Here is a 60948-nt window from a genome sequence, read left to right as displayed (position 1 = left end):
GCAGCGCGATATTGAAAAAATATAATAGGTATGCTCGTACCATCCCTGAGATGTAACAAAGGCCGAACCTCGACTGAACTCAATTTTTATACAATAATAATAATAACAACAATAAAAACAATAATAATGATAATGATAGTAAAACGAACGATGTTATTTTCAATGCCTCCAAGGAACGTATCACTTAATTTTAGGTGTACGCAAATCTTCGGGTATAAAGGTGATAAGGATAATGAGAGAAGAATCGAAAGTAAAATAAAATTATTCATTCGAGACCCTCCTTGCGGTATTATTTATTATAGAGTAAATTCAAAATTTATCATCAGGTACTGAAACGCGGTGCAGGTTATGTGTACACAGAGATTATTTATTGCGTAATTTCTTGTTTTTGCTATAAAACAGCTCTTACGGCATAAATTGATATAATAATTATGACAATAACCAACGCAAATTGCAATCAAGTATTCACATTTGCATTCAACATCTCTTTCATTTCTGTAAGTACGGCTCTCAGGTTGTGATCACCCTGATGAATTCAGCAAGATGTGCAATATATAATTGATTATTGTTTATATAATGCGCTCTCTGATCGTGTGTACACATAATTATGGGGCATTCCATGTCAAATCGGCCTGGGTCTTACCCTTGACCTCTCCGATCTGGCTCCCGATTTTTCGATATGATTGTTTTGACTCTTCAAGGCACTCGTCTTTTTCAAAACTTTCGGTATCGATTTGAATTAGCTACGACTTTTGAAAACGACCGTATTGATCAGAACAATTTAACAATCTGAATGAATTCTGAAAAATCATGTGTCAGGTATAAAAATATTTGGGCCACCGCCAATAGTAGATTCACTATTCCTTCTAATTTTTTAAAATGCTTTCTTTCGAAAAAAGCTCGAAAAAGTATCAAGGGAACGCCGGCCCTATACGGCTCAGCGTTCAAAGAATTCGTTATCGTACAAAAAATCGCCAACCCAATCGGAGAGGTCAGGACCAAGTCGATTTGACGTGGAATGCCATCTATATAAATGAACTGATAGCAACGCGGTAGACGCAGGAACAGCGGCAAAGAAAGCTCATTCATATTCAGTTGTATTTAACCTTATAACCTCGCCCAACACGTGACGCGATAAAATTTATTCAAAACTTAGCGACAGTGTTACTGAAAGATGCGTGTACGAGTATTGATAGGCGAAAAGAGTACTTTCAGACACATTTTGCCGATTGTGAATATGTGTGACGATTCGTTCAATCAATCAAATTGTTTTTTTTTCACGGTTCATTATCTTGTGCGCGTCGTTCCGTCTTGGTGCGAATATCGCTCAAGCTGCTTGATCGTATAATTCGTGTGTTATCGAATACCGTTGCATTTTCAAAAATTGAAATAATCGCATATTCAATTTCAAGTCCTTGTTCGTCCTATTTTTTACTTACAGCTACGACTCGACACTACGAGCCAACAGAATAAAAGCCCGACAACATATCCTGTTCGAACCATCTCGCGTTGCAGCGAGCCCGCAAACTGCATAAAACGATCAGCTGTTCGTTGTTATCGCCGCCATATTGCTGACTCAGCAACGCCCTTTCGCATCATATGTTCACCGAAGAAATCGCCACAGCTGGAATTGCCAAGTCAGGCCTTCCGTCAGTTAATCGTTTGGACTTTGACGTTGATTCGACGATAAACCGATGCTTCCGTCCAACCGATCGTTGACGAGCGAGAGTTGCTGCCGATTTTCGCAAAAGTTCCCCCGGTAAATTAAATCCACACATAGGTACACATTTCGTCGATAAGCTTCCAGGACGTCCCTGAAACGCGTGGAATCGGGTCTCGATTAACGTAAAATTCCTGGGATCCGAGGAAACGAATGAAACCGTAAATCACCTCGTCTGCAGTTGTATCTAAACGATACGCACGGCGTCCGGTTCTCCCCCCTACTTAGCCTTCTATCATATTCTCCGATTATCGTCTCGTTATCTTCCCGGAGAGAGGGAAACCGAGCGCAAGAAAAAAAAGGAATGAAAAAAACCAAGGCGGAGTAGTAAGCGAAAGAAAAGCAGAAAAAAGCTGAAATAGTCGGTCAGTCGTTCGTTCGTTAGTTAGTTAGTTATAGACTCGTCTTGTAGTCGGTAGATATAATTTATCCTCGTATCATCAACGAGTCGGAAGGTTGTTATCGCCGTGGTAAAGACGTTAGGCCCGCCTGGGCAAAACTTACGTGATTGAAACATGTGAATTCTATGAACATTACAGTCATGCCAAGTGACTAGCGGTTGTCGGTATTACAGATCACTTTCACAATACCGCGAGTGAGCGAACGTGCGAGCGAGAGAGTGTGGCGTAGGTCACAATACCGGTGCCGAAAACTCGACGTCGGTGAAAACAAAAGTGAAAAACAAAAACAATCGAGAACCGAGGGAGAGAGTCGCTGAGAGATAAAGAGAGAAAGCGAGAGAGCGGCAGACACCGGTCGGAAATATCGGTTACACCGCCGGGCGCGAGTCGCGCGAGTAGAGCGAGCGAAGACACACGCGTATCGTCGTGTCGCGTACCGTAATCGCCGGATAATATCTCTGAAGCGGCGCTAATCGTTTTCCGAGTACAGAGCGTCCAGTTGACGGCAAGTGCTGGTCGTCTGTGGCCGTTCGGTGCGTCGAATCGTGAATAAGTAGAGTGCGGTTAAATATAGAATCTGGTGTGTCGGGCGTCGGGCGAGGCGATGGCAGAGGATCGCAGCGAGCCGGAAACCCGGGTCAGGTACAGGCGAGCAAAGAGCGTTACCCGCGCCGAGGAGATACAGATGGCTGAGAAACGGGCGCGGAGCTCGCAGCCCGACAAACCGTGAGTATAAAACGCATATCTGGAACGAGGAAGGAGAGGATCGAAACACTTGACTGTTTGATATCCCGGATAAATCGCGTTCTACGTTACGCACGTAACGCAGCGCGCACCGAGTGTCGTCGACGATTGATTATTTCCTACGTCGCCGTCCGCAGCACGACGGCTTCGATGGAAGAAAGACGAGGAAAAAGAAATATCGAAATGAAAACTATTCCGTGCCTCTTACTGTTATTCCCCCGCTAATCCTACAACCTCGGAGATTCGTCGTTGTTGAATGTATTGCGTACGTATCAACGAGAGATCTGGCATTCCATTTTGCAAATTCGCCGAGCGAGAAACGGATAAACGCCAACGACCGTCCGGCGCGAGTTCCACGCGCAACTCCTCGCGTCGCGTCGCTGCGATCGCAACTAGAGTCCCCCCCCCCCCCGCCCCTCCTCCTTCCCCAACGCCTCTCTGCCCCCTTCCCCCTCCCCCGTTGCGCCCCCACCACTCTGCCGCTACTCCTCGTCCTACTCGACGTTTCAGGCTTACTCAATGGCTCACCTCGCGGAGGGAAAGACGCGCTATCGATGTAGAGAGGTCACAGATTCAGAAAGTGCGCCAGTCGATGATATCGGATTAACCTGCGAGTGATAACTACTGCTTTTTGTTTCATTTGTTTATACTTGAGTTCCTTATTTTTCTATTTCTTTTTTTTTTTATTTCGTTATTAACGACGTCTCTGCTGGATGTTGGTCCAGGTCCGGGTCATGATCGGAACTGTCGTACCTTCAATGAGCGTGTCTTCTTTTCAGTCGTTTTTTTGCTTTGTTTTTTGAGTACGATTCTTGAACCGCGTGAACTTACCACCTCGAATGTTGGATGCTATGAATATATGTCAAAGGGCGCGTTGGCATTCGGGTTAGTTCTACAGTTTCGTAGATTTCAAACTACAGCTTCTTTGAATCACAATGGTGAGATGTTGGTGCTGGTCTTTCGTTTTATGATTCGGAAATGTTGCCAACGATAAATTCGATAGATAGTTGTTTCGAGAAAATCGTAAGCATATAATCATTTATCGGATGCTACGGGCGAGTACTCTGGATACTGGGAGAATGTCGGTGTACTATTCGGATAACTGCTTGCAATTTGGATTGCACATCGTCGTACATTGTGTATAAATAATAAACGTGCCGGAATTATTTATGCAATTTATGCAAGTTGTAGAACTTTCTGTATTTGCCATAGAAGTAACCTGACCGCCTACGGAACATCGATTTATTCATGGGATGCTACCGTTAGAAATCCCAAATTCACACTAGCGGGTCGATTCTTGAACGTTCGTTTTGTATCCTCCCCTAGAACCTCGATAACGAGCTTATACGCTCTCCATCAAAGATTACGCGAGTTATTTCTCGAGGAGCAGAGGTTTTCCGGATAAGATAAATCTCTCGAAGGCGGTTTAGAACCGTTTTTAAACTCGCTCATGGATACGGAATTTTCTCACTGGAACCTCTATTCGTCCAACGAATCAGCATGGGAGATTTGAATTTGTTGCGTATATTGCTCTTCGACTTGTAAAAAGCGGGATTGAACAGACTAATTGCAAATACCGTCGAATTTCGCGGTTCAGCCTTCGTAACTATACCCACAGTTGCAGGCCGTAGCGGGTATTCAAGTTATCAATAATTTGTGGAGAATGCGATAAGCAACGATTTAGAACTGATAAGAATGATAATATGTGTACCGATACCGTATGCTTTGTAAAGTATTACAGCTGCAGTTTTTTTGCTTCATTATTTATTATTTTTAATTCATTCACGTCACGCGTCAATTTCAAACTGCTACGTATCTTGGTTAATAAACATTGAATTGAAAAAAGAAAAAGTACGTGTCAATCATTGTTCGTCATTCTATCCAACGGGCCTGATAGAAGTTTTCCAAATTCTTCATTCAACGACCTAATTAGGTATCCCGGAGTAAGAAAAAAAACAAATGCCTTGATTAAGCGGATAGTTGAAACCTGGTGATTTTATTTCTTCAATTCCCTTTTTCCACCAACATTTTACTACACATTGAATCGACTGGGCGAGTCTGCAAGGTCAAGCAGTCGCTTCACAATCTTCTGGATGACGCTGCAGGAACGTTGCATAATTCATAAGTGTTTCTCACTCGGTGAACGTAGAGGAGGCAGGGCAACTGGTCACTGGTTCAGGGTCAAAGGGCGTCTCCCTCTCGGGTAATAAATTTATACTTGCGAAAGTTGCAATCTGCATACGCAAATTACTATCGAACTTAGTAATTAACATTACGTATTTACCGTCCGAGGAGACCGGTGATAATTTTACCACGCGGTATGAGTAACACAGGTATTAATACCAAATCGAATTACCTCCTCCCCCTTATACGAATAGCTCATAGTTACATATTTCGCGGTGTAATAATATTAATCTATCCTTTTATCTTGGCTCATTTTTCCAAACAGTTTCGATCTCATTTTTCTGTCAAGAAATTTAACCAATTTTAGATAAACGGTCTCGTTATCGTTGCGTTCTTATTTAGTCGTTTATGCGGTATTTTTATCCGTCTTCACTTCGTTAATCACACTTCGATCAATCGCCGAAAGTGAATTGTAATTTCAGCAAGTTGCAATATTATTGTTCACAAGTCTTACGGACAGGCGAGCCTACGCGATGCAGCAGCAGACAGACACGTTGTGTTTGCTCACGTCGTTATATTTGCCGAGCACTCAATCTACCCTATTTTCGGAAACTTTGCAATTAAAGGCGAAACCGTATAAACTTCCGCCGCATGCCCACTTTAGAAATCAAGCATTCACTTTAGATGAGCTATCGGGGCGATGGTGCGGATTTTCAGTTTACCTTGTAAATCTTAGAAAAAACCAATCTGCAGTTTCAAATTCACCGTCTGGTTTGAACAGGTCTTTCTCAACTTCTCGGTACGACGAGCTTCCTTCTTTTTCAGAAATAATTAACAACTATTCCAAGTGAACAGATATTGTAAACTCGTTATAGGATAAATTGATGAGAAAGTATCGGGGTTACCGCGCTGTTACGTTGTGATGAGTTAATTAATAAACGTTTTACCCGGTTAACGCTTAATTATTATTCTTCAATCCGGCTTGAGCATCTCATCGATTTCTTTCCTCCTCACGTAATTCATACCCCTCCCTACTTTTAATACCTATTCATCCACCTACCTGCCTGGGTAAATTAAGATTATTCAAATTCGTTAAATTAACAACTTATTTCCTCTTCGCGCCGCGTGCATTGAAAAACAGAATCCATTCTGTATACAGACGAAAAATGGTAGTCTATGGGCATCGATGCTTCGCTGCGAAATCGTTGGGTACATAATAGATCTGTGGCGCGATTATTGCTCGGGAATTTTCAAAGAAAGGGAAATCAGAAAATGGGGAAACTGAAGAAGGAAAACGTTGAAAGCTCATACGGACCTTTCACTAAGTACAGATAACAATGAGATGCCTGCTTCTCGCACTCCAGTCGCAAATTTTCTTTTTACCGTGCAAATTCTAGTATAAAAGAAATTCAATGTAACGCGATGAAAAGAAAAAAATCAATCTATCGAAAGGAAATCGAATTGATTCTCACACGGGCGCATTACATCGAGTCTAACAATAAGATGGCTGAGAAATTGCTCAGGGTTTTACTTCGTGCCTTTTCGTGAGAGTTATTTTACACCCTTAGGAAATTATTCGCAACTCTCTTATTTAGTTCCTGTGATAAAAATTATATCCAAATGGATATTTCAATCCAGATTTTTCGCACAGTGAGATATATAATGGCCCGATAATACACAATTCATTTCTATACGTTGAGATATTATATTGTCATGTTGGCCCGTTTTTCGTACAATGCGTTCCCATACGTGTACATTTATATTATATGCCACGTACGTCGTATTGTACATATACGGCGCACACACGTGTAACCGCGATGTTGAAAAGCTGCTGCTCAACGAAATTGGACTGACGGATTATAAAAGTAATAATGCGAAGCGGGAGAAAACTTGACGAAATTCCACATCATCTCGCGTGTGTACGTACAAAATACGTGTATGCCTTACGCGTTCGCGTGTACGATACAAGTGGACACGAACGTCTTTCCAAAAGATCCTTCGACCTCGAAATTGTCTGATAATTTTGTTTTCATAATTATTTCAATGAAATTTATGCAAAGACTTTCGTATTGATTTATGATTTTCAACAAGTGTTAGCAACGTGCCCGTGATACATTGTACAATTTAAACCTATTATTTATTGGGATATATCCGAGTTATGTGATTAATCGGGAAATAACGAGGAGGGTCGTTCGTATATCAGCTGCCTGCAGCAACAACGCAACAAGGGTATTACAATCTGGAATAATTATTCTCGAGCTTACGCAACAGATTAAAACGACAACTGATAATTGTCAAGAAGGGGCGCGGAGATAAAAAATAAATAATCATATAATATATTAACAATATACGTATATTCACATCGGATCGGTTCCCGTTTCACAATAAATTCTCTCAGCGGTTTATCTCGAATGAACAACCCTTGCTTGTATATTTATGGCGTTACAGATATTCATCTCCATGTAACCTGTATACACCTGTTACTCTTTCACGGCTGTTTGACCGATACGAAAGTGATTCGTTGGAAAAAGATTTTAGATTTCAAAAAGCAGGCCAAATATCAACTCAATTAATGGGTGAAAATTTTTCATTCCGACTCATTGATAGCCGAAAATGGTTGAGAAAGCAATGAAATTATGTGAAAACACTGTGCAAGTGATCGATGACGTTCGTTTTACAGATCTTGAACCATAGCTGAAATTTCGCCACTGACGATAAGCCGCCCGATCTCTTTACCAGAGTTACGGAAATTATGCTATTTCTTTTTTATCAAACACTTGCCTTGGGTGGGTTTTATCTTTCGGCAGGTTGACGTCGTCGCTACAGGGGATCGAAAACTTTGGCTCCCAACAAGTTTAAATTGGGTCCCTTAATGTTTTCCGGCGTCACGGTTACGTGGCGTCTTATAATTTTCTGTTTTGCAAAGGAAACAGTTATGCTGCTGCAGGATCGCGATTAAAAACTCGAAGGCAATTAAAAATCTTGAGAAAAATCACCTCGTCTCGTGTTAATTTTTTTTTCCCCCGACAAAGTCGTAGTTGGTCGTATCTGTACTTATGAAATTTTTCTCACTCGTGCTTTTCCCTCTAATTATCATCGTCGGCTTGATCTCCGGTCGAATCGCAGCTCCGAAGGGAAAATCCTGCATGCTCTGTTGTTCGGGTGTCGGTTCGTTAAAAACGCATCCATGATACATACGTATAAATAGTTAGGCGAAATAATTGACCAGCCTCCAAAAACGTGCTGAAAAAGTAAAACGGCACGACCGTTCCAAAAGGACCGGACCGGATGAAATAAATAACGAATGTTGAAAGGTATAAGCTTAATTTCCACCACTGAATTATGAATCGCTACGCCGGTTGGTATCTATCCGTACAATGCCTGCCGCTCTTGAGTCTGGCATTCGAGTTTTCCTGCTAACGCTACACCTGCGTTGCACAGGTAAGTAATACTCCCGTATCCGCCTGTCATTCAAATATTCAGGTTCTTCCGTTGCCAGGAGGAAAATCGCCCAACGGTTATACACTTGCTGCGAACACACACGCGTGCCGTAATGGTTTGCTGCCAAGCTCGTTTTAAGGTGCTCAAAGAGCAGTGCCACACACGTAGAAAAGAAAATCCTTTATCATCCGGATGTATAAAATCGTATAATCTAGAAAAGTATGAATAAAAAGAACTAAAACCGGAAATCATGATGGCGGTGGCCAAGAATACCGTCAGTCGGTTTGTCATTACCGTCATATAGTCGAAATTTCTGATAATTTCCCGAGGATTTCATACGCCTCTACAAACAACGATCTTCTCTCCTAATCTGAGAGATCCTGCTCGCTTTTTTTCCGTAAACGGCACTTTGCTTTTACCATGGAACAGCCGAATACACCTGACCGTAGGCACGCGTCCGCCTATGCATTGCTATACATATATGTATATGTATATTATATTTGGAACGTCGGTGGAACCTGTATCCATGGTTCGTTCCACTTAACGCTCGGCGTCGCGGCGCGTCGAGAGACGGGGAATCCCCCTTTTGTGGACTCATCCCCGTTCAGAAGCGGTCCTCCACCTCTCGCCGCCTCTCGAGACAATCCGGAAACAAAAGATTTCGCACCTTTGTATCTTTTACGAGGACCGTTTTCAGATTCCCCTATCCTCTCGTCCAGCTGTAGGTACCCATCCTGTACCTTGTACAAGAGGGGATCCTCGGCCCCTCTCCTTCACCCGCCTCCGCCCGTCTCTCGTCTCTCATCTCTCGTATCTCGACTCTCGCTCCTATTGTCTGTACGGGCAAATCTCGGGATCCTTCAACTTTCAAAGTACGGATCAGTCAATGGACAGAATTTTTCTCCACTTTTCTAACTCTTCGTGTTGTTTCACCGTGGGTACCGATTTTTAAACCTGTTCCAGCGTTTTTCAGTATTGTATAATTTGAAATGCCGTTTGTCTAGTATTCAACTTTTTATACCCACGCAAGTACATCTACATTCTATAATACGTGATCGGGAAATTTTTTTGCGTCCCATTTTTTGTCACGCGGAGATTAACAATAAGAGAGACGGAGGATGGATACTGAGATTTGAGAATTTAGGGAACGTAGAAAATCGAGGATAATCGGCAAAGTGTTGAAGTTTAAACCTACCGGGATGTCGGTAAACTAATATCGTCAATTCTTACGCACTCCAAAACATATTAACTGACAGATCTCCTGTTCCGTGACACCGGCGAGCACGGAATCGCGGTACAGTTATAAGAGACTCTTTCCACTACGAATGAAGAGGTAGGTAAACGGGTCTCATGTGACCGGCGATCGGTGTGACGTCACTTGAGAGTCTAGTCTCTCGGACAGTTCCTACGGCTTCATGCCGTCCGGGTAGACAAACTTATTTTCGTTTCGATTCCCACGGCTCCTCTCCAATCTCCATATACAGGTCGGTGTAGAAGATGCTGAGAATGGTAGATTTTCTATCGGCGGTAAATCACTTTGCATACGGGCGACTATCGCTTCACAGTCAGTGCAGCGTTGTAATTGGTTGATTACACAGGCCTGCGAAGTATAACTTTTGATATCCCCCTTAATTAACAATGCTTTTTTTTAAGGTATTTAGGTTCGTTGAATTAAAATATATCGCTAGTTTTTTTACAGCACATCGAGATTTATTTTTATGCTGGATACTCATATTTACAGATTTTTTAACAATTTTTAGGAGAAAAATCAACAAAATACAGCGAATATAAAACTGAATGCTTAGATACAAAATGAACAGCGTTAGTTTCAAACGAGACTTAAGAGACTAGATAATTCAAAATTCTACTTTCTTCAAAACTTCTGTTCAATCTTTTTCTCTTGTACTTACGTAGTTCTAAATATGCTTAAAATCACCATAAACGACAACTAGTGAGTGTAGATGAATATTTAAATATCAACACTACCGTTAATACGTATATTTAACACCAAAATTGGAAATCGAATCTAGTGGTACTAAGAGAACGTGAAAAAAAAAATTTTGCAAAAATGTACGTAACACAATTTTTTAAGTCTTCAGATAAGACTTCAAAAAATTTTATCCCAAACTTGTCATTCCTTACGATTTTGAGGAAAAATTTTAGGAAGGAGAAATATTGAAAAACGCACAAATTCAGGCCCGGTGTAACCGTATCTGGAGGAAGTTATTTGTACCGGATCAGCAAAAAATGATTGGACGAACTTTCAGCGTCGCAATGATTTTCCTCGGTACCGATATCGTCGTTGTTACCGTTGCCGGATTCTCAAGAGCTCGCTGCACCGTCGAGATAAGCTTGGCTGCTTGCACTCTATTATTAACGTGTTTCGTACACCAGCTACTCTCCGCGTTTTGTCGAGACAGACGCTTTTCAAAATTCATCAGGAAAGACGGAGCATCGTTAGTACACTGTCCACTTACCAGTCGGTGAGTACGAACTCTGCGTTGAAGGGGATGCCGTCGACTCTTGGCTCCGCAAACACACCTAATAGGTGAACCTCTGAATTTCGCGTCTGTACGTGTGAGAGGCCGTGGCCAAGAGGGTATACCTGGGGAAATGTTAAACGAGCGGAACTGTTTGCCTAAATTAATTCCGTGTTGCGACAGTTTTTTTTTTCCGTGATTGTCGGTATTTTTGTTTCGTTTTGATCGCACCGTGTATCCTACCTTTAAGTACCTACTCCTCAATTTTTTCGTCCGTTTGTGCCTGCCTCGAATCGAGGAGCAAGCAATTTTTGGTTTTTATATTTCTACCCCGAATGGGATTTCGTAGATTGAGGCGTTTGGAACTTGGAATTAAATCAAGTTGGAATTAAACCAAGCATTGTGTTTCTGTTTCAGATGTCATCGACCCAGGGACAGCCTGTTTTCCTGGACTTCCGATTTCAACAATTTCACCGGTTTCATTAACTGGGGTTTTCTGCTACTTGGCATCGGTGGATTTCGCCTGCTTCTCGAGAATTTCATAAAGTGAGTTGACGGTGGATTTTTTCTAATTAAATATCATTTTTCTTTCTTATCAATAAGGGGTTTAAAATAATTGATGTATTGTTCGCGCGATAATACAACATCAGACACAGACTTTGATAAATCCATTGAAAAGTTTTCACGGAATCGATGTGGATGTACAAGTCTATATATTGTGTATGTACATGAATTTGAAAGGCGTCATGAGTGGGTGGGTGTCTTTATCGGCACGCAATATAACCGGCGCGTAAAGTACCTTCGAACAAATAAACTCAAACACGAAACCTTTAAAACTCGGAAGAACAATTCCCTGTTAACTGAATAAATAATGACGATATCACGTTCCGTCGAGGAAAAGTTCTTTTCCGAAGGGTAGCTGGGAAACGATACTAAACGCCGCTGGGCGTCCGAGGGTGGTAGGTGAAAAACTTTTTTCTATACCACGACGTCCGAGAAAGTGGGAGAAAACTTTTGAGCTGATTAATTAAATCTTTCTTACATGTTGTATTCAATATTTTCCAAAGAATCTCAACTCCGGCCTCAGAAATTCTCTGAATGAACGTAATACCCGAAATTATACGTATATTTCATATAATTTATTACGTACACATTATACAAGTATTTTAACTCTCATTTTTTCACGAATAAAACCCCAAAGCCTGTATTTCTTCACATATATTATATACTAATATCAGATTCATCGACAATCTCTTTCCACGCAATCAAGTCGAGAAATCATTCAATCGTATGTCGCAGAATGGACAATATATTTTTTGAAAAAAGTATGTTAAATAGCGGTAAAACATTGACAGAACCAAAAGAAAATAATCGTATTAATCGATACTCGTGTGGATTTGTGGATATATTTTATACACCGTATACATGCAAAGATAAGAGATGTTTTGGTATAATTACCTTGTACTCGCCCGAGTTAAGGAGGGCACTTATAGATACCAACCGAAGTAATTATACCGCCTCAAAGTTCCTCTTAAAGTTTCACTTCGTTAAGAAGTGTGATAAATTTTTGTCACGTAGATACGTAGATATATTATACACCTTGTACACGTATACTTATAACGTATGTATGTTATAAATGAACAGATACGCATATAGATATAGCTGCCGCCGCTCGTTTGCCAACTTTTATACAACTTGACGCAACTGCTATAATATATACCCCTTTTACTAATTATTCATTGTACTCACCTTACCGCAATTTGAATAACGCGGCAAGCTTACAACGTTCGCGGCCTCCGCACCTTTTCTTCAACGTCTTTTCGTTCTCATTTTATTCTCTATACTCTAGTAGCAAAATATTACGTTTTCAAAAATTTCATTCGATTGCACTGATCAATTTTTTAACCCTTTGAGTCACATATGATTGTGCCGAGTCAAGTTTTATAACAATATTACGAATTTGAAATTAGATTTCAAAAGTTCAAGATGGCGGACCCAATATGGCGGACCAAAATTTCAAATCTGATTGAATCCGGTTAAAAAACTCTATTCAGGGGTTTTCGGGGTCGCTGATTGGATTGGACGTACGGAACTTTCAAAATCTGATTTCAGATTCGTATTCGGTAACCCCAAAAATCCCTGGACAGAGTTTTGCCTCCGGATTCGATCGAATTTGACATTTTCGCCCGCCATCTTGAATTTTCTAAATTTTATTTCAGAGCGATAGTCAACGACCCCAAAAGCTTATAATTTATATAAACCACGTATGCGTGTAGAGGGGTAACTTTCTCAGAAATAAATTATTTCTTCAATTTTCACGATTTTTTTCAATCAATTAGTTTCTAACAATAATAATTTACGTTATATCGCAATAACCACTCTCGAGTATTGAAAATCTGTTAGTATGATATCAGAAATAGCAAAAACTCGCAGCGAAATATGTTTTCAAAGTTCTTTGAATATATAAAAAATTGGTATAAAATAGGTGGTAAGAATACTTACCACTATGAGTCGAAGGGTTAATAGTGTTTCAGTAACATACCTCTTCAGTAGTTTTCATATACTCCGTCTGCGGCAGATTGAAATGAAAAAAAAAAAAAAACAAAAAAAGAAGAAAAGAAGATGCCGTGAATTTGACGCCCACGATCAGTTTATTTATTCATGTTTTATTTTTTTTGTTTTTTTTCTCTTTTACGCCGAGTAGAATGTCTAACGTAGGAGCGATAAATTAGTGAATTTCGCGAATGAATCGCGCGCACGCAACGAGGAGCGCCTGATTTAAATCAGGAACGGGCATATATCGCGTCCCTCGTCGGGCCAATTAACGGAGGCTGCAGCAATGCAAGGTACTCGAAGTACTTAGAGCTGGATTTCAGGCATGCAAGTATGCGACCGATAATAATCGAGAATCTTGACTATGGCAACGATTCGCGGATAGATTCTGGGGCTGTGGTGAAATATGCTCGAAATCCAGGGGAATCGCTGCAGTCTGTTGCCGCTGCTGCTGCTTCGATTCCCCGCATGCAGCTCGTAAGCCGATTGACATACATGTATTCCCGAGCCTTTGGGGTGAAATGATCGGGACGAATCCCGCGTTAAATATCTCCGCACTATTTAACTCGCGTTTTTACGAGAGTCGGCAGTTTATCGGACGAAGGGTTTATGTTCAAGGGTTTATGCCTTCTTGAAATTTGAAGCTTTTCAAATCGTTTGAATTCAGGAAAAATCTTTTTAAACATGGGTATGTACCTTGTCGTTTTAAAATTGTGATTGAAAAAATAGTCGGGTGCTAGGTTCACACAGGTCGCTGGTGGGATTATACGTTTCACTTATTTAGTTGTATTTTTTGTTTTGTTGTCACCAAATTATAATTTGATTTTATCATCGTTTCACCCAGGTTATAACGCGGCCCGAATTGTGTAAGGTAATTAGATTTTCCACGAAGTTGTTAGGCACGTAACCATATGACTAATTCAAGGGGGTCTCGCTCGTTTGTTTTTACGTTCGTTGTATATTAATAATTAGCGACAACCGTCTCTTTTCGGCTTGGCATTTAATTATTGGGTGTGTGTACAAAGTTTCAAAGACAAGCAACCGGCCTTATTGTACCTCTAGGCGGCTTTTATTAATTCAGGATTCTGAAGAGGGGGTTCGTTTTGTTAACGAAATCCGTTTTACAAATTTCATCCTCTTTTCCCTCTCACCATCACGGCTCCTGTGTACGCTTCTAACGTATGCCCGACTTTTTAAAAACTTTCTGCCAAATCATCCGGACCTCTGTTGTTTCTCAACGAATTATACAAATGCGACGCATCTCGTACGATATCAGGCTTCCTAAGCACAGAGAAAACCTGAAAAAGCGGGGAAACTCAGGGAATTTCAAAAATAAGAAGTGGAATTTCGAGTCTGTCGAAGAAATAAACTTCTTCTTATACAAATTACAATCGATCTTAAAGAAAAAAAAAGATTGCACTCGAAATTTTGTTTCGTCGCAACACTTCATCATGCATTCCATGTATATTACTTGATACCAAACCTTCATTTGTTCTTTTTTTCTTACGGAAAATTGCAGGTTGTTTTTTGTAAATTGATAGTCGGACAGTAAGATAGTTACTGTGTGTACAAAAAAAATTTGTAATCAATCAGCGTCGTATGTCTTGAAAGGTTACTGGAAAAGTCGGGGAACTTTAGATTCCAAAAAAACGTACGAACCCTGAATATGCACGATTGGAAAGAAAAAAAAAAGATCACCCGATGGATTTTTATCGATTCAGTTCAATTGACACGTAATTACGAATATTCGGATATTTTCTGTTTATTGAGGCAAAAGAAGAAAGAAAGAGAGGAAAAAGAAACTCATTCATCCGACTGAACTTTTATCATGTTATCAAATAAACGCACAGCAATTACTGCACGTAGACACACGTACATATATCTGTATGTACAATATACATGCAGATAAAAAAAAATATGTACATAGCTGTAGAAAAGAAGCGTTATTTCGCCGAAGCCGCGTCGACTTCCCTCGAAATACCTACTTTAATTACTCGGACAATAAGACTCATTTATCATGATTAGGCTAGAGCCTATGTTTAAGCTTTTCTTCTCCATTAAATTGCGCGGGCGAGGGCGGCGGACTTTTGCCTTCGCCGAGTCTTTTCTCTCCGAAGATCCTTTCACATTTTCGGATGAATTGGACAGGATGAAATTTATTATTTACGCTGCTTATAGCCGTCGGTAGGTACAACGTACGTGTGTACAGGTGTACGCCTACACCATGCACCCATACACCTCGGCTTTAAACTCCATGCAGACGGCTGCTAACTGCACGGGAAAAGCGGAGGACGAGCGGATGGAAAATTTTATCTTTCGCTTGTCCTTTTATTCTTTTCTACTTTCTTTTTTCTTTCCTTCTCCTTTATTCGTCTTCATCTACCCCGTCTTTTGTGCCCGCCGACTCGTTGACGGAAGCACGTATGAATTATACGTTTATACGCTGTTGACGCAAACGAACGGAGCTTAAAATCGTCGCGAGGATTAATCGCCGATGATTTCGTTATCGCGCCTGATTTATTCCTATAAGTGGAATACATCTTTTACTTACACGAAATATTTTTGCCCGAGTCTTCGAATTCGGACAAAATTTCAGACAAGCGTCTGTATCGACTACAATTTAATAGTGATTGGAACGTAATTGTATGAAAATTTTATTGTTATGCGCGAAAATAAAAAATAAAGAGAACTAAGTTCACAGGCAAATTACTGAAATATACAGGCGCTCAACAAATACACTCCAATTGTCCGTACAAACTGTATTTCAAATATTGCGTATTATTACGATAACCTTCCCCTCTCTCCTATTATACTCTACGATATCTTATTCTCTCTGATTTTTGCACATATTTCTTACGTTCTCTCAGGTATGGAATCAGGGTGGATCCTCGACAGTGGTTCCTCTTTCTCAGCGGCAGCAACAACGGCGGTACCGAGTGTCCATCGATCGTCTTAATTCTTTGTAAGTCGACTTTACAAGTTATTATATATTTACAGTCTCTCTCTCACTCTCTCTCTCTAGCTCTCTCTAAAGTCAAATTACTGAAAATTTACTGAATACCAGTCTAGGAATCATTGATAACAATAATATTTTCCAGTGGTATAGGTATACTTGTAAATATACTGATTCACATTTACAGAGTTGTATTATAGCGATTCGACGCCGCGGCGTGAAAAAAAATTTTCCTCACCATCTCACCCCGATTGTTAAATTTAACTCATATTTTTTCAATACACTCAATTCTTACCAAGTTTAATAAACAAATATTCATCGTTACAAATAGGGCTGACAAAATGTTCCGCAGCTGCAGGTACATGTCGGTACATTGTATATGTATAATACCTATTTCAATGAAAAACACGAAGGAAGAAATAACCAAAAAATAAATTTGAAAGTGGCGTATGCATCGTTGCGTATATTAAGTTTCGAGTCTGTAATTTATCGTGAAAGTGCAGACGGCTGCAGGTTGTCGCGACTTTTCGGCGAGTGGGGTGAAAAAAAAAAAAAAGACAAAATGCAAAAAAAAAAACCTACAACTTAAGTTGGTATCGTATATATATATATATATATATATATATATATGTATATGCAGCCGTGTGTATATACATTTACATTGCACATACACGTGTGCGTATAATGGTAAGAAAATAAAGACAGATATGCAGGAGGAGAAGCAACAAACTAAGCATCCTCGCCAAGTAATATTTCTCTCTCTCTCTCTCTCTCTCTTGGTGTTTTTTTGCTTCTTCCCCCCCGCACCCTGTTATTTTTTTATTTTTTTTATCCCCTGCTCTGTTCCCTGCTTCCGTTTTTTCACCCTCTACTCTTTCAACTCTCTTTTTCTAATCTGTTCCTTATTTCGCCTCGTCGCGTCGCGCCGTATGGAGCCTTGCCAAGTTGGTCCATGGAGGCAGACGCGAGTCTCACTGATCATTGTTTACCCACCGTTCAATCCCCCTCTACCTCCTCTCCCTCCTCACCATCCTCCCAACCTCCAGCCCCCAGCCGCTCCTTTATACCCCGAGAAAACGGAGACGCGCCCCGCGATCCGTACCCGGCCTGCAACTGCCATCACCGCCCCCGGGGGCCAGATGCATTTTTCAAGTGGTATTGAAACTTTTCATCGAAGATTTGTCACTGGCAAATAAATACTACCGTGGAGCTACTGCGGAGGTGAAATCCTTTCGTCGAGTAGCGCGAATAACGTATACCTAGCTTTTACGGCAAGCAAGCAAGGAAGCAAGCAAGCAACGCCTCGGATATTAAGATTGCGAAATTGCAGAGAGACCGGGGAAAATATTGCCGTTTGTTTTTTCTATCTTACTTTCTTTCTTTTGCATTTTTTTTTTCTGTTTCATTTCTTTCCCCTCCAGGCATTCGTTTCGAGTGGGTCTGATTACCACATTTTTTTGGTATCCTCGCTCTTGATCGAGGCGATATCTTATACTCGTTAAATGGTTGGGATATTATTGCAATAACAGTAACTCTTCAAACCCATTTTTATATTTGGGTACATACACACACACACGCACACACTTATACTATTTTGTTTCTTCGCTTTGGATTATGAATAACCGAGTGGAATTATGTTGGTAATTCGTATATCCACCTCAATTTTCATGCAATCGTTACGTAAGTATTCGCAAGGGTCTAAAGTATCCCCCATTCCCCCTACCATCGCCACCCATAAGCAGGGAAAAGATTATTCTCTGGGGGCGAAACTGGCGCGTTACATGCGGCAGCTGGTATATTATATATATCGTAGAATTATCCCGGATCTTTTTCAACAAGGGTGGGTTATTTTGATGGGATTGTTTCAAGATTGCTCTTCAAATGAAGAAGCTTGCCCGTTACAGCTGACCCCTGCAGTACTTGTTTGTATACAATATATACAAACGCACAAGTATTTCTGAGATTAGGTAATAAATTATTAATTCTTTCTGCATTCAGATTAGGTCGTTAATATCTGAATACATCTCTCTCTATCTCTCTCTGGCTCTCATTGTCAGTCACTTATAGACGACGCTTCGCTGTCGACTTTCTATCCGTGCTCGGGTTGGTGAAAAATCGATAACGTCGAGAGGCTGTCTGATTGATTTTTTCTTCGTATATTTTTGCGTCTATATCTATTTGCTTGTCAGTTAGCAGACGGCGAATTGCAGGCGATGAGAAAAAAAGAAATTCAACTTCATTTCGTTATAGGTACAGCAATTTTATGACATATAATAATAAATGCGATTCAATCGTACGTAAATTGACGCTCGGTCGGTCGCAGGAATTGAAGCGTTTAAAAAAGTTAAACTCGTCTTTTTTTTCTCCTTTTTTTCGATTTATTTATGTTTGACTGTAGCCAAAAAATGAGTGCAAGGATCCGTACGATGAAAATGTCAAGTGGAAGAAATTTTTTGATCGCTGTCCTCTACTATATTCCTACCTCTTTCTACCAACGCCATACGGGATGTAAAAGTTACGTATTTTCTCTGGAGATTTTCGATGCATCGCGATTTTTCGGACAGCATTTTTAATAGATGGTGAATAATATTACACATACACAGCGTATTTGTGAAATATGAAACCGTTCGACCATCGAAACTGTACGCATATTCTCTCTCTCCAAAGAGCTTCCATTAATTCATATTACGGCTCAATGCAGCTCGACATGTTACGATCCACACCATGCAGCGGATTATTTCTGCAGGAAGCGAATATGAAAGGGTGAATAAACAAATGGATAGAAAAATTTTAAACAGAAATAAACTGAAAATATATCCCCGGGCTTCCGGAAAAATATTTGCAAATTTTGTACAGCGAAATTTGCACCGTTGTGCGTGTATCTTCATTAGCTGACGTAAATTTGATTAATTATATGATAGTGCAAATATGCTGTTGTTGAGATGAATCGTGAAACATGGCGAATGATATATCGAAATCGAACGGCGCCGTCAAATATACAGTATAATTTACAGCCGTTGCTACAGAATACGAAAAAAACATTATCGAAAATATTGCAAAATAATAAGATCGTTGAAAATTTCAATCCAGAAACAAGTTTAATAATCTTTTCCATAACCCTTTGCCGAAACAATAAAATTGGCTATCCTATAGTTTTTACGCTCCAGGTCCTTTATCTTGTGGATTTGAACTTCCGGGATTAGCGCTTCGTAGTTACTGCAATCGAGGTCCGCAATTTGATGAAACTCGACTTCACGGACTAGCGGACTAACATTTGTTACTCATTGAACAATCCTCAAGAGGTATCTGGTAAATCTCGTATCATATGGTAAAAAACTGAGAACGAGTAAGCGAGCGCACGAGCATAAAAACCAGGTACACCAGGCATTCGTTAGCTAGTTAGTTTTGATTTCATTATTCGCTCGCCACAATCGCATCCGTTACGTGATTAAGGACTCCGCATAAAGATTCATATGAAAAACATCGGAAAATAATCTGATTCGATTCAAGATAAATAATAAAATATCATAAAAATCATTTAGTCATTCTTTTTCAAAAATTCAACTTTCCTCACTCAAATAAATCCATATTTTTTTTCTAAAATATCTGTATCTCATGAGTTACTCGGTCACTTTTCCGTCTCAAATATTTCAAACTCAGTGAGTTATGATCTTTCAAGTAAAATTATTAATTTCCCGGTATATTGTTGTTTCAGGAATTTTTGCTTCATATTTAAAATTTCATTTTGCTAAAGATAACTGACTTGCCTTACGATATAATAGTCAAAGAGTATCGATGAATTTTTTTCGAGTTTTTTGATGCAATGGCGTGACTTCAGGAGTTGAAGGAATAAAATAGAAACAACTTGTGAGAAAGTAATTACAAGTCGTCAGTCACTTGTCGCAAATATCAGTGTACGTGCATATAGCCCAATTTAACGATAAAACTGTAATTTTAATTCGGAGAAAACAAAGTGATATACTTTGTAACTTGTAGGCTTTGAAACGATAACCTCTGTTTTTCATATCGTTGGAATTATTACCCAGACGATGATAAATGTAAGGCGATAGCGTATTATCTCACTAAAAATTTATTTTCATCATTTTTACGCACAATTATCTTGTTTGTTTTTGGCAATTTATCTTCCGGTTTTTCTTTTGTTTTTTCTTTCAAATGCTCGTGATTTTTATCGCCAGTTTTTTTCGCTTTTTTTTTTTTTTGTGTACTATTTTTGCAGTCATTGTATTTTTTACCCCATGTCTTGCTAATTACTGGCATAATTGGCCAGAAAAGCCTTCTTGTTCCTTTTTCGCCATTTTCCAAAAGCCAAACCTTGACGACGATGATTATAACGAGAATTAAGGTTTCCTAAACTTTGTACCGAAGTGTTTGTGTAATTTGACTGACTCCTTCGTTTGCGACACGGAAAATTCTTGGAAAATAATTACCATTCGGAAAACGCTCGACTCTCATAAAAGATCTGTAATTCCCGTCCACCTTGCAGAAAGTCTAGGGTACAACTTACCGAGTGCGTAGATGGCTAGTTTTGGAAGAAAAATGAAAAAAACCAAACAAATATCCGTAATATCATCAACCAAAACGGGGGTTGCGGTCAATTTTAATCAAGTAAAATGCATGGAAACGAATAGTTTACTTGTATTTTGTTAATCTTGATAAACGATATTTAATTACGTCAAATTAGAGTGACATGGTTTGTCATAATAAAATTTGACGTCAAGCTAGCCGGCAGTTGCGTGCAATATTGCCCGCATAACAATCGTAACATGTATTATACGGGGTAGTCCGAATGATCGTGAACAAGGTGCAGTCGAGAGTAATTTTAACACGTCGACTTGAAATTTCTGAAAAATTCTGAAAAGATTATTTACGACCAATTAAGAAAAAGAAAACACAATTTCTTCCCCTCTACAACTTTCCTCCCAAATGCACAGTTTTCGAGTTATGGAAGGTCAGATCTAAAGTACCTACTCCTAAAGGACGGGTGAAAAAAATCTGAAAAAATTATAAAATTTATGTTTAGTGGAGTAAAAGTAGGAAATGAATCGGCGACCAATTCGGTGGAGGTTCATTTCCACCACTCTGTATGTGTTATTACTTATTACATAATGCACATATTATACAATGCTAATTGTGCAAGACGGAGTTATTTCAAGGTTTGTTATTAGACTAATTAATGTCCCCGGGGACAGTGCGACGGCTATACGAGAGGAGTAATAATTTTCTGTCGGCTTTTTTTATTCCTCCCTCCCTCTTTCTGCTCTTTTCATTTTTTCTCCCTCTCCCTCTCCCTCTCCTTTTCCTTTTCCTTCTTCTTCTTCTTCTTCCACTTCCTCTGTATTCCGCAGCATGCGGTTTGCAAGGTGAAAATTGTGTCGCGCCAAAGCCTTCGAGCTCGCTCTCCGCCGGCAACGACGACGAGTGCTAATTACGAATAATTACGAGTACTAATTAAAGCTTTACTTAACTGCGATACTACGTCTTACCTGCTACCTGCAGGTCGCAGCTTTACACCCTGCCCGAGGTGGTGGACCCAGGTGCAAACCTGGCTTTCTTACGGCGTCGCGGCGCCTCGTTACACTTATAAATTATAACATTATATGGCTGCCGTATTACAGATAATTATACACCCGCGAGTAATTGTTCTTCGTACGTTTCATAAGTCAACGATTCATTTTCTCTCAAGATTTATTCATCTCTACGATATGTTATACGAATTATAATTAAATTATCCACGCGAATTGATTATTATAGCATTCAACGAGATTCGTTACACGAATGAATTGATGCGGGTGTTTTTATTTATTTATTTTTTTTACATTTTATTTTCTTTATTCTTATCCGAATATTTCTTCGCTGAATTATGCAGCCGTGATAATATAATCGCGAAATTCAATTATGTCAAATGTAATACGGCGTGGGTGTTCAAATTGAATATACACAGAAATCTCGTATTTTTGCCCGTTCATGGTTGTATATTTTTTTTTTTTTTTTTTTACTTTATTTTTTAACGCTCTCGGGAACCGTGTCCAATTTTGTATTCCGCGCGAGCAAAAAGACATTGAATTTCTTTTATTTCTTTAAAGACTCACGTCATGCGACCTGTACAGAAAAATTCTCTGGGTGTCCGGAAAATTGGGAAAAATTGTTTTGCGACAAGTTGATGAAAAACGTGTGCGTACGCGGAGGTAAAGAACCTAGGCCGTGTATTTTTAGAAGCCGCGTAGAGGCGACACCGGTGGGTAATTATTAACTTTTTCATTCGTCAGCAGAGCGAAATGCCAAATGCAATTTCCGGCTTATCAGTTCGCCAGTTCTGTCGGGAGACCTCTTGAGTTATTACATCGAGTGATTTGTAAAGTGTGTCGCTTCACGAGCCGTTGCGGAAATTCCGCGGGAGTTTCCTATAATTATATTTGTTATTCCGGAGTGCTTGCAGCAGGCGTGTATGTAAATTTGCAATTTTATATTCTCTTTTTCTTTTCTTTTTATTTATTCTTTTTTTATTTTTCACGACTACCTCCCACGCGCTTGGGCCGTTTGCCGCTTCTTTACATTTTTTCCTCTCCTTTTTTTCCACCTACAATTGACGGATAAATATAAATAAATAAACAAATAACGAAACAAAACATTTGCACGAGCATGCGAGGTTGTTGCTGTTTGTTTGTTGCAGTAGTACGTGAGGTGCGCTGCAGATTTGATTATTACATTCGGGGAACAAGCTTTTTACAGTTGTTTATTGCTGTATCGAGCGTGCGTGCGCGCGGCGTGTTTGAAAAATGGAAGCAACAAAAAAAAAAAAAAAAAAAAAAAATGAAAAAATAAATAAATAAAACGTTTTTCATCCGAGAGAAAAGTCGCGTTGTGCAGGGGAATTTATTTTCGTTGTTATTACTCTGCGCTAGACGTTGTGATACAATCATATTTTGTTTGCAAAATTTTGCAGGATTTTAGAATTTTTTGAAATCGCGATGATAATATGCATAATTCTCGCGTTATATTCTACATGTACATGCAGATTGATTTGCGTGCATCCAAGGATACACATATCGCGTATATATATATGTGTGTGTGATTATGTATACCTTGTAAAATTATTATGTACTACATTACACACTTCTTCGCGCAGTTCGGCTCGGCGCGTTTTCATATCGCTACTTACATCTTTTAAACTTATTTAAGTTTTGCAATATTTTAACTCGCTCACGGAGAGAGTTTTGCCTTCGGTTCAGTTTGGTCTGCATGAGCTTACACGCGCATACACGAGCATACGTATAATCTATGTAGGGGTCACGCATACCTATACCTATGTACAGGGTATCGTCGAGGTTTCGCGGTTATATTCTTATTAAACCCTGCATATATCTGTATATATGTATACGCGATTCCGCAGATATACAGTATATCCTATACCTATACGTGTAACCGCGTCACGGTTTATTATTGCCTGCAAGGACTTTTACATCCTGCCTGAAGGATCGGAGTTGTTTCTACTATATTTTCTCTCGAATCGCATACTGTGTACGCATAGACAGAAATTCGTTCGGATAAACAATTTTTCAAAATTGATATAGTAGTCTTTTAATTTGACACATTTTAATTTGGGTTTTTCCGTTTTATTCTTACAGATTCGACGGTACCTGTTATCCTGTGCTTACTGATCGAAAAAGGATTAGCCGTGGTGAGTAAAATCAGTATATTAATGAAACGATGTAAGAACAGGTAATACAATGTCAACTGATTCAACAAGTTTCTATAACACGTTTTCTCTTAGTCACGAAAATTTTACCAATAATTATTTCTCGTCGTTGAGACATATTCTATGGTCGAAGGAAAATTTTTAGAAACTACGTTTTCTTTTTCATATTTCTTTATGACAAAAAAAAAAAAATAAAAAATAAATAAAACAATAATAATAAAGAAACATCCACTCGAGATCAAATTTAGAAAGTATACGAACCATGGGCAAAGAAAAAAATAAAAAACGAAGGTAAAACGGAGAGAATAATCGCGAAGGAAAAAGATCCGGAGAAGAAAAATTGACCGCGTCACGCGGGATCAAAAAACTCAGCAAGTACGTGACTCCAATTTAGTGGATCGCGAGAATCCTGAGGTTTCGCTGGCGCTGGTTGGTTGGTTATAAGGCACCGCTCGGGTTGCCTTACACTCGTATAGAGTAGGTAGCTACAGTCCCGGGTTGTTATCAAGACGAAACCGGGCTCCGGGAAGATTTATTAAGTGTGTAAAAGTTTTCGTATAGAAGTTGCCTGCCTCCCTGCAAGCCACAAGGCGAACTCGTAGCTACGTGACCGACGGGAAAAAGTTAAGACGTGCTTTTCGATTGTTTCCCTAAGCTCCTCTTATACTTATACCTGTTATACCTACAACTACCGTACCCCGTTTCCTCACCTTGTGCCTTGATCGGTAATTTCACGCGCGTACGGCGTTATTTTGTCCGATCTCTTTTCTTCCTTTCCGACCACTTTAACGTCAAAATAATTACTGCCGGCGTGGGAGAGAATGAGAGAAAGAGCTTGCGTATCCCCGAGTAGAGTGCATGGGGTAGGCTAGGGTGTTCTACAGGTGTATGTATACGCGTATGACGATCCTTTGTTCTTGAAGCGACGGGGGAAACTCGCGCGGTGTTGGAAAATTTTAATACCGTCTGCCCCCTCGGTATTTCATTAACTGCTATTTGACTTTATTAATACAAAGTGAATGCCTCGAACGAGAATCCGATAACTAATAAATGTCCCTTGTCCCTTAATCTGATTCCGATAGCTTAATATCACCCGAACGAATAAAGTCTACAGCCTCGCCAGCTATCGATTGACCTTACAACTGATCGATGCTCCTTTATATTCTATTTACCGCGGCGTGCCTTGTTTATATATTTATAGATTTCACAAAATGTGGCTTGATCTATTATATTGTAAGTTGTAATAATAGTTATAATAGCAACAATCGTCTGCTTTTCTTGAATGAATTCTTATTACAGAAATGTTAATTTACGGTCAGTCATTACTGATCCGCCGAGTCGACCTCTTATCAGCTTTGTCACTTTAAATTGTAACCAATATACGTCGTAATTTGCAAATTATTTTACCACATTACCATAGTTGCAAAGTCGGACTGTGTTTCGAAACGTTAAAGAATTTATTCTTGGGACTATCAAAAGATCGCGCTCATCGATATAAATAGGTTATACATATAACCTATGTACCTATATAATGAATTCCATTCCATTTATATTAGAATTTTGAATTTATATTTGTTTTCTAATTTATTTTACTGGTAGCGAAACGAAATTTTCTTCTATTGAAAATGAAAAAAAAAGAAAGGAAACTTGCAGTGTTGAAGTTAATTGAGTTGAGTCGGAACGTGTGACGGATTATATATATATATATATATATGTATACGTGTTTTGCATACGTATGCAATATTCATATCGCTGTGTGAAGCGCGAGGAGTACGAAAAAGCCTGAAATTTATGTACGAGTTTTTACTTTTTCGTGTACCTACCAATCTCCCCGCTCCGTTTTTTTTTCTTTTATTCTTTTTAATTAATTTGCGAGTAAAAAAGCTTCCCAAACATAACATTGGGAACAGAGGGTGGGTGCGTATATATCTACCCGACACATGGTGATGCGGTCTATCAAATCAAACAAACTGAATAAATATTGGACTGAAGCTTGACCCCGTTAACCAGCCCTTCGATAAAACGATATATTCAACTAAACCGCGATCAATCACAACCTGGCAAAAAATGCCTCGCGGCAATGTTTGCTACTCCTGAAACAAACATCGGTAAAAAGAGAAAAAAAAAAAACGGATAAACGTAGCGGTCTCTTGAAGTTATTAACTCTACGGAATATCGGGCATCAAAAATACCGTTGCAAAACAATTAATGCCGATCTGTTAGGATAGGAAACTATCTTTGCGTTTCAAGGTATACAATCAGTTTATCCGTTCAGCTGAACCAAATTTACGTCTTCGAATTCTGCAATCGCTGAAAAACTCGACAAAACTTCGTTTTCACACTAATTTATACTAGATCGACGGTAAACTAAGGCCAAAATCACGAAGTGGATTATATTTTGAAACATGACCGCCATTGCGTCAGCTGTTTACTCTATCCGCTATTTATCACTCAGTTTACTCAGCTTAATGAATCCACGTGCACTGTTCACGTTTACTTACGAAACAAAAAAAAAAAGAAAAAGAAAAAGTCTGGCGGTTGATAAATCTTTGAATCTCGTTTCGCAAAAAACTGGGAAACGCGATAAATCAGTCAATTTTTATGCCTCACAGGAAATAATCGCTCATGGACCTGGAATGGTGTTTCACGTTGTCAATCTCATGGCGATGGTCCTGATGCCGATGGTGGTTATCCATGTGAAGGAATCGGGCTTCAGTTTGGGTGAGTAAATCCAAAGAACGCAAAAAAAAAAAAAAAATAAATAAAAAACCAACCTGTACCGTTATCCACTCCGAATCTTGTACGAAAATCAAAAATATCACCCGTAGAAATTTCCTCACGTATTTATTCTGATATGCAGGGAGGTGGGTGTAATGTTCCGTATCATGAGCTGTTGATTTTGTCACGTTAGCGAGACATTCCAAACACTTGACTAATTGATCGTGCTAGGCTTAGTTCGCGTGTATAAACTCCTAGAAATTCAAGGGGGGGAACGTGCTACTTCAAGGGTATGAATCGGCAAGGTATTGAATGTGACATTACACCGTATAATTAAGGGGCGAAACAACTAAAGCGGTTCTGACACGAGCCCCGATTCACTTGGGGGTTTCGAATCAAGCTTGCACGTAGTTCCTCCCTCGTATCAACCTTTCCAAAAGTCGATAACTACACACTCGGGATGCCCGGTTTTTTTAACGAAACGTCCGAGTAACTCGACAAGTGGAATTTCAAGTCGTTTCTTAAATTACGCATCTGCAAATTTTTGTAGAAAAATTTCGAGGAAAGAAACAAAGAAAAATATAACGAAACGCGACAAAAGTTTCCAAAGAATAAAGTGCGGCGGCGATATTGTCAGGCGCAAACAAATAATTTACAAAGATTTGCAACAACTTTGGAATATGTACAGATGTAGTGAAAAAACTTGGAACGCTTATCTCGGAAGCGTTGATCCGAGTTCCGAGCGAGACTTTGTCTCCCCGAGGTCTTCGCCAATATTTAATTTAATGTTTTACTTGATTTTTCCTAATTTTAAAGGCTTACGATAAAAATTTTCAACAGTGGAAACGTGACTGCACAAATGCATGAAGAATTAACGAGAAATCTCACGGTAAATTTAAGCATCGCGTACGACGTTTACTCTGTACATATAAATTCGATACATTCTTTTTTCACACACTCTTTAGTTCGTTCAAATTATTATTCAGCTTATTTTGTCGTGGTTTCAAAAAAAAAAAAAATTGAAATCGCTGATCGTTAACGCAGGAGTTTTTCTTTTTTTTCTGTACAATCTCTTCGTTCCCGTTTCTGATTCATAAGCAATATCGTTTCTTTTTTGTTTCACTATTTGTTGCGAATCGAGTCGATGCAGACGATATATTTCACCCTGGCGGAAATAATTTGCCAATTTATGTTCTATGTTTGTTGAAGGATTGATAGTTTCGCTTTCGCTTTCCTTCGATATACTCGAGGTACGTCTCGTCGCTCGATTTTTTCGTTATCCTATTATCACACTCCGTTCTTTTTACGCCATCGAATTGTTGATTCTTCCTCATTCACACATTTTTCTCGGACTATTCAATTTCAAAATTCAAACTAACCACATACTGTATGAAATAAACGTGAATTCTATACATAGAAAAATTAACTATCAGCTGTGCGAATCCTCATCGTTAAATCGCTAACACCATTTTTAATCTCTTATTGTTAATTCTTTCGTTCATTCCCCATTTCTCAATTTGCCTCGTCCCTGGTTTTGCAATCGAAGACGTAGAAATCACACGCACACCGTGCACACGTTCGCAATGAAACGGACAGACCGTTTCATCCCTCGAATTTCTCGGGCATTTCCTTAGCGTCGAACATTCAGATCCTACCGAGACTCGCTCCTCTCGTTCTCCTGGCACGAATTTGTACCACTGTTGGCACAACGGCGCAGTAATACTTATCGAGAGCCACCATGCGTATAAAGGCAAAACTTGGCACCAACTCCAGGGCTATTCCAGTAGCTGTACCTCCACCCGCTGCAGCCCCGTTATAGCCTTTATTTGTTTCGGAAATTTCGACTTTTTACAGACGCCTATGCATATTTCTACCGCAGGCAGCGTCGCCTTTCCCATCACTTAAAAATTTCTAGCTCTGAATTTTCACTCAATCGAATCGAAAGAATTACACCCGACGGTCCTTGAGCGATTTTGGAAAAGCGACAGGCTCGATCTTCTCGTTGAAATGTGCCGGTGCCTGGTACCCAAGTATTTATTTATTTTTTTTGTTTCGCTCTGCAGACTTTTTAATCGTCGCGTAAAGGTACGAAAATCAATCAGTGCCGCGGGTATTACCGGATGTAATTCGTGTCATGCGTCATCGGGCTTTCCAAGTTATACGCGAAACCAATTTCGGTGGGATTATCCTGCGTAGGCGAGTGCCGCGCGTCCGCGTTTCCAGAAACGAGCTAGTTAACTTAACAGGCTGGCTATACTCCAGCTTTGTCTGAACGCTTATACGGGATTCTCTTCGGTAAGCATGACGCGGGGGGTTAAAGGGTTGTCCATCCTTGCCAGGACGGTTTAACTTCCGTACAGCTACAGGTACTAAAACGCTCGATATCCTGTCGGGGGAATTATTTTCGTACAAAGATACGATACAGGGATTAGAGAAGGAAATTTGACTTTTCATTCCTGAAATCGCAGCGGAAGCTCAAGTTGTACGGTTATAGTTATGATGTTAAGACTGCGAGATTTTGAAAAGATCGATTATTGTTACAATGTCGTTATTCATTTTTATACTTTTTATTTTTTTCAAACTTGATAGTAAACGATAATATTTCCGTTACTAAAATTGTTGAGCGAAATTCCATCGGGCCGAGTTGCTTTTGGAAGAGGCGTAGAAACTAAAAAAAAAAAAAAAAAAAAAAAGAAAATGAAACAGAAAAAAAAAAACGTGTTCGATGTTCCCTGAAGCGAAGGTGACGGAGAATTATATCCTTAATGTATGCCACGACATTTGGCGATTATCGCTCGTGTACCGTATCGGCATTATTACAGGCACGAGGATCATGTGAAATTGATAGACCCTTGCAAGATGGTCCGTTTGTGCAGCCGAGCGAAGTGAGTGGATCCATATATTCCCTCGTATTCCTGAACTCATTCCAGTTTGTTTCTCGGGGAGGAAGACACTATTAGACCGGTTCAGTTTATTCTTGGCCGATTCTCGAGCCACTTTTCGACGGATCGTCGAAGCGAGAAAACGTATCCGTGTTTGATATCCGTGTAGATACGATGCGGGGAAACCCTGATGTGCACGTGTATGGGGAAGGAGAATTTTTTCTTCGTACATATTTCTTGCCCTCGCAGGATATACAAATCGGCGAACTTATTCCGCCGGCACGTTTTACGACTGCTATTCATATATTTCACCTGAAAGCTCGGATCAACTTTTAGGCATATCTCGTCGCCGCGGCTGGCACATTTCAAACGGGAGATGGGAGAAAGAATTAAATTAAAAAATAAAATATTTAGAAACAAATACGAAATGTACACGCGTTAAGAAATGTTTGAAATAAATTTTTGTCGCGGTGTAAGCTGCGGACGAATTGCTTTCTTTTAACATCTTTTTTTAACTCGAATATCAGGGTGGCCGTACACTTGGAAAATCTGGAATCGTTAGGGGATTTTTAATTTGGTGATGGAAAAAAATGAAAATATCAATTTTCTATCGTGGGAATTAGAAATGATTTTTCGAGGCATCGAGTTCACTTTTTCTCGTTGAGAAGACAAATTGGCTTAAACTGACTCTTTGGTACATTATATTTCTTTTCAATTCGAATCGAATCTCGATACGAATATAGAGTTTATAAACCGAACGATTCAGGTTTCAGTAACTTACTGGAACTGGAAAAATGTCAGTGAAAACTAGGTTTTAGCTTCTGGAAAGCCTGGAAATTTCTTGTAATTTTTACATATCGTGGATTTTACCATAATTCATTGATTTATTATTTTCATCTGCGGACTAATTAATATCAGGAATATCAGATCAAAATCACTATGTACGGTTGGTCAATATACTTCCGCAGGATTCAAACACACGAGGGTGGGGAAAAAAATTTCATCTCCATTTTGAGTAATTGTAGGACTAATTACGCGAGTTTTCACAGCTATAATAATCGAATTATCGAGAACACTGCAGGTGAGCAGGTGCAGAATGCACATAATTTTTTAATTGATTCTCGACCCGCGGGCGTTAATTGATTGCGATTTTCAACCTGCAGAGACGGGCTTTCGAGGTATTATACAGGAAATTGTAAGGGGAGGTTCACTGTGCAGCGTTTTAATTAAGACACCAACAATGCAGGGTGAAGAAATTTTTCTCCGGTTAATGGAAATATCGGAAAATTTTATACCTTGTGTACATATATAGTAAATGCTGCGGGTAAACGTGCAGATCTACCGAGGGTTTCACCCCGTGTGTTATACATAAAAATAGCCGCATTCGCTGAACTGCAATATTGTGAAATAATAGTAATAACAATAATATTTACCTACGTTTCGTATTCGGAAAAAGAAATTTGGTCGTAATAAACAAAACGCGTTGCAGAGTATTTTACCACTTCGATAAAAAAATTTCTTGCCTTGCGATATAACATATTATTTAATAGCGATAACCTATCGGTAACTCCAATAATATTAATAAATTATTTTATAAATTAAATTATTAATAAAATGGTAATATTTATCCACCGAATAGATTTAGTAAACTGTACAAAGCAATTTAGATGAATCTGCCAGAGGGTATTCGATATCTTGATGATATCACGAAAAAACTGTTATCTCATTAAACTGATGAAATAAAAATCGAGATTTCGTATTAATAAGTATATTTTATTGAATAAAATTTTTTCACGATTCTTAAACAATCGTTTTTCATCAACTTTGGTATTTACAAGAAAATATTGCGTTCCCGCAACAAAATTCTCTACATAATGCGTCTACAAATTGATTTCTATAAAAAATCATAAAGTTTTTTCTGTGTCCAGTCTCATGTATTTTCTTAATTTCTCACACTTTTGTCACTTTCCGTGATACGGGCGTAAAAATTAAATTCCTGTTGTTTTTTTTTTCTCTTCTATTTAACACGGGATTCAAACGGTTTTAACGTGTTTCGGAATTATTCTGTTTCAGTCGGTGCGATGTACGTCTGCATGCTGTACGCGATGTTGTTCCTAAAGTTGTGGTCCTACGTTCAAGTGAACATGTGGTGCCGAACTAGCAGAAGAAGAAACGTGAACCCGCAGGGGAGAATGCGAAGGCAATCGCTTTCGTACAACAATCTTCAGGGTAAGCGTAGAACAATATAGGCGTCCTTTGCTTAAACTAGGTGCGTATTACGCGCGTAATAAGTCCGCACAATTTCTTGGCTTTAATTAATTATACAATAACGTGCGTTGAAACTTGGAGGAATTTGTCGTCCGCATCTCGGATCTGGCGAAGGTTTCATTCCACGACAGCCTAAGTATCGTCGAGGGGTAAGATTTTTACGCAGAGGCGAGAGAAATTTTCACAAGGAATTCAACGAGTTGTCGAAAAATTTCAGAGAATTTCCCTCGATCGCGTCTTTGGATTTTGAACCGACTGTTTTACGACGCTCGCCAGCAAATAACTGTCGAAATTTTTTTATTCGACACCCTTAAAGTGTGTATCTTAATCTTATTTAGGTATTACGAAGGTAAGGGAATTGAAACAGTATTCTTTCATCATAAAAAAAATATAAGAATTCAACAAATGCGGTTTAAAACGTTCGATTTTTGTGACAAGTCTTCTCACGCAAATCGAAAGCTGTAATAAATTTCATTTAACTTTGAAGAATCTTAGCTGATTTTGTTCGGAAATAATTTTCTACAAGTCACATGTGCGCCAGATTTCGGTTGATGGTTTTCGTTTCAATGCTTTTTCGACCGGATCAGTTGACGCCTGTACCTTTAAAACTGGTTTCCCAAGAATTCGAGGTGCCGTAGAGTAAAACCACCGATTTATTGTAAGATTTTAGATGTATTTATAATCCGAGAGTTGCATGGAGTCGTAAATTGTTTGCGTGCGTATAAACCTGTACCCACACGTATATGTATACCTAGCCTGGGTATAACGCTCGATCAGAACTCATCACTTCACCAGTCGCGCTTTGATTGGGCCGAACCATTGCCTCTCGGGGTTAAAATTGCCCGTGAAATTACACGTTTTCATAATTCGGGTTCGCCCTTCCGTTTGTAAACGACCACCGTCATCGCAACCCTAAACTCCCATAGAGTTTTGATCACGTTATTGACAGGGGGAGGAAGGGGGCAACTGTATTATATAGCTGTATAAAACATTCTACGGACGATGGGGTAGAGAGAGAGAGAGAGAGAGAGAGTGAGAGAGTGAGAGTATATGTAGTTAAGAAAATTCATCAGCGTCGAATGCCTCTTCGTCACGCGAGGTCAATGTAGTTTTCTCGTTGTTATAACACAAGAACTCGACCGTCTCTTCCAAGACACGAGAGGACTGAGCGGAAGGAGAGCGAGAGAGAAAGAGAGAGAGAGAGAGAGAGGCCGCCGAAATTGCGCAACGATAATTTTACCCTAATAAAGAAAATTCATGTCCTCAAAGAACTGAACAGCTCGGGTATAAGAAAGGAAAGTAAAGAATATAAAATAACCGTATATTTGTTTCTTCGCTACGTGTAGGTGTATCAGGTGAAATTTGATTTATTCTTTTTTTTTTTCTTCCTTTCCCTTCTCAAGCAAATCTTCGTTTTTATATTAAACTGGAGACTTGTACGTTATCGTTTACGATACTTTCAAATTGCTTATATACTGTCTTTATTCGGACGATCGTATACTACATTATTGAACAATCGAAATGTGAGTAGGTACGATTTCAATTTGTTGTGTATAGGACATTTTTATGTTATATGTAGATGTAACGCGTATGAATTAGCTGTTCACTTTGTCGCGTAAATATCAAGATGCGAAGATTTTGTTATCGCGCAGTTACGAGATCGAAATAATCGATGGTGAAAAATCTTACCAAATTCGGAATATTTGGAGAGAACGTCTGCCGATAGTGATTGTTGAAATCGATCCGACATAACGTTTCGGTGTTTTCTTGTTTCTTCTTACTCTTCTGCTCTTCTTATACTTCACAGTTTTCTTTTCTTTTCTTTTCCTCTCTTTTCTTTTCAATCAACCTCCGTTGCCCGAAGTAATTTCAGGTTTGTCGAACGTGGTCTTGAGGACATGTTGAAAGATTTTTATCTCTTCTCACCGTTCCCCAAACTCCTCCAACTTCACGCGATATAACCCGCAGGACTCGGTCTCTATTTCCCGTAACGACCCCAATGAGGAAGCGCAATGAATCCAACAAATTAACTCTCGCAGCGTGAACAGGGAAACTCTGATACCTATGATACCTACTTCCTCGGCAATTCTCCTCCACACCGCAGAATCTTCCGCAATTTTCACCTGTGGGCTGTTTTGAACTGTATAGACAAATCGTAACACGTACGCGTATCGATTGTCGGTAGCTCCCAACTTCGCCAACTCTCCTTCCATCCACCCTTTCTCCTTTTTATATCTTCCCGAACTCCTAATTTCTTATCCTTCGTACTTCGTCTTTGATCCTTCCTCTGGTCGCAGCTTGGCGGAGGAATTTTTCTCCAAACTTTTGCTGGAAATTAAGGTATCGGAATTTATAGAAGAGATTCCTTAATGTTTTTCTTTCTCTTTTTTTTTAAAACTCATATATCGACGAAATTTTCAAGGCGTATACTTTTTTCCCGTCAGTATGAATAAAATTCGGCAAAAAAAAAATTGCTTCCTGCAAAGTGTAACACGATCCCTTCCGAATTCAAGGCCCAGGAATCAGAGTATAATTCAGGCTTCGGCGCGTTAGTTATTCAGCAAGCTTTCCGGTATGTATAAACATGTGTATCACATACGAGAGACGAGTTACGTACCCGAACCTGTGTAAGCGCGGATGTATGTCAGCTGCGTATGCCGAAGGCGTAATCAAACGTTATTACGGCAGAATGATCATCAAAGACAATTCCTAGTGTTCCGTGAGCAATTTTGAGCACCTTCCATAATTGCTCCTCGACACGCGGCCTGCCATTTGCACGCCTTGCCCTATACATAAGTATATTAGTATATACGTATAATAAGCGCGCGCATTTCACGCGGAAAATTCGACTCTCACGTATATATCTGTATACGTATATATTAGGTATATGTATATATATATGTATGTGTGCATGTACGTAAACGCGACGTGTAGGCACACAGGGTTTGTATAATCAAGACTTGATGATCTACCGACTGCCTCGAATAACCCGCAACTCTGATCGTCGGTATGATTGACGCGTTATAATTATTATGACATTATTATTATTATTATACATATAATAACGCGTCGTGATTTTGACTCCGACTCGCTGCAGAGCTTTGCCTGATTGTCAGTGAAAATCGTCCCCATTGAAGCTGTGATTGCGTTTCGGGTTGTTAAACGCATATCGCAGGGGTTTAGTGCGATGGCTCTTTACTAGCAAAAAGAAAAAAAAAAAAAAAACTATATTTTCTCTGAAAACAATAATCTTAATGCCGTTCCCGTTGGTGTACAAGAGCTTTGCTACTTGAGAAAGTTTGCGTTCAGAATTCATGAAAACATCGTATCCTCGTCGGTATCTCGTAGAAAATTATTTCTCAAATTAATAAACCCGATCTCATGCATGAATGTGGTAAAAAGTGCTGATCAGGGAAACGGTGACAATTAAAACGCGAATTCTCGAATAGGAATAAGTCAGCTGTACGCGTACAACCTATAACAATGGAATATAGGAGATGAGGAGAAGAGGCATCGGAGGACGAGATCTGAATACAAAAGTAGGAGTAAGAGGAGAGCTCTCTGCGAGGTGAAAAAACAAACAACAAAGAAACGAAACAAGAAAGCAAGAAAAAAAAGAAAAAATGAAAGGCCGGAGATAGAGAGGGAGAAAAGAGGGAAAAGAATCGGGAAAGAATAGACTGGAATTTCATTTGGGGCGAATTCTTCGCGCTTATTACACGGCAGGCGTCCATTGTTGCACTGACGGCTTTCCGCTGGTGTTTCTGTGCCGTCGTCGGTGTCCCTCTTGCCTCCTTTCCGATTCTCCGCGATTTCACCTCCCTCTTTCCCTCCCCCGCGATCCTTAGATTTTCGATAACAGGATGTAGCGCGTGAGTTGCGACAGTCGGGCGTGGATATAGACCGGGTTCATCTCTCGCTACGGCTTATTTGAATTCCAGATTGGATCATCTATCGGATTTGGATAATTGAAGGAATTCTATCAGTTTCTCACTCCTGTACGTCCGTGCCCGTCTGCCACGGATCAGTTACGAATGCAGATTTCACGCTGCAGCAGTCGGACACTTTTGCTATCGTCAGCGATTCTCCGGTAAAGCGTCACTTTAAATCTAGGACCATCGACGAGTTCTCTACTCATTTCCCTGGCTTCGACTTACCCTACGCAAACATTGGCCGAACAACGAAATATGCCTGCCAATGTAAACGGTAATCAGACCCGCTTGCCGTTAATTATCGCCCACCGAGTTATTACCAGCTTGTACCGTTTTTTACTTTTTTTCTTTCTTCTAATTTTTAGTGTCCGGAAATTAATCAAAACTGCGTGTAAAATTTTCTCCGCGAGATGGTCTGTCTGCTGCTTCTTCGCGAAATTTTTCCCACTTTCAATAATTTCTTTTTCAACTTCCCGTTTCGCTTATTCGAATTTTGGTGGAAATACGAATCCAAGGTTAAAATTCCAAAATTTATAATCCTGGATTCATTCCAGTGGTTCAAATTAAAAAAACAAAAAAAAATCGTAATATTATTATGCAATATGGTATCCAAGAGCTTTTGAATCGTCAATCACGAATTTGAATTGGATAACGATATTTTGTTTTTCCCTGAACTTGGAATCGGCAGTGTGAAAAAGAGAAGTTCGAGGGCTTGCTCGCTGTCGGCATAAAGCCACTTGTTTTCTTATTATTTCGGTTTTGGTACGTCAGCGAAAAAGAAAAAGAAAATAATCGAAATTGGACAAGGTTTTTCACGCAGTGACGTGAAAATTCTACGTCAAATTCCTGTTAATTTGACTTTGGCAACTTTTTTAATTCGAATAAATTATCGGAGTTTTGAAGCGAATTCTTCATGAAAGTCACTTTAACTACATGTAATGTTGAATTTACAAATTAGCAGCGCTGCGGAATTCGCGACTCTTGTTCGGAGTTAATTTAAGACTGATTACATCCGTCGGCAAAGTAATGGAATAATTTTGAAGGAATAAATTTGGTTTCTCGTTCTCGGGGATTACTCAATTTCTCCGTTACATTATCTTGCTTAACATGCACACAGAAATTTTTCGGGGTTCGTGGAAAAAGGGGCCTTTCGCTCAAGCAATCACGGTGTCCGTGTGATTCGAATTAATTTCGCAATCTCTGAATCCACACTGAAATCAATAACATTGAAATAAAATTCTATATTAATAATTAAGACTATTGTTCATTTACGGTAGAAGCAACTCGCCCCGATAATTCAACGCTGGTTCTAATACAAAGTTCCTAAACACGATTTACCTGAAATGAACGCCAAATTTTCCATTCTTGGTTAAGCTCGTATTGAGAGGAAATGAGCTCCTGTAATCAAAGGGTGGCACTTACCTTTTCTTGATAAAGTATTTGCTGATATAATCTTGGTAAAACAATGGACGATAATTAAGGGCTCGGTAATTAATTCGAATTAAACGTAAAGACGGAAGATTTATTTAAAATAAATGGGTTGGAACACGGTAACAAAAGTTAATTCGGAATATAATATATGCTTAGAAATAGAAGTCAAACGTAGTTATTTTAAAATGCGTCAATTGGCAAAAGACAAGGTCGGTCGTTGTCAATATGAAGTGATTTCATTTGTGCACTTTGAGTTTTCAATTAAGAAATGCCTAACTAAGAAATCAAGATTTAAAACTTTTTATCCAACGACAAGTAATCATGAAATATACATTGTAACCGCGGTGTTACTTTTTTCTCACAATCAGTAAAACACCCCCTGGCATGAAAATTGCGCAAGCGTCTTTCCCAAGATTCGGTAAGAATACGTAATTACTTGTCGAACAAACTCCCTGATATATCCGATGGCGGAGGTGAAAAAAAAGATGCGAAACGACGTACGAAGTTGGAAGACTCAACTCGTAAAGTATCGCGCTTAATTTTCGCTATTACAATGCAATGCGCGGGTGGAAATTGTCAGATGTAATTTCTTGTTTCGCTACTTTTAACGCCGCTTTGCAGGAAACCGAGGAAACGAGGACGGCGTTGACTTTCACGTGAATCGGGACGTCGAATAGATTCCTGATCCCGTAGAGAGGCGAGGGACTCCCGGTTGCCTCTTCGCCGTCTTGAGGCTGGAGGCAGAATTGAATGGGGCCAAATAGCCTGGGAAAGGAAGCGCAGTTGCAGTTTACCCAAGTTCTTCGATACAGAATCGCGTATTTTTCATCCCGTTTTTATTCCCATCCTTTTTAAACACGTTATCAATGAAACTATACCTTTGAGTGGCTTTTCGCAGAGCGTATTTTCCTCTAAGCACGTTCCGCGAGTCGTTGCAAAATCACTCCGGTGCCAATTGCGCTTGTGTCGAAGAGAGAAAAGGAAAAACAAAAAAAAAAAAAAAAAATTAAGAAAAAAATAAAATAAAAAACACGGTTCCTTTGAACGAGCTTAAATTCGCGGCTGAAAACCCTGCAAGGGTAAAACCCTACGGAAATGATGGAAAGTGAATTGAGTGCAGTACCGAGCGTTGCCGCTGCGGGTGAAAAGGAGTTCACACAATGTAACCCCCGTTGCCGCGTGCTTTCTCGGGATGCAACTGCAACACGGTGAAACTTTTTTAGTTTCCTAAGCTTATTTCTCTCTTGCGCATAAAGTAGTGGTGGTGATGGGGGGGGGGATGCTCCGCGGTAGTCCGGGAATATAAAGGGTAGACGGTACGAAAAAGTGCGTGAACATCTTGTAACGATATTACATGCGAATCACATAGAATATAAAGTAATTCGTATGTACGCGCCTTAAGCACATACAACGTTTCAAAATAAAGGGCAAACGCTTAACTCTAGGTGTCACGTCGGTCAAGATCACCTATCCGGTGAAATAAGTGTAACTCTCTCTCTCTGCGAGCCGGGGTCGAAGCGAACGGTCGATATAAAGTCTAGTCCTGTCATATTCACATTCTTATAATTTCGTTAACATTTGGGAAAACAAAACAAGTAAAAAAAAAATTGAGACGACGATTCATACAAGAAGTGTAACCCAACGGAATCCCAATCTTTCGGAGCCTGTGAGCCTAAAGAACAAATCCAAATATCTGATCGACGAACGACCACGCAGTATAATCGGTGAAGACCGATTCTATAAAAGGAATATCAAAGAACTTCAACATCCATGATCATCTACGGAGCCGTTAGGCCACCTCTCTTCATCAGAGATATTCCGAGCTAAGTCATCTTTTCATTACTGATTTGTAGGTGGATTGTGCCACAAATCTGTAATAGCCTTCTTAAGTCAGTATTTTATATCTTCGTCTGTTAACTTTATTGTAATCTCACCATAATTTAGAGTCCTTTGTCAGTAGATTCATTCTTTCACTAGAATCATTTTTAAATTTGAAGCATAAAGGAAAAGAGAGCCAGTCTTTCGTTAATATGGTACAAAAATTTTACCAGAATAATTATATACAAAACGTCGGTAATCGCATTGAGTAATTTTAACGTGTGAATGAAAGAGTGAATGAGATTTTCTATGATTGCCTGTTCTTTTAAAAGGTTATACCAAAACTCAATAAATCTGTGTTCTACATTGTTTCCTCCTGATTTAATGTATTTTGTTTATTGAATATATCTAGATTTCTAATATAACATAAAATCAAAACGTATCGGTTGAACCTCAAAAAAAAAAAAACCGTTACAATCTGCATCGTGCATGTGTGTACACTCATGGGAGAGAGGCGCATGCCAGGAAGCTTTCTGCTCTTCGTCTGTGTCTTACCTACATATGTACGTTACATGCACGTACACGGAATTTCTCTCGGCGGGTAAAAAGTAGAGCACTTTGATTCTCTATGGGTATAATTTATTCTCACGTCTCGTACCTTTCTTTTAACCTATTCCCGTACCGTGTGAAAGGGTGGAAAATTGTGCAGGCGAGAGCTGCTCGTTTTTTTTACACCTCAAAAGTCACTGACTGCCAATGCAGCTCTTTACTTACGCCGAGCGTGTAATAGCAGGGATTGGGCAACAAGTGAGGAGGAGGCGTGTGAAGCGAATTGGCTAAATGAAAAGAGGGAAACATCGCGTCGTCGATTATTCTTCGTGCTCGAAAGATCGCTCGGAACGTTTTTCAGACCTTTGGAGCGATTCTGCTGCTGCTGCTGCTGCTGCCATCGTTTCGGACTGAAAGGCGGACTTTGTTTTGTTGTTTCGTTAACGAAATTGAAAGAGCCTCTTTACCCAACTATTTCTACGCCTCTATGCAGCACGGAGCTAGAGAAAATTTCCTTTTCCCGGGAAGCGTTTGAGACTAAAATTCGCTTGATCTTTCACCGTTTACTTTTACAACGTCCCTCTCATATTGCAGGTTACGTGTTTCCTTTGCAGCGCAGTTTTCAAGCATCCTGCAAATGCTTACACACTCGATTTTCATCTCCTCGTTTAATTTTCTTCTTCTCCGATACCTCGAAAAATAACAACAAGATGAAGAATAACCTAATAATAACCTAGCAACAACGCCGTCAAGTGCGAATTTAATTCCTGTGCTTTTAAAATTGCGCGAGACACCTTGAAGGTGGAGAAAATTTTTATCGGACGAACGGATCCGGCGTCTTAGTTGCGGTGGGATTCAGTGTGAATAGATAGAATTATACATGGGCTAGAAACCGCGGCATATTCTGCAGTCGGAGAAAGTCTTAATTGAACGATGTTTTTTTCTTTTTTTCGCCGCTGCAGCCACCAAAGCAAAGCAGAACGCAAAGTTGCCGAAGGATAATGGGGATGAAACCAACGGCGGTACCGAGCTCGTTCAGTATCCGGACAACTTGAATTTGGCCGACGTCTACTACTACATTCTTGCACCGACTCTCTGCTACGAATTGAATTTTCCCAGAACCCAACGGATCCGCAAACGGTAAGAACAGTTTTCAGAGATTCATCGTGATATTCGTCCGAAGCGGACAACAAACAAACAGAAGCGTTAAAGGTTATCGAAGTAAATTTTAGTAAAAATTTACGATTGAACGCAAACAAATCTCGAGTCTCGTTCTCGGGTGTTTCGGGATAGTGGCTACATTAGGCGGGTGTACGTTCAATTTCCATCGCGAGAGGAAATCATGATGGAGAGACAATTTGATCGGGCATGTAATACCCTCAGCGTCAAGGGGCCGCCGAAAGATTGGCGTTTATCACATTCTCGCGGCCTTGACGGTGAACAACGCGAAGCGTCGCGACGCTAATCGTCGACGAAGGCAATTTATTCGCCGGTGGTGCCCGCTCGATAATTCAATAATAACGTAGAAAAAAAAAAAGCACTCATCAACCCGGACAGCGAAACGCCTCTGGTTTCTCGAGATCGGTGCTTCGCCAAACTGGTCTACAAACCCGGCACGAGGCTGTAGTTTCTTTTTAACGCCGGGGATCTCGTGTATAAACTTTTACCAACTCTCAACTCTTAAGAGGGAAATAGTCGTAAAGTTAGATATTCAAGTGGCCGATTCTATCGAGGATAAAACAACTTTGGTTCAACTAACTTGTAAACTTTGATATCCCACCTACGTTTCGTTTATCGCGTCGGACAAAACTACACCGCTTTATACGTTGCACGCTGTGGTCTTAACGATTTACAAAGGCTCGAATCAGCCTCGCCTCGTTTTATAAACTTCATTTTTACAATCTTCTTCTCATCCCGTCCGATCAAAAGGTGAAACGCACGATTATGGTACGATTCAGTTCGGATTTTCACGCTGCGAAATCAGTCGAGTATTCGATCATTTTTTAACTCTATACGTAACGCTTTCGATTTCAGTTTCCTCATCAAACGCATATTGGAGGTGGTCGTCGGATGCCAAGTGGTGATGTCGTTGTTTCAGCAGTGGATGATCCCGTCGGTGAAAAATTCATTGATCCCGTTCAGCGTGAGTATTTTATCAACTTATACCGGTAACATAGATCATATTTCGTTCATGGAAGCGAACGAAAATTCTCTTCCCGACAAACGAGTCCGACACCACGCGTCGTATCGAGTGTATAACCGTGACGAAAATATACATATACGCGTAAGATATAAATCTTAATTTGACAAGTCTGAAATAAGTTATACGGTTGATTGTTGTACGCGAAGATCTTTGCAATGTATAGGCAATCGCGAAAGATGAAAAATAGCTCTTCGAAATACTGGATAGCGGATAGCGGATAGCTTGGGTATACACATGGTTTTTTTTTCCCCGTTATTTTTCACTTCTACAACAGGGAAAAGAAGGGAAAAAAGCTCTTCAATCTTGACTAGAGCGCATAGAACACTCGCTTTATCATTATGTTTTTTTTTTTTTTTTTTTTTATTCTGCTTCTTTTATTTTCTTTTTCTCTTTCTCTTTCACCTGCCACTTTACTTTTGTTTCTTACTCCCATACCTGATCAATGTCTTGTCTTGTCGATTGCTCGTCAAACAACTTCACCCGCTTCTTTGTTCCCCGTATCTACAAGCTGGGCACAGTGTTCGGCGTATAATACGTGTGATCAGTGACGTACAACATCGGGGTTCCGTTCGGGGTAATATTTTCACGCTGTCGATAACGTTTTATCACTGCAGTTGATATGACGGTTGAATTTTCACCTGAGTGAACGGCGGCGGCTAAAATATTTATCAAGAAACGCGTATGCGCGCGTATATTTGGCACGAAGAAAACAAAGCTTTCTTTTTTCTCGCGGAAATTTCTACACGGAAACGATCACTTCGTCGAATATCTATTCCGATACACCGCGTTACTGTCTTGAATTAATCTGTTTTTCTTCTCTCGCTTGTGTTATACGAAGAAGGGGTGAAAAAGGTTTTATCCTTCAAACCTGATCCTCCTCCTCCTCCTTTTTCTCCCCCCGTGAACCCGGGTACTACATACGTCACTGATCACAGGCAGCTTCTCGCGCTTTTTCATTGTCGACAATTCTCGCCACCCAGATTCTTCCTCGTCGTCAGCTCTTCCCTAAATCTCAACCGACACTCTTTCCCCCGTCATAGTTTCGCCGGTCAATAATACATCCCCCGTTAACGAAGAGTCCAACTTATACTCACCGATGTACTTCTACGCGACATGCTTGATTACACGGTTTGAATGATTAATCAATTCGGACAGTTGTTTGCTTACAGTTTCTATAATGAACAACGAACAGACCGTCGCGATTGCTGTTTCCCGTTCGATATCGATCGATCGTATCGATATTTCAACGGCTTTTTACTCGTTGTCAGTACCCAATACACTTATTGCAGTGAAATTTCTTGTACTCGTTGTCAGGTATATTATCTTGTCAGGAACGATGCTTGTCCAGAGCTTTCGGATCAGCTTTTTACAACGATGGTCGAACTCTATTCACGGATGACAAAATACGAGCCGTCTATAAACCATCCGCGTTGCCTGGAACCTGCAGCGGTTTTGCGGCCTAGCTCTAACAACTGCAAAGCTATCAGGAAGCTCCTGTAACGGGGATACCCGCGGTACAGAGCCGGGCAAAGGGATATGCTCTGTGAACAACAAACTATCAACTATCAACTCACCACCGCACGGGTTCGGGTTGTATATCCTCCTACCCCTTCATTGTCCATTTAGACACCCATTATCTCAAGATTGATTGCCTCTATTTGAGAAATCCAATTAGCGTCTGATGCGGTCTCCTCTTCCCCTCCTCTATAGCGCTGTGCGGGGACTTCCTCCTCCTCCTCCTCCCCCTCCCCCTCCTCCTCCTCCTCCACCCGGGGAATCAATCTTATAATAACAAACTCTTGAAGCGATTTTTATTATGCGGTTATAAGCGATATCTTCCTCGGTATTGCCAACCTCCTTTTCATGACTCGTTGAAAATATTTGAGGAGGAAAATTAGCGCGTAAATATTCGCTCGGTGAGGAGTTTGATTGTTTCGAAAAATCCTTCGCGTTGAATTTCACTCGAAAACGGAAACGCGCGAGTTTTCTCATTTTCTCACACTTTCTTCTCGTGTTTTTCTCTACACACAGGTATACGAGCTCGAACTTGTGAAATTTCCTCGCGTGTATGTATGTCTCTGGGTGTTTATAATGTAAGCTCCAGGTATGAGGTACAACACGGGGGTTTTGTCTCTTCGAATAAAGCTGCACAGCGACACAACGAGCCAATGTATTTTAAAGCTTTCGGCTTCGGGGTGCACGAGGAAAACGGGGAAAGCGGAGCTAATGGAAAGCTTTCAGGAAAGATTTCTGGCGTCGTCCTACCACCGTGGGATCCGGAACAACCCTTTAATTATTTACGTTACCACTTGAAACGTAGTGCATTCACTCGGGCGGCGCTGCCGGATTCAGATAGATTACCGGAGCTTACTCGCCAGACGTATATACTTGTAAATACGCGCACACGTACATATAAACCTGTGTATATTTCATTTCAGCTGATCGGGAAGTGATCCGGGAGCTTGCAGCTTTGGAAAATGGCATTACTCGCTGTTCTTGAACAAATGGAAATCGTCCAGTTCGTCGATTCCCGCGTCATTCGTGCTTGAGAAATTTCCTGGGAACAGATCAGTTCAACAGGTCCCGGTGAAACGGGAAATCCCGCATTAGTTTCAGACGTCGCTGTGAATTTTCTTTTCTCGTATTATACGGAAAAACATACGAACGTCGATCTGAATTTGGCTCAGCTGCGTGTCTATTAACTTCTCTGAATTTCCCGGTGGCAACAATATCGCAGTTTAATAATTTCATTCCGGCTCTTGCATATTGTTCTCTTTCGCATTTATTAAATTGTGTCTCTGTTGTACGTGTGAGCCGCCATAATATACAAACGTACGTATATACGCCTTCGTACGTATATAGATGTATGTATTAAATACGTCCGCGCGGGATTTCATTTTATTGCGAGTTGGCGAAACGTGCCGGAGAGATATTAAACTCCTCCTAAGAATGAAATTTTATGCGTCACCTTCTTTAGGTGACTTACATTAATTCCGTCCGTCCAACAGCTCCGTGCATAGCGGCTTCTCGTATTGTACAGACGTATGTAATACCGATACATACGTGCAACTTTTATTGCGATTCCCTTGCCATGTTCATCTCGGGAGTTTACGCAAATTTCTACCTACTAAATGCTTCGGTGTAATAAAGGCGTCTCATACGCGTACAAACGCATACAAGTACATATATTTTATACGTATAAAAACGTGATGTGAAGATGGAGAAATTTTTGCTTGAAAAGCGTTCCCTTCGTCGTAGGGAAGACGCGGAAGTTAATTTCAATATTCCTACGGTACGGTGAATTTTGTCGTTTGACTTTAACACGTGAAACTTTCGTCGTGTAAACCGGCGTTACTAAACAAAGCTTTCGTGAAATTACACGCGTCAAGCGCGAGGAGACTCTGCGCGAAGATACTCAAGGGTAAAGATTTCAATTCATCAGAATTTTATCGAGCAGAGTGCATTCCCGCGTTTTCACTCCCGTAAATACATAAATTAGGCTTATTAATCTTCGTTACTTTTATTTTTTGTTACCTACCTGTCGGGGGATTTGAAGATTTGCATTAATTTAACCAAGCCGGTAACCAGCTGGGTGGCTGTCAGGGAAAAGTAAGTTGCGGTGCAGGGTTGTATATTTATTATATATATATATATATAACCTGCCTGTTTCGAGGAGAGAACGCGAGGCTTTCGCGCCATCGGGAAAGAAGAAGCTGCTACGGTTAAATAAATAGAATGAAAAGCACTTAGGAGAAGCCTTAACCATTTACTCGGGAGGTTTGTTGGCCGGGTATAGAAATTCGGTGACTTGACACGCCGAAGAAATAGATCGGGAGTAAAGAATTGTCATGCTGCCTCTGCTTCTGTTGCTGCTGCTGCTGCTGCTGCAGCTGTCGCTGTGTATCTCGTAATTTTTGTTTTTTTTTTTTGTATTTTTTCATTTTCAAATCGGCGCAGCTGTGTCGAGAGTTTATACTGCAGGATTCATTGTTTATTTTCCTCATTTAATTATACAATTTTACGAATGAATAATTAGGGGAGTTGAGGAAATTATCAAAGCCCTCGGCAGTAAAGCGCGCGAGGAGAAAGGAGACTCGGAGATAAATTTCTCCGGTTTGTTATACGATTCGTCGCCTCCGCACCTGCGTTTTAACGGCATTACAACGTTTTCCCTGCAACATCATCCTACCATTTCCCAGCTCGACCCTTGTTTGTTCAATTGTACATCTATCTATACGTATACAATATATATATGTATATATATGTGTGTGTGTGTGTGGGTGGGTAGTAGGTATATACAATATACTATGTATACGTGTTATCATTTTCAGACTCTGTTGTTTATGTTTCAGAATATGGACGTCGCCAAAGCTTCGGAGCGTCTTCTTAAGCTCGCTGTAAGTATTTGAAATTGTTTCTTCCGCTTGAGCAAATATTTGTTAACTCCTTGTCGTGTTAATTGAGTCTGATTCGATTCTTCCCGACAGCGGGAAATCTCGAACCGTTCCAACGAATCTCATACATATACATACGTACTTGGAAACAAACCACCGTGTATCCCCTCTTCTCCTTAACTTGTCAAATTCAACTTTTTACAATTCCATTCTTTCTTACCGTCCTCGCGGATGTTCAATCGATTATAACGCATCGGTTTTCTTCGGTAAAATTTATTCCAAACTCGATTAGCGTACATCCGAATGATCGTCGATCGTCGTCGTCAAATTTACGCACCCAACAAGCAAACCCGGGATACCGACTTTCCGTTTCCTCCCCCATCATCGAAGGGCCGCGTCGATCCCTCGCATCGCATTCCTGACATTACGAGGATGACTCGTCTCGGTCTCTGTCCGAACATTCCTCTCGACGTAGTCGCCAGTTGCGGCCCGCAAAGGGGTTAATAATGTTGCAGCATCGACAAAGGGAAGGGTGAACTTCCTCCCCACATACGAGCCCCCAACTCTATTTTCCCGAGGTCTTTCCTCCAAGCGAGAAACTTCCGTTTCTCTGTGGCTTTTTAATTTTGTTTTCTTACCGATCCTCGTACGTCTGTGTGTAATGCGTATACACGTACATGTGTATCTATGTGTGTGTGTATATATATATATATATACACACACACATACACGTTGTACACGTACATACCTACCTTGATGCACCTTACACGCCGCTGCACTGCAGCCAGAAGTTATATGAAGCCTTTTCTACTATTTCTTTCTTCCTTTAACTTCTACTGTTTTATCACCACTGTATGATACGGTCCTTGCGACATTACGATTCCGTACTTTACCGTTGTTCAAACTTTTCTTTCTTGCGGTTCACGTACGTATTTACGACCATTGAAACTTACTTCTAACTCCCAAGGAACGGTTTCACGTACGTACGAGCATCGAGATACCTATATACAAGAATTCGTTCGCCTCTGGCTCAAATTGTCCCATTGCTTTATCAGTCTTTACTCGTTGTCATTTTGTCGCTGTAAGAGGTTCGTCAATACTGTATAAGGGATGAATAAAAAAAAAAAAGAGAATCGACGCAGCCGTCGCTCTGTATGCTACCTCTTGTGATTTTCTTACGAAAAGAACAATCGAGTCGTGAATTTTTAAACTCAAATTTTCCACCCTATCCAAGTTGAAAAAGGGTCACGTCAATTTAATCCTCCCTTCGCGACTAAACTGCCCCCCCCCCCCATCCTCCCTCCCACCCACCCATCAATTATAAACGGCAATGGCGTCAATTCTTCGAGTTTGAAAAAAAAACCAAAAAAAAAAAAAACGAGGGACGGGGGGAAAAATTACTACGGCTCAATTTTCCTTCACAGATTCCAAACCACTTGATGTGGCTGTGCTTTTTCTACTTATCCTTTCACTCCTACCTGAATCTGATGGGTGAGTTGCTGCACTTTGCTGACCGTAATTTTTACGGTGATTGGTGGAACTCGAACAACATCGACACCTTCTGGAGGAGTTGGAATTTACCGGTACATCGATGGGCCGTGCGGTGAGTGGGATCCAGAGATCATTTACGTCGCGGATGGCGGAGGGTGTCGAGTGACAGTGACGAGATGCTAAAATCGGGAGATTTAACGAAAATTTTTGGAAAAAGGAACCGTCTGTTCCGCACTTTTATAACGAGATCCCCGTCACGGCCAACTGTCCTTAGGTCATCATCCGAACCCGTTTCGACGACGATCAGTTTCCTGAATTATTATTATCCACAAGCTGGCTGATAGAATGGAAAATTATGGTTTCACCCTCGTATTTATTTTCGCACAGTTCATGCCTTACGTACTTTCCGTAGACATTTGTACATCCCCGTCGTCGAGATGGGATACAGCAAGACCGTTGCCAGCATCACCGTTTTCTTCATCAGCGCGTTCTTTCACGAATATTTGGTCAGCGTCCCGCTCAAGACGTTCAAGATATGGGCGTTCATGGGGATGATGGGTCAGGTGAGCGATAAAAACCTTCGGGAATTTTCATTTCCAAGGTTCACACGTTGGGACAAATTTTTCTTCAACTCGAAAACGCCGCAATAACACGTGGGATATTTTCAATTTGTCAGATACCTTTGTCGGCGCTTAGCAGGATCGTCGAGGTACGTTGCGGCGCGAGATGGGGCAACATTATCGTTTGGGCTAGTCTAATAATCGGCCAACCACTCTGTATAATGATGTACTACCACGACTATGTCGTGACACACTTTGGCGAGGCGTTGATCAACGATTACTCGGTCGTCTAGTCCGCGATTTGATGACACGAGGACTCGATCATCGGATTCCACCCTGCCTGCGGCGGACGCATTTTTGTCATTTTGTTGGTTTGTTTTTTCCCCCGTTTTCTTCTTTTTCACCGAGAAGAAGATAAGGAGAAGGAAAAGGAAATGGAAATGGAACAAAGTTAGGGAACAGGATTGAAGAGCATTTTGGGAGGAAAACGGTTAAGACTGGCTTTTATTTCCTTGAGATCAGTCATCGTCGGCCTTCGAACATGTACAGAATCCAATTGTGGTGTCATCATTGCTGTAATTATATCGTGCTTTTTAGAACCGGTGCCTTTTACAAGTAACTAGTCGATTGTTGCTGTCGGAAAACAATCCCACGTATTAATTCGATGTATAGATAACACGTTGTAATTCCTTCCGAACGTTATTTATAATTATATAGTACAGACGTGAGAGGTCAAAGTTTATAATGAAACGAAAAGACAAAACATCACAAAAAACTTTTCTACGATTTATCGTTATCGTTTAATTCTTATCGTTCGTTTTTTACTATCTACTTTTTTACACGAATACTTTTTATTTGCAATCAATTTATAACATATCGAAGTTAGGGTGCCTATGATAGATAAATAATGCATTTCGTTGGGAAATAACGATGCGTACAACCAATATACTTGTACACGTTACGTTAAAAATTTATACGATTCCTTGAGAGTTCATTTACATATTCGAGTACAAAATATGTTGTGATACGTGATCCGTCATAGTTTTGAAATGTTAATTTTTGTTCTTCATCGCATGATCATCGCATTTTCATCACTTCATCTTTTTCAATGAACGCGATAGTGGATTTCATTTTCGTGAACTGTCTTCGTGAAGAGAAAAAAAAGAGAAATGGTCGAAAAGAGACTTACGCAAAAGATTTTTTTTTGTACTTTTAGCCATTACATTAGGGAAGAAGAAAAACTTTTACGAAAAAAGTACGGAAGACCGGCCAATTTGAGATAATTGAACGGAATTTGTACTCGTAAAATTTTTACTGTATATTCTGCCAACGCAAATGGTTGCTACAATAACTCTGTGATCATGTTGAATGTAAGAATTGTACGCATATTATTGTACATAATATTACGATATAATTTTTTTCCAGAATCAAAATATAACGCTGTGCCTGTAAGTTAAATATTATTCGTATAATGTAATTCGGAATAATTGAAAAAGCGAAACGACGGGGTAGTCAGATGCTTGAAACACATGTTTGAATGTAAATGAAACGGCTATCGTGGTACAAACGTTGTGTAAAATTGAAGAAAATCGACAGTCAACGTCCACGTAAGTATAACAATTGCTTTTTATATGATAAATTAGTTTAGAACATCAAAGAAGAAGTATAGAATGTAGAGTCGTAAAAAAGAAAGCGCGAATCTACGTGTACCTAAACGCTCGGGATAATCTGAAAATTTTTAGCATACAGACATTTTTTTCTCACGCTTCAAAATGTGGGAACGAAAAATGACTGAATAACGTTACTACATGTACCTGACTGTGTATCGCAAGATAGATGGTTTCTTAAGCCCTGGAGGTCGTCTGTAAATTACGTGAGGTTATTTTTCAGAATTTTTTTCATCCCTTCTATTCGCTCCGGCAGCCCGTCGTAAAGCCAAGTGAATTTCGCTGTACAGCCTCTTCGTAATTCCTTTCTTCCTAAAGTTATCATATTTTCAATAAAAGCTGTATTTTGATTCCTCTCCTAGTTCGTTGCGTGTATACATACATGTATGTCACACGTAAGACTAAAAAAGTCGATTTTCAAAGACGCGAAAGTTCGGGCTAATTTTTCGAATTTTAATTCATCGATCCGAGACTTTTCGAATTATCTTTCCACGCGCCGAAACTTTCTATCATCGCTATACGTGCATAGAACTATATAACGTATTGCAAATACCTATAAAAAGTGATAAAAAATCAGTCACAGATTCGTCAAAATATTGTTTTTCTCTATTTTGACTGTTCCACGTGTTTCGACGTCATACATTAAAAAATTCTGTTCAACAGACTCCGCGTTGTCAAAATCCGGCATTCCGAGCCATCCATCATCGACTGTTTCTACATCTTCACCACCACCCTGACTCTCGCCGAACCCCCCCCCACCCAGAAATAAAAAAAAAAAATTCGCGAAGAAGAGGAAAGAAAGGTTGAAAGAAAGCAAGCGCCTCCGAGACGTTCTCCGATTAGTTTGAAAAAGCAAAAACGATACACTCGAGTAGGTCCCCCCCCCCTCTCCCTCCATTTTCTCCGATCTTGTTTCCCACCTGAGAACCGAAGCGAACGTAATTTATGGAGCGGCTCTTAGTGTACGGACAGCAGCGACGGCCGAGAGTGGGAAAAGCAACGGTCCAACCCACCCGCCACTGTTGAAAAATTTTCTTCCGTCTTCCCAGCTGACTAAACCGTGTTTGGCACGCTTGCGTCGAATGCGAGAAGGACGCCGACAACCGGCACGAAGCCGGGGGGTGGCAGAGCAGCGAGCCAGCTATAAGTGGCGAGAGCGCCGCTCCGCCTCCGCAGTGAGCGTCGCGACGCCTGACGAGCGCCGTTAGCCGCGATCGCACGATCTTCGATCCCGGGCACGAGGCCCAGAAAATCGGAACGCGCGTGCTGCCCGAAGCGCAGAGATCATCCGTACGAGTGCCGGGGTGAAAGAAATTCGGCGATACAAATTCGTCCGTGTAATTTCAATCTCGTGATTTTAAAATACGGATAACGCTCTGCGCGTTCTCGATCGCTCGGAGAATTGCTGTCGTATTTATTATCGCTGTTGTTGTTGTTATTATTATTATTATTATTATTATTGTCGTTTTAACGAGTAATCGAGATTGTGTTTGATAATATACGTACGTAGTGTATACCTGGGTATATGCGATTACAAACGTATGAAAACGAAAGAAGAAGAAGAAAGAAGACAAGAAAATAACGAATGTTTCGATACTCGCGCCAAAATTGAGGTGGTGATCCGTTTTCGATACACGAACTGCTCGCTGATCGACGAACTGCCAGAGTTTCGAAAAAGGTTAGTATGTCTCGGTAATATATTTATCAGCGGATTTTTCATTCGTATTTTAATTGATCCGCGCACGTGCAACGGATGTGTAAGGCGTACCTATGTATGCAGACAAGTGTGTACTTAGCGGCGCTGCATTGCACGCGCGGGGATTCAAGAGTCCTTGCATAGTCGACGGTCTATGACTCGGTGTCGAGTCAACTTCGGGCTAATGAACGTTCACGCTAATTAGCTTCACTTGTGGCTGCAGGCCGACTCGATTATGCAGTCCCTGGAAAACACGTGGCGAATTATCTCTGATCGATATTACAGCCGAGATAAGCTCGTCACGTCGCGATTTCGGATTCTGATTGTTTAAAAAGGAAGAGGGGCACAGAGTGATTATGAAATACATGAAAGGAAACGAATGGCCATGGTTTTTTTATTTTTTTATTTTTTTATTTCTTTATTATCGTGCTTCTTATGCCAATTGCGCGGAAATTATTCAAATCCTTTTTCCTTTCCCTTTGGGTGTAATTCAGACAGTACAGAATGAACGGTCGTACCGGAATCGTATCGTTTCGAGTTCGCGTACAGAAATTGAATTTAATTTCAGTGTGTTTTAAAAGCGGGCTTTTCTCCAGTTACGGATTCTCTTTCTTTACGAATCCGTCGAGGTAGACATTATAATCTGTCACGCATCAATCGCGGCACTCGGAAATATTTCCCTCGCGATTTGAATATTCAGCCGAGACTCGGTTGCGGATCTTATATCCTTGATCACTACCGTAAGAAGGAACAAAGCTGCCGTGATGAGTATTGTACACGTACCTATACATATCCGGAGCTTAAATTTACGTGGTTTTCAGAAATATTCGGTCGAGAGAATTTTCCCAATGGTTCAAGTCCGCAAGAGTACACTTTAAATAATTTCCATTCTTTTTATTGATTAACAAATACGTTTGCGATAATTCGAATTACCAAAAAAATGTCTCTGAGCACAAAAATAAAAAAGTAGGGATGCGGGCTTATTCAAACGTCATCAATTTCTCATCATTGTTCCAAGGGTTCAAAAAGTTAGTGAAATAATACGCCGAATGGAAAAACACCATGAATTATTTCAAACCGCATAGGACGAAAGCTCGCAGCGTTAAGCACTCCATTATTCAGGACACAGTCAGTAATGGAATTAGGTAACAGCTTCGGGTTTCGGTATTCCCTGGAATTTATCGTATCGATTATAACCACGTGCATATTATACCCAAAGTACACTACCTGTATCGCGATTATAATTTCACCGATTTTCCCTCTCCAATTTCGACTGAACGAAGCTGCACGCGTGCTTGCGGCGTGAGGGGGGGATTGACGCGCGGCGCGAAGCGTTATTGAAACAATTTAGCGACACGATAATATTTTTAAAACGATTTTCGGTCCATCGCCACGCGGTCTGGGCTTGGTGCTTATCGTGCTTTACATCGTCATCCTGCTGCTGTCAGCCGACAGCTGCCGGCATTTTAAATTTCAACATTTCTTCGCCACCTGCAGTTGCTGTCCGCTGTTTCCTTGTCCCGAATATTGCCGACAGCGTGGAATCATTACCGTTTCACTCCTTCACAGATATGCAATAACTTCGCTGAATTTCACAGTTTTACTCGCATGCCTCTAAAAACTGGGGTTCAAAATCAGATTAACCGTGCTATTTTTCCTTTCAGTGAAAATGTACTTTTATTCGAAATTAATCTTGCTCTAAGAACGAAAGTAAAAAATCGGGTCATGATTTAGCGGAAAAATAATATTGGCAGTATAAACTTTCGGTCCGTTTGCTTTATGGGAATTAAATCTTGGCACAGAGCCCGTTGTTTCTCTTCTCTCTTATCCGCTTTCTCTCTCTCTTCCTCCCTTTCTCAATATCTCTCAGGCATTATTTCAATAAGGAAGAAATCAGCTCGGATCATCGGAGGGAGAGTGAGGAAGGGTGAAAAGGGGAGAAGAGTGCTCGACGATAGCGCGTGCTCAACACGTGTTCCTCTTATCACGTTCATACTCGACCAGGAAACTCCGCAGGGGTTGAACCGCCGGTGCTTTCGTCCCGTTTCACTGATTTATTTCTTTGCTCAATAATTCTCCGTTATTTTGTCTACAAACGCGATCGCCCCGGCCGTACACGTGTTCGGGGTAACTTTGATCCATCGCCCCTCGCCCGAAATCAGCCCTTCCGCTGTTCGTTATCGCTGCTATTATTACCCTTATCACAATCTACCGTCCAATCAGAAATTTGGAAATATAGATGAAAAAACGTAACGCCGCACGTTGCTGCGCGTGGTTATAGAGGCGAGTTGACGTTATTTTTTCACATTGAACAGAATGATTCAGCGTTACGTAGGAAATAGAATTAAAATTTCGCTTCTATTTTATTCTGCCGGTGCTGAATTCTCGGACAATTCACTCGTCGTCCTCTTTGTGGAAATTTTTTCGTACAAACGACGATTCCAATCGTCGATGGAATTGAATGTAAATTTTAGAAACCGTCGAACTTCTTCCCGTCCTCCTCTTCCTCTTTTTCCACCTACAACAAACAACCACCTACAGTCAATTCCGTTCTAATATTACCAAATTCATAGTAGCGCCGGAAATATTCGATCGAACGACAGCCCGAGATGGCAACGCGATTTCGTTCACTTCTTGGATTGAAATACAAAGAACAACCCGCGTCGACGGAGGAACTTGTTCTGCACTTCGTTGCGCGCTCGCGGATTCTTTTTTACGAAGAAAAATTGGTAATAAACAGCTCTCGCGCTAGTACGATGCGATGTTGAAAGAAAATGTTGAAAGGCTTTTGCTAGTATGCTCGGTATTTATAGACGACTTTGACAACGAGGGGGGAAAGTTGTAGCTATTCGTAACGGTAAATATTTCATAAAGGAAAACCATCCTTTAGCCTGAGGAGAAAAATTCTTTGTTGGAAATCAATTTTCATATTTCCAAAAGCTCGGCTCAGCTTATTCACTATCGTTTATTGATGATTGTCACTTAGCATTGAACACATATTTTTTTTCTTCACCAGACTGGCTCGATCGTCAAATCCTGTTACCGATTCGATCACTGAAACAAAACATAAGATTGAAAGAATAAGCTGGATGCACGAAAACTGAGAAAACCGTCAATCGTATAATCATCATCACTAATATTATTTCGCGAATCTGAACAGATGACATTGTGACCGGCTACCTGAAAAAACTCATTGTCTATTTTGATTCTAAATTGTTTTAATTCATTCCTTCTTCCAGTTAAAACAGACTTTTCTTGTATATTCTTTGGTAAATTTGACGTAAAAGTTTGTGAAGAGAATTATTCGCAAGGAAAATTCTCACGCTGGCAGATCTCGCCTAGCTTGGCATGATTAATATTTTTCTAGTGTTAAATAATGCAAAGGAGAAATTGGAAGATAAGATACAAGGTGTCGACTTTTTATTTCACTGTGCAGTACGGCGGATGGATCAATTCTTACGCTTCGCCGAGTCGATATTTCCATTCAAAAATTGAAAATCAAATGGATTGTTCAGTGATCCGTTTGAACGCGGACCTTTTCTCAGCTATTGAGGCTTTCCTCAAAAGCTTTTCACCGTTCGTTCGAGACTCTTGACACATCCAGCACCGTATTATCGATGCATTTTAAATTTTGTAGGTCGACAGGTTTCTTTCAGGTTAATTCTGTTACATTGTTCCGAAAAATATTAAATACCTAGCTATCTTTAATTATTTCTTCGTAAAAGACAGCGAAAAAAAATAATTTATACAATTTCGAAGCTGTGGTCCAAGGATTATGATATAAATTACAAGTGTCTATTTTCATGCAAACTAAGGATACGGACAGATCGAAAGAATCCAACCGATCTGTAGCTGCGAATATTTCTTTCGCTGCAACTCTAGTGTATACGCGAGGACGAACCTTTTGTAAAATATACACGATAAAGTAACTATGCCGATGAATGAAAAACAGATGAACAAAGTAGCGGAAAGAGAACCCTGCGAATATATCCCGGTAAATTATACATCGCGAATCGTTCCGCGCCCTCCTCTTTTATCTCCCCTTCAAAGGGAGAAAATAAGAGAGTTCCACCGGGTGAAATTTTACCGGTAAAGGTGAGAGGCGCATAGCTTATAAGGGAGGATATCACCGAGGCTGGAAGACTCCTCCGACAGCCAAGTGGCTGCTTATTGCTTCAAGGAACTAATTAGTGAGAGAGAGTGACAGGACGAGTCTTTGCTCGCTTAGTTAGCAAGCCGCGATGGCGTAACCCGATCCTTGAACCAACTTCTCCCGTATTCACCTTTTATTCACGCAGTTAATTAATATCGTATCAAAGAGAAACATTGTAGCGATCCGCGTACTTCAGCGTTTTTGTTTAGCAGCATCATCATCATCATCATCGTCGTCGTCGGCATACGACGGGTGATTTGAATCAACCTCTCGGAGTTGAGATTAGATATACGAAAATTGTATAGCCGGCGGATGCTTTTCGTGAAAATTTTAGAGGGAAAAACGAGGGGTACCTACTTTTAAGAAGGGTTAAACTTTTTACCAACGCAGCGTAAATACTGAATGCCTGGATGTATAATGTGTACGCATTTCTTAACCGTAACGTACGAGCTTTGAGCTGGTGATAAAGTTATTTTTTTTTTTTTCCTTATTCTTTTTCTTTACAAGTTCTTCAGATGCTGGCCATGTCGATAAATCACGTCGTAAATCACTCCGAAACGCGACTTTTGGCTAAGCCAAGGTGACCCTCGCGGCTTTCCTTGTTTATTTATTCATCGTGGCAGTTTAGGACTGCCGAAAGTCTTGGGGGCGTAATCTTGGCAGGAACTTTGTCACGAGAATAATCGATCGGATACTTTATACATGGTATCTTATAGGTGTGTGTACAGAATTCGAAATTGGAAAGTATTTCTAAAGTGAGAAACGTGCGGAGACGGCGAATTTACCAGTTTCATAAATTATCGCTCATTTCGTACATTGCTAAACATTAAAATACAACGTCGAGCATCGGAGATCCGAAAATTTATCGATTCTCGCCGTTTCTTCGAATAGGATTATTGCCACCTTCGGAGACTTGACAAAATTGAAAATAAATGAAAAACGAACAGTGAAAAACTTTGGATTGATAAACTTAATTCGATGATTTTTTCCCCACGGTAATAACGGTTTTTGTTCGCGTTTAGTTTAGCGTTATCTCCTTCCGATACTGTGATGCAAAAAACAACACAAAACAAAGAGAGAAAAAAAAAAGAAGAAAAAAGAGGAACAGGAAAATGGAAACTGTCTAATTAGTCTGAAGCTTTTGAGGGTGAACAAGGCGCAGGATAAAGTTGTTACGTCCTTTTATTTTCGTTCCCAGACAAAATACGGGCCCCGTCCGGTCAGAATGAAAGCCCTCGGGTCTTTGATAATATAATAGGGGATCTGGCGTAAAGAGCGTAAGGGTACATCGCCGTGATGATAATTAGATTGGATCAAAAATTTTCCAAAGAAATCCTCAAGGGACAATTGAACTTTTCACGTGCGTTCCATTATATACGTGTATATGAGGCAGTTTCAGAGCATAATGGAGAATTCCCGCGACAATGGAGTCTAGAAATTTTTTTTCACCCCGCTCTCTTTCTCTACTTTTTTTTCCATCTACGTGTGCCGATTCGCGGCGCCGATATTCCTAGGCAAAACTCTTTTGTCGCGTTGCACGCCGAGTGGGAGGGAGTTTGTCATTGTATCGGTCTGCTTGTCGCGAATAATTGACTTCGGCCTCAAAGGATCTCTTATATCGTCCTTTCAGCGTTAGTATGAATTACAGGCGAGTCGGAGGCGCGGTCTGCGGCCTTTTCGTCGTGTAACTTACATTTGACGGATTTCTTCTTTTTCTTTTCAGAAGCTGAGCGTTCCCGATGGCCAAGTTTTTCCAAACTATCAGCTGGCTCGTCATCGTAAAGAGTCTTAAAGATATACGGGAACGCCGTTAACGTCATACCGACTATAAAATTTATCCGATGCAGGATAAGGAGCTGACGCAAACGTATCGGCTGAAAAACCTCGCCGGGAATCCGGTGCTGCAATCCTTAACGACAAACCCATCGAACCGGTGCTGATTCCGCACCTCGACGATCAGCGGAAATACGACGTCGCTACTTCAAAAATGGACGGATGTGGCGCGTCGAGCTGCCGCTGCGGGCTGCTTCCGGTTCTGCGGGGAAGAAGCTTGGATCGAATCTCCGCAAGCGCCGATTAATCAGCGTCCTTTCCTCTCGTTCCTCCGAAATACGGCGGATCGGAATCGGTGGATTTTAACGGACAATGCAAAGCCCGGAATTAACGGAGAAAAAGTTTTTCAGGGTAAAACCTTTCCTTGTCACCGAACGGGCGGAGTAATCGCTGTGATATATGGCTCTTCCATTCCTGCCGGTTAACGAGTCCCGCAAAGAATGATGCCGAGGCGATTCACAATCGTGTGAATGAACACATCTGGCCGAATCGAACGACGACTTTTCCTACTTCAGGTGAACACCGGCTTCGCACCACCCGGACGATACTTTCGACTTTTTTTTCCTCCTTCCAAGATGAATTACGAAGACGATATACGAGGAGGGCGGAGTGTGAATGCGAGGGAAAGATGAAGAATCGAGGGGATCAGACTGCGGTTGACTCTCTCGTCGGTGCCTGCAAGTGATTTTCACAAACGGCGAAAACGTTCTCCGGTTGGTGGTGTGTATTTGCTCGTTTTTTTTATATTTTCTTTTTTTCTCTTCTTCTCTTTTCCTCCCTCCTCTGACTGAAATCCAATCGAACTGCAAATCGAGGCGTTTCCATGGACCACGTGCACGTCAGGACGAGGCCGACGTCCAAGAGTAATCCTTCGAAAATGGCCTGCGAAAAAGCGGCAAGGAGGCTCAGGACTCTGCTCTTCAAGGCCTCGAGACTCGGCGTCTCGACCGGCGATGTAGCCGGACTCCCTTCGGCGAGGAAACTCGTCCCCCAGCGGGATCACGGGTGGAAAATTGCCGTATTTCTCATACTGATGTTCGGCGGCGGGGTGATAGTCGCCCTCGTATGCACGGCGAGGCGGGGATGCTCGCGGATCGAAGATATCGTGAGTAAATCAATCGATATCGATGTATATGTGTGTATAACTCTTAGAAATCATACCGCGGCCCGTTGATGGCTGAGAAATTTGGTGCTGAACTTGATTCTTAGCCAATACAGAATTTATCGACTCGATTCGTATCGATAGTCGGCAATAATGCGGACTAATGCGCTTTACAGAGATGAACACAAATTTACATTCTTTTAATTTGGTTGATGAGTTGTAGAAAATGTCCCAAATATCACGATTTGGAAGAATGACACACCCAAATGTATTCGTAGGAAAATTTTTATCGCTCATGCCTCAGGTCAACAGTTAGCCTGCAATTTCGCAATCGTCGAGAAGTTATGGTAAAAACTGGTTACTTGTTTCTTTCCAAAAAATGCTGTGGAACGTATTTTTTATATATTTGTTTTTTTTTTTCCTGAAAATTATTGCTGCCTAACCACAGATTAAACCTGTATTTCTGTCGTGTACGAAATTTATTCTACGTTGTGTTTCTTGCGAGATAAGATTCGCGGCAAAATCCTTGCGAGAAGTCTTGCGAAATATTGTGTACGCAAGGAGGAAAAAAGAGAAGAGGGACATTATTGACGGATCTCGAATATGGAAATTGGGGAAAGCTTGAAAAAAGAAGGAAGGATATTCTCGCTTTCTTCTCTTTGTCCTTCCCCCCCCCCTCCTTCCTCTTTTTCGATTTTTTTTTTTTTTTTTTGCTTTTCCTTTCATTCCGTTAAAAAAGGTTGAACAAAGCTAATTCCGAACGATATGCTTTTTAGTGCGAACGTTTTGTACCAAGCGGAAGGTAACACAAGGAGAGGGATATCGCGATTCAGGAAATCCGTGCCATTTTTACAGGGTAAACAAAGGGGAGTCCCCTTTCACTCTCGTTCGCGCCTCTTCTTCGTCTTCTTGGTCTTCTTTTTCTTCTTCTTCCTTTTTTCTCGACCGACTCTCTTAATATTCATTTCTTTGACAGGATCGGGAGAACGGCTGAACTGAAACACTTCTTTTCACAGTAGCTGCAAATTGTTTGAAAATCTTCCAGCTCGAATCTTCCGTCTTCCCCCTTTCTCTGCTCCCTCCCTCCCTTACTTGCCCGCTGCAAATACCGACTTCCTCGCTTCTGTTTGCGTCTCTAGAATTAAATTACGAGATTCTAAATGGACAGCTGCCGTGCCATTGTGTCCCGTATATAAGGTGCGTCCCTTTTCGTTCTTATCACATTTAAATGTTAATTTGTTATTTGAATTTTTGTTTTCTTCTAATCTTCGTTTTTTCATCATCCTTCCGGGGCGATGAGTATAATTTTGCTTATCGACGTTCGCAACCGTGGCTGCGACGCGCAAACTGACCCAAACTTATCGGACATTCGCGCGTACCTTTGAGAGATTCAAAAGTTTGATAGGAAAGGAAATCTCTTTCAGTCTTCCGTTCGGAGTAGACGATTTTTGAAGAATACTTACGGTCGATGAAAAATTTGGTGGGATTTATTTTTGCACGACAGAAAGTGGGCTCGATTTAACGTGAAACTTTCTTTCCGCCTCCAATTTCAATATCTCGAAACGGAACCGGATGTGCGGCGGCTAATAAGGTGTTTGGGTGATTTTTCAAATCTGAAATACCCAATTTCTCACCGTTGAGTCGCAAACTGATCCCGGAGAAGAAGCGCTGGGGTGGCGAATTTGCGGAACGCCGTCGATACTTAATTGAATCAGAACGAGTTTGCTCACTTGGTGGTTTTCGAGGGAGGAAACTTTGATCGCCGTAGGATTTTCTCCCTAACGTTATTTCAGCCACGGCATCGAGCGGGTGGAATTACAGATCAAGAGCTTCTAAACAATTACGCCTCGTGTTCTACCGCCCCTGGAGGCGGGGGTGGGAAGGAAAATTGGGGCTTGCGGGTTGAGGTTCGGTCGAAGGCTCGCCAACCGGAAGCTGGGAGGTGCGCCCGGACAAACCGTGTGTAACACATTTATCTACGACTATGCCGCGATCCACGCTCTACGTCCGTATATATCTACAATATGCGCAAAACTGGGCGCGTTACTTTGCTCGTCTATTGGGCCGAAGATATTCGACCCTGAGATTACAGCAAAATGAAATGTAAACGATGTTGGA

General features: G+C 40.6%; 1 protein-coding gene across 2 annotated transcripts; it reads left to right on the top strand.

Annotated features, from left to right (window-relative positions):
* The first annotated feature begins 1679 nt into the window (after positions 1-1679).
* Positions 1680-49837, top strand: LOC124175536 (diacylglycerol O-acyltransferase 1). 2 transcript variants are annotated; one of them, XM_046555898.1, is made up of 12 exons: positions 1680-1759; positions 11328-11456; positions 16331-16425; positions 24063-24115; positions 26746-26854; positions 31807-31962; positions 40694-40871; positions 41766-41874; positions 46287-46331; positions 47753-47931; positions 48232-48382; positions 48496-49837. In XM_046555898.1, the coding sequence occupies exons 1-12, from the start codon at positions 1695-1697 to the stop codon at positions 48670-48672; spliced, it is 1446 nt and encodes a 481-aa protein (XP_046411854.1). In that variant the 5' UTR covers positions 1680-1694; the 3' UTR covers positions 48673-49837. The 2 variants fall into 2 exon arrangements, with proteins under 2 accessions (XP_046411854.1, XP_046411853.1); XM_046555897.1 differs by lacking the exon at positions 1680-1759 and adding an exon at positions 2107-2847.
* Positions 49838-60948: the final 11111 nt, after the last annotated feature.

This window comes from Neodiprion fabricii, chromosome 2, assembly GCF_021155785.1.
Source record: "Neodiprion fabricii isolate iyNeoFabr1 chromosome 2, iyNeoFabr1.1, whole genome shotgun sequence".
NCBI classification, from domain to species: domain Eukaryota; kingdom Metazoa; phylum Arthropoda; class Insecta; order Hymenoptera; family Diprionidae; genus Neodiprion; species Neodiprion fabricii.
Note: the sequence above shows the minus strand (reverse complement) of the source record. Positions and strands in the feature narration are given on the sequence as shown.

Excerpts from the sequence above, each read along its gene's own strand:
- LOC124175536 (XM_046555897.1), top strand. The coding sequence starts at position 2,726 with ATGGCAGAGGATCGCAGCGAGCCGGAAACCCGGGTCAGGTACAGGCGA. Across the intron at positions 24,116-26,745 it reads TCGAAAAAGGATTAGCCGTG|GAAATAATCGCTCATGGACC; the intron begins GTGAGTAAAATC and ends TATGCCTCACAG. Across the intron at positions 46,332-47,752 it reads AGCGTCTTCTTAAGCTCGCT|ATTCCAAACCACTTGATGTG; the intron begins GTAAGTATTTGA and ends TTTCCTTCACAG.